The 72,089-nt window shown below is 35.6% G+C and overlaps 1 long non-coding RNA gene across 2 annotated transcripts; it reads right to left on the reverse strand.

The window, feature by feature from the left end:
* Window positions 1-14,645: 14,645 nt before the first annotated feature.
* LOC105377378 (uncharacterized) lies at window positions 14,646-44,758 on the reverse strand. 2 transcript variants are annotated; one of them, XR_939091.3, is made up of 4 exons: window positions 44,653-44,758; window positions 21,129-21,194; window positions 14,974-15,089; window positions 14,646-14,871 (listed from the first exon to the last, which is right to left on the reverse strand). It is a non-coding gene; the product is annotated as an uncharacterized LOC105377378 (long non-coding RNA). The 2 variants fall into 2 exon arrangements; XR_939090.3 differs by lacking the exon at window positions 21,129-21,194.
* Between the last annotated feature and the right edge of the window lie 27,331 nt (window positions 44,759-72,089).

The following is a 72,089-nucleotide window of genomic DNA, read 5'->3' on the forward strand; positions in this document are numbered from 1 at the left end:
CAGAACAATTTTTAAAATGCTTTTTAAAAAGAAATGATCCAGCACAATAAGAGGCTATCCCATACATTCCTTCCCTTCGCTAGGAAATTCTCAGCACCAGCAATGCCTGATGTACAGCTGAGTCCAATTAGCTTCACAAGTAGCATGTGACCACAGTCCAACTATAACAATGCAATGAATGATCAGTGACCAATCAGAACTTCTGTGAGAATTTGAAATTTGGCTTTCAAAGGATGTAGATTCACAAGTCATGCAAATTTTTGTCAGGAATGAAAGTTCTTTTTGTAGCAAGAAGTAGGCGACTTACTAAGAAAACAGAGTGAGAAATAATTTGACTCTAGAGGGATGGAAAAAGTAGTTGCCCTGATGGCTTCACAATTCATGACTTCAACAAGGCTCAATTCTGCTTTTCCCTCATATCCCTTCGAAACATTTCCTCTTTATTTGAATGGATTCCTGTTCCTTGTCACCAAAGAAACATCAATACTAATACTCTTGGTGATGCATTTACAAGGAGATCTAATGAAGCCCATGTATGCAGGATCATTTTAAAAAGACACTGTAGTTCTATTTTGTTGGCACATAGATCCAATTTAAGTTCAGTGGCTCAAATTACACTGTTTAATTGCTTGAAAATCAGCAGAATTTGGTGGTACTTTCTTAGAGATTAACTCTTGGAGTTGAGTAGTATCCTCAAGACTTGTCAAAATATTACCAATAAGGTATTGAGATACTTTCATAAGATAACAAAGTGGCTCTAATGATAATTTCCCATTCCCAGTTGGCTTACATATTAAATACCAAAAGATAATTCTGAACTCGTGCACTTCTATTGCTCACACAGTCTTTTAAACTGAAAGCAATGTCCAATTAAGGACATAAATGTTTAATAAAAGTTGAGATACATGTTTTTAATACTGAATTTAATAAAAATATGTCACATCTTTCATTACATGAAGATCCTCATTGCCTACAGAGTAAAATCTAGAGGTAACATAAATGCAGGCACAGGTAACATAAGTGGCATAAGTGAAATAAATGCGGTCTGGCATAAGTAACAAAAGTACAGCTTCAGCATACTTTTTTAGACTCAGCATCCCAACGCTGGCCACCCTCTAAGCTACAATCATGCAGAATCACTTGCTACTTGCACAAAACACCATGATTTGGACATTCTAATGCTATCAAAATAACATCCAAGCCAGTCTCAGTTCCTACTTTCTCAATCTCAAGTATGGAGCTTCACGGGGGACAGCATTTGGAAGTAAATTGCTGTATAAGGACATCAAATATTTGGGGAAATATGACAGCTGGTATTTGTTGTTTGGAAAAATGATCCAGCTATAGAGCAGGCTTATTTGGGACCTTAAAGTGAGTAAACAGGGATCACATCATGGCCAGAGATAAATATTTTCTTTTTCTTCTTCAGGGGCCCTGGAGGCAAGGAGAAGGAATTGTTCTTGCTAGCAACTGAGCAACTGGTTACGCTCACCACAAAAAAACATAAAAAAAAAAAATTTATTTAACATTTTTTCTTACACAAGCCTGCCAGAGCCAGAGAAATCTCAAACAGAGATTAAGTGTAAAAAGACGTTTGGCATCTGTATTGTTAGTTCCTGGAATGGGTATGTGGCATAAAATTGGAAATCTCAGAGTCTATAGCTTTTTATTTTATTTTCAGTGTTTATATGTGGGTTTCTTTTTCTTTTTCTCTTATTCCTTTCCTCTATTTTCTTAGTTGAATCTAAGAAAATCATTTGATTCTTTGTTGAAAGTCAAGTCAGGCTACAGTCCGAAATAAGGAGAGAACAAGGACTTTATAATGTCTTAAGAAAAATTATCTTAAAGAAAAAGATAGATTATGTTTGAGTACTAATATAAGACAAAATTTATTGCTTCAAATTTAGCCTCTAACGTAGGGGTTTGAGAAATGCCAACAGCAGCAGCACAATAGCACTAGCTACCATGAGATTTGTGAGAAAAACACATGACAGAAGTTATATGGATTCCTACTGGGATACTGGAGGCAGGGATTATGAAGGTTTCACAGCGAAAGCAGAGGACTAAACAAACAGCAAACAAACAAACAAAAAACCCTTGAATTCTACAGAGCACAGTGAAAAGTATGTGACAGTAAAATTAATTGTTCAACAAAATGTTCCCCACAAAACTGTTTAAATTATGAACCCTGGACAACTGGTATGCACAGATTATACTCTGGAGAATGTTAAAAAAAGATTTTCTTTTTATCTTTTCTCTCTCCTTCCATTTTCCCAGAAAACATCATATATCTGATCTGATCTCTCATGTGTATATGATATTGGGATACATCAGTCCAATGAGTCTAAATCCTAGGATTTTATTTTATTTCATTTTGAACTCAGGCAGAGCATATATCTTTCTGCTGGAATTGCCACTCTGGAGAATTAGGTAAACTTCAAGTTGTTGGGGACCACTATTTTGAAAGGCTTGTCTGTGAATGAAGTCTGCACAGAACAATGCAGAGCCCAAGAGAAGGCAAAAGGAGAGAGAGAAAGAGGCTTGATGACATCGTTTGGGCCCCTAGAGCCACAAGCATTATAAGTTGCTTTGCTACACAGGACAGTACAGTACATACTTTGCTATAAGATAGTCAGTGTTGAAGTCCTGTCTGATACCATCATCTTGTTTGGAATCATTTTTTATAAGAACTTGCATTTTTCTTATTAATTTCTTGGGTAGAGGACTAGTTTTGTGATAGTCTTGTAGTTCAAGTGATTCTCCTGCCTTAGCCTCCCGAGTAGCTGGGATTACAGTTGCATGCCACCATGCCTGGCTAATTTTTGTATATTTAGTAGAGATGGGGTTTCACCATGTTGGCCAGCCTGGTCTCGAACTCCTGACCTGGAGTGATCCTCCTGCCTTGGCCTACCAAAGTTCTGGGATTACAGGCATGAGCCACTGTGCCCAGCCTAGTCTGTGTTAACCATTTCAGATATTGAAAAATGAGACTACTTAAGACTTGGGATTGAATCAATCCAACCTTGAAAATGTTACAGTGCTGGCTATTGATTCTAGTTAGGTTGACTGAGAAAAATACTAAAATTCTACCAAGCCCCCTAGTTAAATCCATTTGCAGAGAATGAGAAAACTTGGAAGTGGAATACTTTTAAAGTTTAATTTCTTTTTATTAAAATCTGCAAAAGGAATTAATTTTAAATTTAATTTTTCTGTAAAACCTTACTAAGAAGGAGAGTTACAAATTGGAGGCATTTTTCTTAACTGACATTATTGTTGAGCTAAGCCACCATGTAGTACTAATTGAAAAACCTCTCCTAATGAACATGATTGAAAAGTGTGGATAGGCATACTTTGTAATTCATAATAAATTAGGGAGTGATATTTTAATCTAGTATATGCTGAAACCTTGGAGATAGCCTAATTAATGTCTGTTCTGATGCATTTTTTTGGCATAGACTAAATTGTCTGCCTCTCTTTACCCAGGAAGGTACAAAATAATCAGTTGTATGCATTGACAACTAGATGTAAGATGAAAAGAACAGAATTATCTTGATATACTTTAGGATCTTATATTCCAAAAACCGATCCTCACAAAAGCCTCAGAAAAGCCCCATGAAATGGGTAATTTTATTATTCTCAGCTTATGCATGAGGAAAGAGCATAGAAAGCCAAAATAATTTGTCCAAACACACCCAGCTAGGATTTGAACATAAGAGGTAGAGCTGAGGTTTGGGAACATACGTAATCTGGTCTCCAAATTGCTTGCTCCTCTAAAGGAAAAGGAGGTATTAATATGATGGAGTAGAGTATAAAGCATTCATTTGCGCATTCGTGGTATATTTTACCATGAAGTAGGGTACTGTGTCTTAGTTGTCTCTGATACACTGCAGCTGTGTCAGGAAATGGACACAGTCTGTCACTTGGAGATATCTGGGTTTCACACAGCCTGTCATGTATTTTCTCTCCCTCTGTCTTGGAGCTGAGTAATATTCTCAAGACTCTCTCTCTCTCTCTCTCTCTCTCTCTTCTCTCTCTCTGTCCACACCATCCATCTTTTATTTCTTTTTTTTTTTTTGCCACTGAGACACATATGGACATGCTTGTCTCATCCCAATATTAATATTTAAGAGCAAAGCAGGATCCCTTGCAAGCTTTAAGCTTAGAACCTGTGTAGACTCTGTGTATCAAGCCTTTACCAGCAATCTGCACTAATACCTGTTCAGATATGAATCAAAAGGTTATTTGATCTCCCTTTTCCTTGTGTTCTTTGTGTATAATCATTTGGAAACCAGGAGGTATGTCGTGAGTGATTTGGCAAAGCATGAATTAGGCACTCTATATTGTTTGGAGTTAATACTGTTACAGGTAGTTAGATAGTTAGACAGGCATGAGCAGGGAAGGAGAGGGCTCTCCCCCACCCACTAGGAATGTCAGGTGATGGTTTGGCAGTTATCGCATTTCCTCTCTAAAAGTGTTAAATTGGCAGCCAGCACCAGGGAGAGACTATTTCCTGATGGTCCACACCTGTTGCACTAAAGTGTTACATGAATCCAGACACCAGGGAGAAGTAACTTCCCAGGCATGTGCATTAAGATACAAAAATGGCGGAGTATGACCTTGTGGGGACACACCACTGGAAAAGGGAAGAAAGCCTCAGATGGGCATGTGTACAACTTCTGAAACACACTGCGCGTGCTCACCTCCCAAGGGTAAGGAGGGCACTGCGCATGCGAGCAGCTCATCCTAAGCGAAAATTCTCGGGAAGGGGGCCAGCGTATAAAGTCCTAGGATCAAGGTTAAACACCGCACTTGACCTTCAGGTGCCCGCTTGGGTCTCTTCCAAGCTACTTCCCTTTCTTTCCTGTTCTAAAGCCTTTTAAAATAAACTTCTACTCCTGCTCTAAAACTTGCGTTGGTCTCTTTTCCTGCCTTATGCTCCTTGGTCGAATTCTTTCTTCTGAGAAGGCAAGAACTGAGGTTGCTGCAGATCTGTACAGATTCACCACCCATAACTAGAATACTTTCCACCAGTAACAATACCATCAAATGGTATCAAAACACCACTTGATTTCTGTGTTTTTAACTTGCCTTACATTAATCAAGTCTTTATTGAAGACTTACAACACAACGTGAATAGTTGCATTCGTTGATCCTAGGACTCTGCCCCCAGCTGAATATGAAAAATATCTGAAAGTAGTTCTTGCACTTTACTATATGCATATTTTAAGATGACACAGTGAGGGGTCACTTATTATTTTTCCTTATCTTGCAACTATGCCATACGTGTTAATTAAACCACCATTTCAAAATATTGATTTTATTTTCTAATGTTCAGAGAGAAGGCTATTTGTTAGTCATTCAAAGATAACTAATTTATATATAATCAAAGATTTTATCAACCTGTAAAGTGAAATATGTAATAGACTTAAGAGTAGAAATAAAGAGAGTAAGTTATTTCTATTAGGTTTTAGAATAGAAATTAGAGTATGGTCTATTTATGTCAAATATATTAATAGCATCTATGTCAAACTGAGACTAATAGCATAAAGCTTATGTCCATGAGTCAAACAACCACCAAGAACACACCTGCAGTAAAACCTGGGTGTACTGATGCTTGCTGCAGCAAGGGAGACTATATACCACAGGAATTGTTGGGCATCTTAGTGCTATGTTTACATGTTTGTGTCACTTTCAAAATTCATGTTGAAACTTAATCTCCAATATAACAGTATTAAGAGGTAGGACCTTTTGGAAAGTGACTAAGTCATGAGAGCTTCACCTCATGAATGAATTAGTGCCCTTATAAAAAGGCTCAACGGAACTAGTGAGGTCCCTTTTGACCTTCTACCATCCCTGTCACATAAGGATGCAGCAAGAAGTGCATTTATGAAGCAAAGCAATCCTCACAAGACACCAAATCTACTGGCTCCTTGATCTTGGACTTTCTGACCTCCAGAACTACGAGAAACTTATATTATTTAAACATGACTCAGTCTCAAGTATTTTGTTAAAGTGTCACAAACACAAAGACATTCAGTAAGAATGATTTTAAAATAATTTATTGTAAGATTGGGGCTTGTGGTAGATGATCTGGGAGAATTCTAGGAAGAAAGAGTTCAAGGAAGAGGGTTTATCTCATTGGTGCTGTCACGAAGGAGTCATTCCATGAATGAATATCTTAAGAAATTTTATCTCTGAAGCCAAAGGAGTGAGGATAAAGCTATAATTGTTTTAAATTTTAAAAAGGCAGTCATTCGTCTTAGCTGGGAGAGGGAGGTTTTGGTAATTTTTTTGTGTTTACAGTGACCTAGTTTGTATCTGTGTTCAAACACAATTAGGATCTGGTTTTGTTTTTATCTCACTTTACCAGGTCAGAGTGGCCTTATCTGATGCTGGTGATCTCTGGGATTGTTTATATATTGTTTGCATTCAACAGAAGAACAACATGGCCTCAATGTGGGTGCCAGACCAGCTTTGGGTATCTTTCCTTCAAAGGATGACATACAATAAAAACATATATGGGATGATTACTATTTGCTTCCAAGAAAAATATTGAAGTTTGCTATTTCTTCATCTCAAGGTATGAGAAAACAAATGTTTGCATCAGAGTGGTAAAAGAGCTATAATAATTTCAAATTAACTAAATGTTCAATGGCCCTTTCCTTCAGAAAAGTAAATGCCTCTGATTTTGTACAACTATTCTTAAAGTCACACTTTTCTACTCCTTAGACCATATAGCATTCACAGCATTGTCTTAGGAAAATAATGAATATAACAGAAGGCTTGTGCAAAATGTAAAATATGCCATCTCTTTGAGGAATTGTGACTTTAGCAGTGTAATATACTAATATTCCAAAATTGTAGAGATACTTTTATTTTTGTAGTTTGTTTTTAAATCCCTAACTCTTCCTTCTGTGTATGGAAAAATCTAAAAGCTGTGATAATGAAATCAATTTCATCCAATACAACATGATTTATAATGCCTTCTGTACTTTGTATTAGTTGAGGACAAGGTCATGAATCAATGTAGATGAAGGTTTTATTTAACTTAAGCATCAGTGTTTTTCCTCTGTCAAAATTTTACTTATCAGGCTAATATTTGAAAAGCATTCTAAACTTTTTTCTGTTTCTCAAAACTTTAGCTGGAAATATTACTTCCCTGTGTTTGGTTGAGCAGAGTAGTAGGCAGTTCTTTGTTACTTAATACTGTTTTAACATTTCCTTCACTGCAATCCCTCTATTTTAATAGCTTTAACAAAGGTCACATTCAGATTAGCTCAAATCTATTAGAGTACACTATAATATGTTGGTTTTTCATTGAAAATTTATTTAGACATCCATCTAGGATTTTAGACCTTCAACCCAAGGAAAATTTATATGAATACAATATTTTTTGCCATTATTTACAAAAGTAATATAAAGGGTTCCTTAGGCAATTACTTATTCAGTAGTAGGATTTGGAACAGTCTACTTACTATCATGTAATTATTTCAATGTGTTACAGTTTTCTTCTGATTGTAATTAATCTCTTTGCATGAGTATCAGATAGAATGACTATCTGATTTGTGGTAACCTGCTGGACTCACAGTGTCCAGTCTGCAGGTGGAGAAAAATAAATATTTTTATAAGAAAAATGAAGCCTTCACCTTACCAGATAATTTTCACTTTGTCTAAAACAATACTTTTTTTATGTTTGATGTAATTTTTCACTCAATTATAAAGAGTTTTCTCTTCAACAGGAGAACCAAATCCTTAATAAAATCATTGAGTTTAAGAAGTCTCAAGGGAGAGATCACAGCTAATGTCTACTAGTTTACTAGAGGTCCAAAAACAGTACTATTCACTGGCAAATACTCAGAATATATTTTTGATTCGGTTAGAAGTGGTCTGAGTGGTTGTATGAACTTTATTTCTATTTCTACCCTCATCTCCAACAAATTCAGATGACTGTATATTAAATTTTATCTTATTAAACTTCAAATATTTTCCTGATTTGAAAGTAATTTTTGTCATCTCCTCATTTGAAGTCACATATAATTCATGATTAACTGTGAAAAAGTTTGAATTTGAATACTTTCCAGTCCCTTCTTCAGAGCACTTTTGAATGCTAGCCTCTTGATCACTGCAGCTGCAATTGTAAATATATACTGAGCTACCAGAATCACAGATAGCACAAACTCTTTATTTTTTAAGAACCTTAAAATTCATTATAATTTGCAGGTAAAACAATAGACTTAAGAGTAGAAATAAAGATAGCCATTTCTATTAGATTTTAGAATAGAAATTAGAGTATGGTCTATTTATGTCAAATAGATTATGTTGTTTATTGATTCATTACTGTTAACTAATTCTCCCCAAATATGCAAGAAAATTATCTTTAGAAATTTCTTGAAATAATTAAGGTATATTCATTATGAATGAACGCTCTTGCTATAACATTACCATTAAATTTTTACCAATGAAAAGGATTTATTGCAATGACGTGTTTTCTCATAAGTAATATTAGTAGAGGCCAAGATAACAGAGGAAGTGGGGACATGCATTCCAGTGTATAACAGAAGAAATTAAATGCTGAAAATATAGTTCTGTAGTAATGAAATAGAGTAATAAAAAATAAAATGTATTGGAAAATATGGGTGGATTACCAGAGAAAGTGTGAAATATTAACAAGTATTGAACAGGAAATAATATATGGGTAGTAAGTAAGGAGAAGATGTAAAGAGGTTTGGACAGGCATGGACGTGTAGGTTTGGTTTTACGTTAGTGCAGAACAGCATTAAAAGAACGTTTTATCCCCGTCAGCTACTTGGAACAGACTTCTATCTGCTGCAGTCCAGCCAATCCCTAATTTATTTTCCTGGTGTAATGGGAAGTTGGCTTCCTGCTTATATAGTCTAGCCTCCACTATGCTTGGGGCCACCTGAACTCCACCTACAGGTACAGCTATAACCCACCTGTCTGGTGATTTTGATTAAGGTGCATAGAAAATACAAATAATCCTGGATTCATTGACAGTTTAACATCAAATTGGCTTTATTGCTTTGTTGCTAGGACCCGGCTCATCTTGTAACCTAGTTCTGTTCAATAAATATGTTTGCCTTGTTCTTCATGACTTAGCTTAACCTTGTAACCTGTGTCCATGGATTGGTTTTTGTCTTATTCTTCATAATATTACTTTTCAGCTAAAAACAGAAAATCCAACTCACACTATTTAAACAGTAATAGAGATTTATTTGTTCCCATTACTGGAAGATTTGGGTTGAGTTTCAGAGATTGTTTGGTTCAACAGCTCAACAGTATCATTGGGGACATGGTGACTTTTTCTTTTCTTCCTTTTTTTCTTTTCTTTTTATTTTTTATTATACTTTAAGTTCTAGGATACATGTGCAGAACGTGCAGGTTCGTTACATAGGTATACGTGTGCCATGGTGGTTTGCTGCACCCATCAGCCTGTCATCTACTTAGATATTTCTCCTAATGCTACACCTCCCCTATCCCCCCACCCTCTGACAGGCCCTGGTGTGTGATGTTCCCCTCCCTGTGTCCATGTGTTCTCATGGTTCAACTCCCACTTATGAGTGAGAACATGTGGTGTTTGGTTTTCTGTTCCTGTGTTAGTTTGCTAAGAATGATGGTTTCCAGCTTCATCCATGTCCCTGCAAAGGACATGAACTCATTCTTTTTTATGGCTGCATAGTATTCCATGATGTATATGTGCTACATTTTCTTTATCCAGTCTATCATTCCACACATATGTTTATTGCAGCACTATTCACAATAGCAAAGACTTGAAACCAACCCAAATGCCTATCAATGATAGACTGGATTAAGAAAATGTAACATGGTTGCTTTTCTATCTCTATCCTATCTTCCCTGTGTGAGGTTAATTCTGGTTTAGTTAACTGCTAGCAATAGATACATCTTGAATTATTAGAGGATTTAAACAACAAAAATTAACTTCCCATTCACATCATCATCCAATGTGAATTTTCTGGTGGTAACAGCCTTCTAGGTCATCATTCAGGAACGCGGACTCTTCCCAACATGTAGTTACACTCTCTTATAAGTGCTCAGAGTTTTCCTCGTTCAGCTGGTGTACAGCAAAAGAGAGCATAGGGGAGGCATACCTTCTTGTTTTCACTTTGCCCAGAAGTGACAAAAACAGAATTTAGTTATATGGATATGTGCTATCCCTAGGTACAAAATGCATAGAAAATATCTTATAATGCCAGGCAAAACAGGAAACAGGTTTTGGTAAGTGTTTAGCATTCTCTGTTATGGTTGACTTCCCAGTAAAGGGAAAAATGGCATAGTACTTCCAGGATTCACATCTTATACCACATCTTTCTGAACTGGAGAGTGGGATTGTTTCTGGCAACAAAGCAAATGCAAATGAGAAAACCTCTTTCCCCAAATCCCCAGCATGCCTTCACTTGTCTCTTATTAGCACAAATGGAGTCTTACGTCAATTACTGGGCCAGATTCTTAAGGTAGGCCACAAAATTCTGGGTGTTGCTTCATTGGCACCAATCAATATAAAAATGGTCTGGACCACCCTTTTCTCAATCAACCCTCTTCCTGGAACTAGGGGTGTGTCAGCTTCACCTGAAGAACATTTACTGCATGCAGAAAGATACATTCCCATATTGTGTGTTGTTTAGCAAAGGAGAAGAAGGAACATATATTTAGTTGGAAACCAATGGTGTCCATGACAATGCATAAGTCTGTGTCTCTCTCTAGACTGAATTCTCTCTTAATCCCCAATCTCCTACCCTTGTGAATCTCCAAACCTCATGTGAGTTGAAATCAATCCCCAAGTTTCCAGTGTAAGCTGCTACATTTCAAAAGTTGTCTAAATTTCAGTGTGCTTTCAACTTCAAATTCTATCAATGCTATGCCCTACTGCCTGGGAAAATGTCTCATGTGTTCTGCTGATAGCATCTTTAGTCCAAGCTCTCACTCCCCTAACTCTGAAAAACCAAATTATTGTTTATCTTAATAGCATAGGCATTTCCTGGGTTTATTTTTTTTATGCCTAGTTTGGCCTGTCCGACCATCCTCTAGACTCCAGGACTGATATTCCACAGAAGCCAGGACTGTGGAGTGACAACCTTGTCTTATAACTTAAATAACTGAGATCTGATTATCTCCAATTTTGACAGGAAGTAGAGAGCAAGAAAAAAGAAGGTGGGAAAAGGAATAAAGGAATGGAATTGCTATGTAATGAAAGTACTTTCAATCATTTTTGAGTTCTTGCATATAGTGGGCAAGGCAATGATATAAGCCTTATTTTATTGATTTCTCATAAGAGCCCTATGTGATAGGTAACAAGTATTTGCTGTTTCACAGATGAGGAAATGAAAGTTGGAGAGGCTAAATATCTTTCTCAACATATTTAGACCATAAGTGTTGAGACCAGAATATAGGCCTGGACTGTATAACTATGACACAAAGAAAAACAAAGGTAGATTGAGACTGCAAAGTAAAATATGCCAACTTCTCAATTTTGTCTATGACTGGACCTTTTTACTTATTTAAAATCAAAGCTCTGTTTATTCATTTACTATTAATATTTCAGATACTTAATATTGCAAGGCACTGTACTAAGATGTGTGAGTGGATGCAAAGATGAATAATATATGGGGTGACCTCAAGAAACTTATCTAATATAGCAAGAGTGATAAATGGGATATTCCCATATTAAAATACACTAAATTGAATAAACAAAATATATTATTGATTACATATATAATTATATTAAAATATCTAAATAATGCCATGTGTATGCCAGTGGATCGATGGCCCACTTACAATGAGTATTGAGGAACTAAAAAGTAGGGAATCAGAGCATTGGGCATAGACTGCTTTACAAAGAATTTTTGCCGAGAAGACACTAGACCTAGGGATGGCATAAAGTTAAGGAGGAGTTATTGCATATTTTGTTATTATTATTATTTACAATTTGAGAAATTTAACAAGTGTAAGTTCAGGTGAAAGAACAAGGAAAGGGAAAGGCTGGAGATTAAACAGAAAAGGAAGAAAACCATGCAATTACTTTTCAATAGTTTTATGTAGACTTTCAGTAACCTATGGTTACTGGTTTCTAAATGTGTGCTTTCCATGTGTTTTTCTTGGCTGTTTGCTTTAATCTCTTTTGAATCTCAGGCTCAGAGGGCTGGGTGAATTAAACTTCTCAGTTCATGACACAGCATCATTATCATTGGGTCTATGCAAGGCTGTGTTCTTGCTTCATTTACTGATGCACTTATTTCTAATTTCATATCCCACTTCCAGTTCCGCACCTCTCCAATATTGCAATAGGCAACCATTAATCAATTTAATGTATTCATTTTTGTTTTATTGTGTTGCTGCAAGTTTTTATTATTGTTTTGTGTTTATATTTTGAAGTTATTAAAATGATGTTGTCTTGCCTATTTCATTTTATCTCTTATTGTCTTTGTCTCTTATTTTCCTTTCAGTATTATATCTTTAAAGTCATTCATGTTTCTATGTGCTATCCATTGATTCTGCCTGTGGCATTATACCCTCCAGTATGGATTCCTCCCATTTTACCTTCCACTCTCCGAGTGATGGAACCACAGAATGCCTCCAACACTCCACCACCACAAGTAATGCTGCAAAGGACATCGTCTTACATATCCCCTATCATTCACTGTGAGGATTTTCTTGTGATATGTAAATGTAGAGAAAAGTTTCTTGATTTCCTCAAGCAAATCTACTGGGACTGAGAAAACACTGAATATATAAATTAATTTGTGGATGATTGATATTTTATAATATTAAAACATCTCATCCAAGAGCATACGAATTCTCCACCTAACAACATGAAAATTTTCTCTAAAATATTTTTAAAAGGGAATATTTTGATTAACACTGCAATTGTTTAATACTAATTGTGTATTTGAATTCCACGTTTTTCTTGATCCAATTTTTGGTTGTTTTTATTTTTGGAGGAATTAATTCATGTTATTCAGTTTTCAGATTTGTAGGTGAATAGTAATTTCCATAGTCTTTTGCTATTCTTTTAATCTTTGCTGTCTCAATGATTTTCTATTTTCATTCTGTATTTTGTTTACTTGCATCTTTTTTTTCTTTTTACCTCTTTCTCTTTTTTCTTTCTTAATCAGATTTTCCAGACATCTTATTAATCTTTTTTAAAATTTAATGTGAAATTATGAATACTTTTACTGACTATTTCATCTTTTCTGCTCTCTTATCTTTTATTTTCCACCTTCTTCTTTCTTTGAGTTCACTTTCTTCTTCGATTTCCAACTTCTTGATTCGAATATTGAGCTCATTAATCTTTTCTCGCTTCTGATAAAGGTGTTTAAAGCTATCAAAATTTTTCCTTGTGTAGTTTTATCTGTTTCCCGCAAATCCTGACTTCATATATTTTTTGGAAGTCAATTATGTATCTATGTCTATATCTATCTAATTATGTGTCTATTATTTTTCATTATCCAGTTATAAATATCTATACATTTCCTTTATAATTTTCTAGGTTTGCCAAAGATTATTTAGTAATATGTAATTTCATTTTCAAAATATATGAGTTTTTCTTTGCTGTTATTTTTTATTTGTTCAAATTTCACTATGTTTTGGTGGCAGAAAAAAGCCTATGAAATACTGATACTTAAGAATTTATTTATTCTTCCTTTATGATCTCATGTATGACCTAGTTTTAAAAACATTTTGTGTATTCTGGAAAAGAATGTATATTTAATGTTTGTTAAGCCAAGGAGAATAGGTAGGTAGGTAGATATAGATAGACATAATAGCTCAATGTTTTTCATTGTATTCTTCAAATCTTCAATATCTGTATTTTTGGTCTACTTGTTCTACATGTTTCTGAGCAAAGTACTCTAGAAATGAATAACTATAATTGGTGATTTATCTCTTCCTTCCTGCTGTTTAGTTTGTTGTTTCCTTGATATATTTGGAATCCGTATTGTTAGACAGGCATATGATTATGATAGATATATTATTCTGCTCTATTGTGTCTTTTATAAGAAAAATGTTGTTATGTTATCTTTTTTTATTATACTTTAAGTTTTAGGGTGCATGTGCACAACGTGCAGGTTTGTTACACATGTATACATGTGCCATATTGGTGTGCTGCACCCATTAACTCGCCATTTAACATTAGGTATATCTCCTAATGCTATCCTTCCCCCCTCCCCCCACCCCACAACAGGCCCCAGTGTGTGATGTTCCCCTTCCTGTGTCCATGTGTTCTCATTGTTCAATTCCCACCTGTGAGTGAGAACATGTGGTGTATGTTTTTTTGTCCTTGCAATAGTTTGCTGAGAATGATGGTTTCCAGCTTCATCCATGTCCCTACAAAGGACATGAACTCATCCTTTTTTATGGCTGCATAGTATTCCATGGTGTATGTGTGCCACATTTTTTTACATGAAAATCTATTTTTGTCAGATATTGATAGTTTCCCCAGCTTTCTTTTAAGTTTATATTTACCTGGCATATTTCTCTCCATTCTTTCATTTTCATCATGTTTAGATGTTTTTAAATGGATCCCTAGTAAAAAAATATTAATGGATTCTATTTCTGAGTCTAGTCTGAAAGCCTAAATTACTACATCTTATTTTTCATCAGTATCAGGCAAATTTTATGATGAGAGTTTTATTTTTAAACTCTTAGGGAGAAATAAATCACAACCCTGACATCTGGAAGGGGAAGTGGTACAAAAGCAAAAGGTTGGACAATCTGTACATGTTTTCATCACTTTAGTGGGGATGTTTTTTTCTTTCTGGTAATTATTCCACCAGTACCATTATCCAATCTGAGATGTTGCTGCCAATTTCTAGTAATAAAGAGCAGGAAATAGTCATCCTAAGATAAGAAAAAAAAGATAATCAAAAGCAGAAAGTTAAAAAGATTTATCTTAATTCATTTTCTCATCAAAATATTCAGTAGCAATTTTCAGGCACTCACCATCCAAACACAAACCAATTTAGGGTAGTCATAAATCTCCTCCGTGGCTTCCCACACTGTTGTTAATTCTTAGAGTCCATGTTTCTTTCTTGCTTTTATAATCCTTTCAGGACTGACTGTATGAGAGAGAAAAAAGAATCATGCTTGTTCACGTTTTGGCAGATTCTAATGATTCATTTTAATGATTTTAGACAGAAAACTAGGTCAATAGGTCTTGGTGTTTTCTAGAATCTGGCATTGTGTAGGTATTGGCTGTAGGAAATTGCTAATTCCATAGCATTGACTGTATATTGTTATACAATTATTTGTCTTGTATCTGCCTTTCTTCTAGCCTGGTGCCATTGTTTTTATCATGTCTATTGTGTCTACCATAATTTTATCAGATACTGTGTGCAACATAAAGTGCTTGACTCAGCAATTTGTCATAGAAGGTAAATCAATACAGGCTGTTTAAATGCTTCAAATCTTCTGAGTTAGTTTATATAATTCAAATATTGCAATTTAATGTTTTTACTTAATATGGCTACAAAAAAGGAATGTACAATAGAGAGGCCTTTAAGTTAAATGACTTAAGAGAAATTATCTAGAAACAGTGAAATATTTTCTTTGCAGTGAAAAGGAAAGTGTATAGCAATGGAGAAAAGAAAATAACCATGACAAGGGAAAAATAATGAAAGTTGTTTTTACTCATGAAAGCTGGGAAAGTATATATGAGCTACATGTTTTTGAAGAATAGGAAAAAACATTCAGTGAATATTGTATAGCCCTAAATATAGAAATAAAATTTAAGAACCACCTCCTCTTCTGCCATTCTAAAGAGGAAAAAACGTTCATAAGGTAGGAACTTGGTAGAGTATAGATGGTAAAGAAATAGGAATTGCCAACCACAAATATCAATCACTGAATTAATGTTGAATTTTGAATTGTGTTTATTACATATGCTAATATACTTCTGTGACATTAATGATACAGAAATATGTTTGCAAAAATCACTAGGTTGAAAGTTATAGACATTGTAATAGATTGTTTCAAATAGTCCCAAATAAATCATACCCTTATAGTCCCTTCCCACACTGATTCTGGGCTGGTCTTATGACTTGTGCAGGCCAGTAGAATACTTCCTTGGCCAGAAGTAACATTGTATAAATTACAGGCTTAAATCTTGAAAGGACTTTTCAGCTCTTATTTTCACCCTCATGCTGTCTGAGACTCTACATCAGGGAGCCTGGGCAAGCCTCCTGAGGATAAGATAGAATTCCTGGAGATGAAAGACTATGAGGAGAAAGAGAAGTCCAGCCAACCCCCATTTATTCTAGCCTTCTCAGCTAAGGCACTGGACATGTGAGTGAGGCCATTTTGGACCCTCCAGCCCAGTCAAGACACCAGCTGATTGCCAACTCGAGAGTGAGCCCAGTTGACACCAGGAGGAAGCAGAGACAAGCAGCATGGCTGAGCCCAGTCTTGATCACAGGAAGATACAAATATTCATGATGTTGAGTTTTGTTTGTATGTTTGTTTTACAGCTTTATTGAGGTATAATGGGCGTAAGATACATTTCTCCCAGGTCAAAGGTATAATTTATATTTTAATATGAGGACACAATCATGAAATCCTTACCACAATTAAAATAATAAGCATAACCATCACCCATAAAAGTTTCTTTATGCCCCTTTGTACTCTTTTCTTCTTGCCCCTCCCCACATCATACCCTATCCTGGGTAAACCACTGATCTGTTTTCTGCTACTATAGACACATTTAACATTTTCTAAAGTTTTATTTAAGTGAAATCATATAGTGTGTGTTTGGCCTGACTTTTTTATTTTATTTTAAGTTCTGGGATACATGTGCAGAATGTGCGGGTTTGTTACATAGGTATACACATGCCATGGTGGTTTGCTGCACCCATCAGCCAGTCATCTACATTAGGTATTTCTCCTAATGCTGTCCCTCCCCTATCGCCCCCACCCCCCAACAGGCCCTGGTGTGTGATGTTCCCCTCCCTGTGTCCATGTGTTCTCATTGTTCAACTCCCACTTATGAGTGAGAACAAACAGTGTTTGGTTTTCTGTTCTTGTGTTAGTTTGCTGACAATGATGGTTTCCAGCTTCATCCATGTCCCTGCAAATGACATGAACTCATTCTTTTTATGGCTGCATAGTATTTCATGGTGTATATGTGCCACATTGTCTTTATCCAGTCTATCATTGATGCATTGATGGGCATTCCGGTTGGTTCCAAGTCTTTGCTGTTGTGAACAGTGCTGCAATAAACATACCTGTTCATGTGTCTTTATAGTAGAATGATTTATAATCCTTTGGGTATATACCCAGTAATGGGATTGGTTGGTCATATGGTATTTCTGGTTCTAGATCCTTGAGGAATCACCACACTGTCTTTCACAATGGTTGAACTAATTTACACTCCCACTAACAGTGTAAAAGCGTTCCTATTTCTCCACATCCAGCATTCCTGACTTGAATATGAACAGACACTTCTCAAAAGAAGACATTTACACAGCCAACAAATATATGAAAAAAAGCTCATCATCACTGATCATTAGAGACTTTTTTTCACTTAGCATAATCATTTTTAAACTTGTCCATATTGGGTATATCAGAAGATTACTTCTTTGTATTACTGACTAGCATTCCGTAATATGGATATACCACAATTTATTTATGCATTTACCTGTTAATGGACACTTGTATTGTTTACAATTTTTGACTATTACAATTAAAGCTGTTCTGAACATTCATGTACAACTTTTGTATAGACAGATGTTTCATTTCTCTTAAATAAATACCTGATGATAAAATGTCTGGGTTATGTGCTAGATATATGTTTGACTTGAACATTTTAAGAACTGCCAAACTGTTTTTAAGAGAGACTGCGCCACTTTACATTCCCACCAATCATGTATAAGAATTCCAGTTGTCCTATATCCTTGCCCACTACTGAGAGTCAGTCTTTTTAATTTTCCATATTCTAATATGTGTGTAGTAGTGTCTCACTATGGCTTTAATTAGCAATACTATAAAGACTAATAATATAATTAATTATTTAACCTGGGTTGTTAATTTCCTTATCATCGAGTTTTGAGGATTCTTTATACTATTTGTGCATATTTTCTTCCACTGTGTGATTTGTCTTTTTCATTTTTTAACAATGTCATTCAAAGAGTTCTTCATTTGGGTAAAGCTCAATCTATCATTTCTTTTCTTTTATAGATTATGCTCTTACAGTTGAATCTTTAAAAAATAGCCTAAACCAAGGTCGCAAATATTTTTCCTTTGTTTGCTTCTAAGAACTTTATTTTTTAAAAAACTTTTATGTTTAGGTTGTTCACTCATCTTGAATACATTTGTATTAGTTGTAATAAGATATGAATCAAGGTTCCTATTTTCACATATGGCTAACCAATTGTCCTAACACAATTTTTGAGAAAGGTTATCCTTTCCCCATTCAATTGCCTTGTCACCTTTCTCAAAAATCAATTAGGCATATATGTGTGAGTCTATTCATTGACCAATTGATTTATTTTGCCATCTTTGTGCCAATAGTACGCTGTCTTTATTAGTTTCTTTATGATAAATCTCAAAATTAGGTTTTAAGCCTCCAAATTTATTTTTTAAGGTCCTTATGGATTTTATACATTAAATTTATTTCTGCAAGAATTTTTAATCAGAATGTTGATTTCTATAAAAATAAAAGCAGTTCATATTTTTAAAAGGTGGCTGGAGATCACATTTAACCTATAGATTCAAAATTCTGAACAAGAATTTATGTACTTGTATTGTTTTAAACTTTTGCAATGAACTGAATATTTGTGCTACTTCAAAATCCATATATTGAAGTCCTAATCCTCAATATAATGGTATCTGGAAGTAGGATCAGGCCTTCAAGAGGTCATTAGGTTTAGAAGAGGTCATGAAGGCAGAGCCATCATGATGGATTAATGACCTTATAAAAAAAGGAACAGACCAGAGCCCTCTTTCTCTTCCCAGTGTGAGAATACAGCAAGAATGTGGCTGTCTGCAAATCATAGAGGGTCAGCAAACCAGGAACCAAATCAGCTAGCACCTTGGTGTTGGACTTCACAGCCTCCAGAACTGTAATAAATAGCTGCCTAGTCTATGATATTTGTTATAGTAGCCTGCACTGACTAAGGCATCTCTCTCTCTCTCTCTCTCTCTCTCGGTAATGTTTTATGGTTTTCAATTTACAGGTCTTGCATATTTTTGACAAGTTTATCATTAATGATTTCAAAATTTGATGCTATTTTAAATAGTACTTAAAATTTTAATTTCAGATTACTTATAGCATATAGCAAAATATTTTTAAAATATATTAATCTTGTATCATGCAAACTTGCTAATCTCACTACTATTTTTATAGATTCATTAGTATTTTCTACATAAACAATCAGATTATCTATAAATATAGCTTTACTTGGTCATTTACAATATGGACGTTTTTACATATTTTTATTGCCTTATGGCCCCAAATAAAATCTCTAGTACAATGTTGAATAGAAATAGTAATAGACATTTTTGTTTTGTTCCTGGTAAAGTTTTCAGTCTTTTCTCATTAAGGTTGAGACAGTTTCTTAGATTTCTTGTTTGTGGAAAGAGAGTCGTGTCAAATATGTTTTCTGTCTCAAATGAGATGATTGTATTTTGAGGGGGATTGAGGTTTGTGAACACAGTGAATGGATTACAGTGATTAATTATTAAATAGTAAATAAAATTTGTATTCCTGTAATAAGTCCCACCCAATCATCATGTTTTATCCTTTTTATAAACCATTGTGATAGATTTGTAAAATATTAAGACCTTTACTATCTGTTTTTGTGAGGTGTGTGGGTCCATGGCTTTCTTTCATTGTAATGTCTTTTTTTGATATCAGAGAAATGCTGAGCTCATGGAATGAGCTATGAAGTATTCTCTCTTCATAAATTTTCTGGAACAATTGGTATAGAGTTGGTATTATTTCTTCCTTAAATATTTGGTAGAATTAATAAATGAAGCCATCCAGACTTTTAGTTTCCTTTGTGATAAAGTTTTTAAATACAAATTCAATACCTAAATGTAAGGTCGTTTAGCTTAACTATTTAATCCTCATAAGCTTTGATAGTGCATGTCTATCAGTGAATTTCATCTAAGTAGTCAAATTTATTGTCATTAAGTTGTTTATAATGTTTCCTTGTTACTATTTAAACATCTATAAGATCTATAGTTATGTCACCTCTGACATTCCTGATATTGATTTTTACTTTATTTCTGGCCTTTCTGGCTGGACATTTATCAACTTCGTTGATGTTCTCAAAGGACCAGCTTTTTGTTTCATTGATTTTCTCTATTGTTTTACTGTGCTCTATTTTATTGATTTGCCCTATTTATTATTTACTCTCATGCTTACTTTGGATTTACTTTGATCTTCTTTTTCTGTTATTTTAAGATGAAAGCTGAATTCATTGATTTCAAATCTTTCTTCTTTTCTAATATAGGCATTTAGTTCTATAAATTTCTCTTTAAGAAGTGCTTTATCTGCATCCTACAAATTATTATATATTGTATTTTCATATTCTTCTAGATTACTTTCTAATTTCTGTTCCAATTTCTTCTTTGACTCATGTATTATTTGGAAGTGCCTTCTTTCATTTCCAAATATTTAGAAATTCTCTATACATCTTTTAAATTGATTTTTAGTTAAATTTTATTGTTGTTGTTTTAAGCCACTAAGTTTTTGGTGTTTTATGTAGCAATTAGATAATTGATAATAAATTGTCAGAAATATCTGAGTAAAGTGAGATACTGTATCAATCTGGGATTTGCAAAGAAGATAGGAAGACATTTAATACAATAAATTACATACATACTAAAACATTAGAAAGACTAGGAAAACAAAGGTCAGAAAAGGCATCACTAACTTCCAGGAAATCTGGAAATGGCAGGCAATGGCAAAGGAAATTATAAGAGTTTCAGAACACCACTGCAGACATGTCAGCTGCTTGCAGCACTGAAGCAAGTGATTGACAAAACATGTGAAGGCACTGGAAAAAACATCAGGTCTGTCTTTTGCCTGTACATTGGCTTACTGCTGCCAGAGCAAAATGGCTTTGATTCTACTTCACCTTCCAAATATTGTATGGTACCTTTCAGGGGTAGAATCTAAACAGAAAATAAATTCTTGGAAAAGTATCTTCCAGGCTTTCTGGATTCTGGAAAGACAAAAGGATAAGATAATTATTAAGCCCCAGTTGGCTAAATCCTAAAGCAAGATAAAGATTCACTATCTCTTGTCTTGTCAAAAATTTTCCTCCTGAGCCATTCTAGGGTGGTGCCCATCGCTGCTGAGAATGACCAGACCACAGCTGATAGAACATTTACAAACCACAGTTTTGTCTTCTCATGTCCCCCAGAGTACATCAGAGCATGTGTCCCAATCGAATTCCCTTCCTGGTGAATGTATATGCAAACCACATGCTGTGCAAGGACATATAGCATTCCGTATTTCAGAAAACAATAATACAATCAATGATAAGGCACTTCCATACATGTCACCTCCTTTGACTCTTACAATAATTATCAGTTTTGGTAAAAAAAAAAAAGCATTATTACTCCAAATTTGGAAACAGAGACTCAAAGAGATTAAGTAACATTCTAAAAGTCATGTGGCTAATGATTATCAGGAGGACAGATAGATATCAGATCTAATGCTAATCCAGTGCACGTGTTATTTTCAACTTTCTGATTGCTTATGTAAGGGAGTAGGATTAAATGGTAAAAGGTCAACTTCTAGTATTATATAATTTCATAATTTCCAGCAATAAGGCAACTGAGTGATACTGCTGAATGGGTGGTAATTGCCAGTCAGAGTGAATTGTGTTATTAGGTTACATGGGAGCTGCTCCCGTAACCAATATCATATAATTTAACTATTAAAGATTGTTTATACAAATATTAGCCAGGCATTGTGGCTCACGCCTGTACTCCCAGCTACATGGGAGGCTGAAGCACAAGAATTGCTTGAAACTGGGAAGTGGAGATCGCGCCACTGCACTCCCGCCTGGGTGACAGAGCGAGACACTGTCTCAAAAAAATAAATAAATAAATAAATAAAAGATTTGTATCATTGTTTACAGTGATATATCAGAAATATTCTACCACTCCCACAGTAGGCAATAATTTAGGCAGCACATTGATTTCAATGAAATTTTAACTTCTTCTTACCTTTACCATATTAGTATTGAGTTATATGTCTCCCATTGATAAAATGTACGATTCTATTACTTTTTTTTGAAGATTTAAAATGTCGCCAGATTATAGCTTTCAATGTATTTTTCCTTAGAGATGACTAACATAGCTGATTCCCCTCTAAAAATAAAGTGAATTTAAGTCATACTTTACAGCTGATAAAGTAAAAAGAAAAAAGTAATCAAGTGAAGCACTCTGAATTTAAGAGCAGTTTTAATGCAGTTCTGGTAATTCTGGGAGCTAAATTTATTTCTGAAATTGTTAGCTTAAAAAAGTCTTTACTTAGCCCAGGTTATCTAGAAAAGAATATCATTATAGGATTAGGAGTTAGGTTAAACACTCCCTATTGAAGGATTTTTTTCTTATGGTAACAAATAGTATGTTGTATTCTAAATGAAAAATAAAATGTGATGCCTTTGGTAAATGACTTAGTATCTGAAAATGAGTTTGAAATTAAATAATAAAAGATAAGTAGAATGATAATCTGTAATAATTAGATTCTTTTATAGAAACACACATTTTAAAGATTTCGCTATTAAAAATGGCCTCACATGTTAAGGCATAAAAAGATTAGCTTTATAAGACAAAAGTATCAAATCTTTCAACCAATTCTTTTTAGAAATCTAACATGGAAGTCATTATAAATAGTTATTCAGACTTTTTATTCTTATTTTCTGTGCAGTTAGGCTTGTGGCACATGCTACTTTTGGCAAAGTTTTTGGTCCTGAACCTTGGATTTGGGCCCTTAAATTTGTAATGACAGATAATGATCAAGTTAGGGTGCATAAATCTAGGTTTTAGAGATGATGCCAGCTCCTGTCATTACAAGAATTTCTACAAATTCTCAAGATACATGTAATTGAAGTTATTAATAGCTTCAAGCTGAAGTTGAGCTGACCTTCCAGGAGCCACCTCTTCTTTGTAAAAGATACAAGACCAAGCTCCTATGACTTTTTAACTACAAAGATCTGCTTTTCATTTATAATATAAAGGCATTGTTCTATAAGTATTTTTAAGAGTTCTTAACCTCAGTCAATGCTACAAAATATCTGTATTACGGTAAGAATAATGAGATTTTATAGGGGATTTTCTCATAGAATTTGCTTATAATACTGTGGAACTAAAAGGAATTTTGCAGAGTTTTTGCTCTGCTTCCTTCATTTGTTTGATTTTTAGTTTTCTAAAAGAAAGTAGTTTGAATGCCCAGGACAATTACATATAGACACTCACATACAAAATATTGCACAATTTCAAGTATTCATAGACCTCCCTTGAAAGTTAAGATTGGCCTGTAGATTCCAGGTAATGACTCTACTAGAGGTACTTCCAAATATACTGCTACCTATCAGAGCTGAACACAGGAAAATTTTTGGTTTCCCAGAAATTTACCTTTTTATATTTATCCTTGTTTTTCCCTTGCCATACTTTTCTCAATACTAATTTGGGTTATGGCACTGTATATGTGAACAATATCCTAAATCCTTCTTAAAAATAATTTTCTTAAATTTCATTTTAAATTAGGAGTTTCTTTGGTACAATTAAGGAAAATACGTCAATTGATTAATTTTTTGAAGTAGCAAATGTAGTGGTGGCATGTAGCAGTAGAAAATATATAGGTTTTAGCATAAATCAGATCTGATTTCAAATACTGTCTCTGTTACTTTCAAACATCTTTAGAAAATGTAGTAATCTCTGAAGTCAGTTTCTTAACCTCTAAATTGTGAAAATGACTTTACTAAATGTCTCTTATTTGCTATACATCATGCTAAGTTATTTGTATAAGATATGCATTGTCTAGTTCCTTTGAAAATCTATGAAAAGTTATTATTTATATCTTGCAGCTGTGAATATTGAAGCTCAGAATCATTAGTAAGCTTGCCCAAGATTAATACAGCTAATACTTGGTAGAGTAGAGATGGAAATCCAGGTCCAATTTAACTACAAAACTTCAAAATATACTGACTTGTGAATATTAAACATGTGAAAATCCAACTACAGTAATAGAATATATTAAAAATAATGAGCAAAACCCATAGCTAAGAAATTTAAGTTGTAAGTTCATAGAATCTCTGCTTTTAAGGTCAACCCTTTCTGATACTATTGCCACCACCACACTGCATTGATATAAGATGAAGATTAAGAGACAAACATTGTAGAAAATGTTATGAAAAAGGAAAACACACACACACACACACACCCCACATTCCATCTGCCGGTCTCCCTTTTTGGTAGGTGGCATGCTTTTCTTCTGAAAACCAATGTAGGAAGCCCAAGGAGAATGCCTTATAAGTGTGGAGTGCCTGTTAAATGAAGGAACTAAATTTGTTTCTTGGTTAGACGTCTATTTAGCCATCAGACTTCCTGCTCTCTGTGCTACCAAAGCTTTGGTAAAGAAAATTAGAGATGGAGGTTTTGTTATGATTTTCAGGCTGAGAGAAGAAAGAGATAAAGACAGTACCCTCTCAATGTTTGTTCCTGCAGCATCTGGTCTGGGACCTCACCAAATGGCTGGATAATAGGCAAAGCCATGGTTTTACAGGGGACCATAGGAGTGTGGGTCACAGATGTACATTTTTCAGAGGAATGCAATACAAGGCTGCCAGATAGGCTGATGTATGTGGTTTTATTTCACTAGAGAGCACCAATGTGCAGGTGAGCTGTGTGGGAGTGAGTCTTTCATGTACAGAGCCCTATAAGTCAATATCAAGTCCATAGAAAGTAGGCAGGTTGAGGAGTTTGCCAAATTAAAGAGAGGACAGGTTTTGCCATGGGCCATCATCTAAGAAGCCTGTCTCCCATACCCCTCCACCCAACTCCCACTTTTCTAGAAAGACACACACTAGGGAAAATGTAAGTTACTGATTTGGAAACCAGAACATTCACTCTTTCATCCCCTACCCCCACCACATACACATTTTCAAACCTCCACGCCACTAGAGTTTAACTTCCTGGAGGCTGGGGGGTAGGAAAACAATAGTGATTGTTTTAATAATAAATAGTGTTTTAATAATAAAAAGTGATAATAAAAAGCTCCATGAGCTTCAGCCATGGGGTAGGAGTTTTACACAATTATTTTAGTTTCAGTCATGGGGTCGGACTTCCAGATAGATGTGTTCCCCAAGTTTTTCAGTGATAAACCTGTAAGCAGTCGAAAGAATACACAATTAGTGCAGTCTTTAGAAAAAATAAAACCATTGTATATTTACATGTTAGTGTTGATGCTCCTCAATAAATTAACTACAAATTAGTTGATGTACATGAAGTGTTTGGGTGGTTGTCGTAATTAAATCTGAGTTGGTAACTAGCCACATATTCTTATTCCATTTCAATTTCTACTTAGGTCTCAGAACATAATTTGTTATGGAAACAAATAATTCTTCACATACAGAGTATGTGGAAAGTAATGAATTGACCTGTTGGTCAAGGTCCTGACTTGTTAAAAAACCAACCATTCAGAATGGTTGGTCGATCAGAGTCAAATGTCCTGACTTACAGGTATAGGTTCTCTAGTGGTCCTTCAACCATTTACAAAGGCAGAGAAGGTTTTGTAAAATATTTTTCTTTGGCATAGGCTGATCTCAAAAGACCATTTAAAAAAAGAAGTTATCAATCCTTTGATAAACTGCTGCATAGCTGAGCCAGAGGAATAAAAGTTGTTAGTATTTGATGATCTGAAAGGAGCTTGAGGGTAGGAAAATATTTCTAGCCTGGCAATATTAAAAAAACACTCAGTAATTTGAAAATTTCTATCACTGCCTCAAGCAACTTTAGACTCTCAAATGTATAATAAATATGTTTATTTCTGGGTTTAGAACAGATTATACAATAAATATTGGTAAGAACAAAGTATAAAAATCTCATTTGTAACTGAATAATTATAGAACCAATTTATGTGTCTTGGGTGAAAGTACGTCTAAAGAAACACCCTACTCTTTCACATGTCAAATTTTAATGTTATTTTAGAATCATGTACGTAATAAATACAGTACATGAAGTAGTCTTTTGTACTTGGGGATTAGGACTATCCTAATGTTTTTGAAATCTTTATAGCATAAAAAGTAGACATTTTATATTTGCTTACTCAAGTAAGAAAAGTCTTACTCTAAGCAGTGGATTTTTTTCTTGCAGTGGCACATTCTGCCATGTATGCATTTTTAATTTTTTTTTACAGAAACATAGTTTACCATGCTTAAAAATTATTATATCTAATATAAACAATTGTCAGATATGGTATTTAAATATAAATGTTGAAGAGGGATTTGGAAGCATAAAGGAAGAGAAAGATAAACAGGCCTATTAGTTGCCATATTGTAAAAAAAAAAACTCATATAGCTATTGTAACAGATTTTTAGGCTTAATGTTTTTCCTTTAGTATGATGAACTTCTCTTTAACGTGTATCTTACCTTTTTTTTTTAGCTTGAGTGGAGACAAGGCCTTTTTGGGCACAGCGCTAACTGCAGAAACTAGTTTGCCCAATGCGTACAGTCTGGAGCATGGGGAAGAAAAAACAGGAAAACTAATACTGTTTTGTGAATCTTCATGTAAAACTCTGACTTTTAAATTATTTTCATAAGATGAAATATTTGAATGGTCAGGAGGCAAAGAGGTTAAAAGATTAATTGTGAGGTGACTATGAGCTAGGACATATTCCCAACTGAAACCAAGAAAGACATAAAAACTAATAGTAAAACATGGCTTTTACTGTCAAAAATAAAGCAGAAGTTTCTTTCACGGATTCATTATATTGTGGGGCCCTAAACACACTCATAAAGTTGACCTATAATCGAATATTCAAACAGTTTCTTAACTGCTATCCTACCATCTGGAAATTAGTAAGAAATGAATAAAATAATTTATTATTAAAATTAAAAGCAACATCAGGAATGGCATGCTGGCAGGTAAAACGGCACCCAAGGAATATTTCAGAGTCAGCTCTGTACCAATAAAAGTATAATATTTGGTAAGAATTCTGATGATTAACCATATTATGGCATACATTTTCTTTCTCTTATAACCTTCTAATTTTTACTACTTCTCTAGAGATAAAGTGAAAGCTACTAGAATAATAATACTGACAAACTAAGATTGAATCCCATCAGGCAAATAATAAGTAATAGTTGATGGAGACACTGATGGGAACATAAAGAAAGCTTTTAGCAGAATAACGATGAACACTGGTTTTTTGTTTTAGAAATTATATAATAAGAACCATTTGACCATGATGATTCCACATGTGCCCAAGCTTCATTAAAACACTCTGTGAAAATGAGGTGATTTTAAAGACAAATAAGATTGTGATTAATAATTGTTCACATCCTTTTATTTTTTACATGGCTATTTCGACCCAAAACATTTGTTGTAATGCCCAGGTGGCATTAACTTGTATGGAACACTGTGCAATTCATTTATACATCCTTTCAATTAATATTTGTCATAAGCCTAAATGTGCAAGTTGCTAGGGTGCAAAATGAACTAAATAAATTCTTTGTTTAGTGAAGTTTACAGTCTAGTGGAGGTAAAGATCTCAAAACAAATTTTAAGAAATATATAACATATCAAATAATAAGTACAATCCAAGGAATAACAAAGCAGGATAAGGCTTCGAGATTGGTGACAGTGGAGGGGTGCTATTTCATGTAGAATGATCTGGGAAGTTCTCTTTGATATTATGACATTTGAGAAGAGACCCAAAGGAAGTGAGGACGTAAGCCAGTGGATATTTGGGTTACAGCGTGATGGACAGAGAGGAAGAGGAAGTTCAAGGTCTTGAGACAAGAGCATACTTGGCCTGTTGGAGTGACAAGAGGCCAGTGTAGCTGGAGCTGAGTAAGGGGGCAATGTAGAAAATGAATTCAGAGCAGTGAGGAGGGAAGAGCCTATTAAGAGGGAATGTGTAAGCCTCTGCAGGGAACTTGTCTTTTCCTGTTGAAGAGACAGTAAGCATTGGATGGTTTTGCAGAGAAGAGTGATGGGATCTACCACTTCTTAGAAGGATTACTCTAGCTGCTGGGCTGAGAATAAACAATATTTGCTCAAAGATAAAAGGTAAAAGACCCATGAATAGACTATTGCAACAGTCTCAGCAAGAAAAGACGGTGATTTGTTCATGGTGTGTAGTTGTAGCAGTGGAGGTAGAGAGAAGTGATAAAATATTGAATAGGTTTCCAAGGGTGAGCTGATAAAATATGCTGATAGATTAAATCAGCATATTTAATGCTAGCATGTAAATGACAGAGAAGATCAAGGATGAGTCTGAGACTTTTTGCCCAAAAACTGGAAGGATGAAATAGCCTTTCACTAAGATAGAAAAAGAGGATCAGCCTTTAGGGGTAGAACTGGAGATCAAACAGTTAGAATTTGGGCTTTTTAGGTTTGACATGCCTATTTAACATCCAAGAGAAAATGTAAATTAGACAGTGAAGTATAATGTAGAAACTAAATAGCAATAATGTAGAACACATTGTCAATTGATTATAGTTTACTTGAGAAGTTAAAAGTAAAAGCACAGTAAGGAATTCAGAAACACTACAATGCAATTAAAATGTATAATGAAATTAAATATGTAAGTGTTCAAAGAACTCTCTTAACTTCAATATACCTTCAAAATATCCCCCAAAAAATTAACGCTTAATTTGTATTTACAAAAAGAGCTCCATGGCTTGTAAGAGAAATCTGTATTACAAAAATATGAAAATTAGCCTCCCAAAATTACGGAGGTTAAATATTTCTGCTTAAAAATAAAAATGAAAATCGTATACCTTGCCTTGAAATCATTAGTTCACCAGCTTTTCTAACTTCTTATTTTCTTAAAAAGAGCTTACTTAAATGAATATGCTGCTTTGTAAGTTAATAGGGCATAAACCAAATTAAATCACCATGTCGGAAATTGTTCCCCTGTTTTAGCACACGCATAGGATTTTACCTGAAAATTTCCAGAATGTCAGATAGTCAGCTATACAAAATCCAACTGAGGGCAATTAAAGGAAAATATTTTTCTTTCCAACTTGAAAGAAACTAGTGTTAGAACAACCATGAAAGCCTGTTCAAAGTAATATTGAGCAATATTTGTAGAAAAGGGATACCAATTTTTTCCTTAAAATAAATATGGTAAAATAATTATGAGGATATCTGAGATGACTTTGCTACTGAAAAGGAAGAGGAATTTAAGAAAGAAGTATCAAGTTGCTGGGCCTTCGGACAAATAATCAGTTACAACAGAAAGTGCCAAGAACATGGAAACATGATTTTTTTAAATGAAGAATTGTATTTGGAGATAGGGTTAGAAAAAACAGATTAAAAATGGGGGTTAACTGCTTCCCAATGACTCTCCAAGGAGACAACCACCATCCCCAGCTACACAGCTTTCAGAGAGATTCTACCTTCTCTTAAGTAGTCCAGTGCAATTGCCGATACTGGTTTAACTACAGAAACTAATGTAAGTAATTGTAAGTGTGGTTCTCATTCACACTTGTATATATACATATGTTCCTTTCAGGGCTGCCTATAACTTACTTTCAGAAAGTCTTAGAAAGCAGGATAACACTAACTGGAAACAAATCTGTATTTATGGACATAAAATGTGACTCACCCTCTGCTCAGAGAAGCAAATCCCAACATGTTATACATAATGATTCATTTTAGGGCTCCCTTTACATAAATATCACCATATACTACTGGAACATAAGCATCTATTGAATCAGATGAACATAAATCTAAAATTATTTTGAATAGCCTAGTAAAATCTCTTTGTTTTATAGTCTATAAATGTCCCATTAATTACCAGGAAGGAATAGATGTATCTTTATGTATCTAGTAGATGAATATAATTAGCAAATTCTTGAGACCTGCAAAAAATGCTCTTGGAAAAATCTTCAAAAGTTACTGTTATGAGGGAATAAATGCCTGTACCCTTCCCATCACATCTTTATCAGGAACTAATCTAAGCAGAGTTGGGTACAATTTCAGCTGAAAATGGGAATATATATGATTTCTTATAATTATTTTATGACTTTACCTTGAGTTTGAGACATTTTTTTCTTGGCCCATTTTTATTTTTAATTTCTTAATTTTTAACTTTTGTTGGTACATAATAGGTGTATTATTTATGGGACACATAAGATATTTTGATACAAGTATACAATTCATCAATAATAAGATTAGGGTAAATAGGGTATCTGTCATCTCAAGCATGTATCCTTTTGTGTTACGAACAATCCAGTTATACTCTTTTAGTTATTTTTAAATGCACATAAATTATTGTTGACTGTAGTCACCCTGCTGAGCTATCAAATACTGGATCTTATTTATTCTATCTGTATATTTGTACCCATGAACTAGCCCCCAATTTTCCCCATCCCTGCCCCCGCTATCCTTCCCAGCCTCTGGTAACCATCATTCTACTCTCTATCTCCATGAATTCAATTTTGTAAAATTATAGCTACCACAGATAAGCGAGAATATGCAAAGTTTATCTTTCTATGCCTGGCTTATTTCACTTAAGAAAATGACTTCTATTTACATCTATGTTGTTGAAAATCACAGGATCTTATTCTTTTTTTGTGGCTGAATAGTTCTCAATTGCATATATGTATCAATTTCCTTTATCCATTCTTCAATTGATGGACATGTGGGTTGCTTTCAAATGTGGGCTATTGTGAATAGTGCTACAATAAACATGAGACTGAAGATATCTCTTTGATACACTGATTTCATTTCTTTTGTGTATTTATCTCTCAGTGAGATTGCTCGATCATATGGTAACTCTACTTTTAGTTTTTAGGGGAATCTCCAAACAGTTCTCCATAGTGGTTATAATAATTTATATTCCCACCAACAGTGTATGAGGGTTCCCTTTTCTCTGCATCATCGCTAGCATTCATTATTGCCTGTCTTCTAGATAACAGCCATTTTAACTGGGGTGGGGTGATATCTTACTGTAGTTTTAATTTGCATTTCTCTGATGATCAGTGATGTTGGGCACCTGTTTGTCATTTGTATGTTTTCTTTTGAGAAATGTCTATTCAGGTTTTTGCCCATTTTAAAATCATATTATTACATATTTTTCCTGTAGAATTGTTTGAGCTGCTATATATTTTGGTTAGTAAGCCCTTGTCAGATGGGTAGTTTGCAAATATTTCCCCCTAGTCTGTAGGTTGTCTCTTCACTTTGTTTATTGTTTCCTTTGCTGTGCAGAAGCTTTTCAACTCGATGTGATTCCATTTGTCCATTTTTGCTTTGGTTGCCTATGTTGTGGGATATTAGTCAAGAAATTTTTGCAGATTCCAATATCCTAGCGAATGTACCTAATGTTTTCTTTAAGTAGTTTCATAATTTGAGATATTATATTTCAGTCTTGAATTTATTTTTATTTAATTTTTGTATATGGTGCAAGATAGGGGTCTAGTTTTTTTCTTCTGCATATGCATAGCCAGTTTTCCCAGCATTTTAACCATTTATTGAAGAGATTGTCCTTTCACCAATGTATGTTCTTGGCACCTTTGTTGAAAATGAGTTTACTGTAGATGTATGGATTTGTTTCTGGGTTCTCCATTCTGTTCCATTGGTCTATGTGTCGATTTTTGTGCCAGTACCATGCTGCTTTGGTTACTATAGCTCTACAGTATAATTTGAAGTCAGATAATGTGATTACTCCAGTTTTGTTTTGTTTTTGTTTGTTTGTTTGTTTTTTGTTTTTACTTAGAATAGCTCTGGCTATTCTGGGCCTTTTGTGGCTCAATACAAATTTTAGAATTTTTTTTTCTATTTCAGTGAAGACTGTCATTGGTATTTTTATAGGGATTGCATTGAATTTGTAGATTGCTTTGAGTAGTATGAACATTTTTTAAAATATTGATTCTTCCAATGCACAAACATGGGATATTCTTGCATTTTTTTGTGAACTCTTCAATTCCTTGCACCAGTGTTTTATATTGTTATTATAGAGATCTCTCGCTTCTTTGGTTAAGTTAATTTTTAGGTATTTTATTTTATTTCTAGCTATTGTAAATGGGGTCACTTTTTTATTTCTTTTTCAGATTGTTCACTGTTGGCATATAGAAAATGCTACTGGTTTGTGTATCTTGATTTTGTAACCTGCAACTTTTTTGAATTTGTTTATCAGGTCTAATAGTTTTCTTGTGGAGTATTTAGGTTTTTCCAAATATAAAATCATATTATCTGCAAAGAAGGATAATTTTACCTCTTCCTTTCCAATTTGGACATCCTTTATTTCTTTCTTTTGTCTGATTGCTCTAACTAGAAGAACTATGTTGAATAACAGTGGGGAAAGTGAAAAGTTTTGTTGGGGTCCAGATCTTAGAAGAAAGGCTTTCAGTGGGTCCCCATTTAGTATGATACCAGTTGTGAATCTGTCATATACGGCTTTTGTTATATTGAGGTAGGTTCCTTCTATACCCAGATTTTGATGATTTTATCATGAAGGAGTGTTGAATTTTATCAAATTTTTTTCATAATCAATTGAAATGATCATACGGTTTTAGTCCTTCACTCTATTAGTATACCACATTGATTGCCTTGCATATATTAAACCATCCTTGTAACACAGGTATAAATATCATTTGGTTATAATAAATAGTCTTTTTAGTTTATTGTTGAATTTAGTTTGCTAGTATTTTATTGTGGATTTTGCATCAATATTCCTCAGAAATATTGGCTTGTAATTTTCTTTCTTCCTTTCTTTCTTTCTTTCTTTCTTTTTTTTTTTTTTTTTTTTTTTTGATGTGTCTGGTTTTGGTATCAGAGTTATACCGGTATTGTAGAGTTTGGAAATATTTCTTCCTCCTCTATTTCTCAGAAGAGTTTGAGTAGGATTGGTATTAGTTCTTCTTCAAATGTTTGGCAAATTTCAGGAGTGAAGCCATCGGGTCTTGGGTTTTTCTATGCTGGGAGAATTTTTATTATGGCTTTGATCTTATTAATTGTTATTGGTCTGTTCGGGTTTTGGATTTCTTCATGCTCTATTTTGGTAAATTATATGTGTCTAGAAATGCATCCATTTTTTCTAGAGTAATCAATTTATTGGAATATATCTGCCCATAGTAGACTCTAATATTTGCATTTCTGTGGTAATGGTTATAATATTTCTTTGTCATCTCAAATTTTAAATATTTGGGTCTTTCTTTTTTTTAGCAGTTAGTCTGGCTAAAGATTTGCCAGGTTTGTTTAACTTTTCAAAAAACCAACTTTTCATTTTGTTGATCTTTTGTATTGTTTTCTTAATTTTAAATTAATTTATTTCTGTTCTGATCTTAATTATTTCTTTTCTTCTACTAATTTGGGGTTTTGTTTGCTCTGGGTTTTCCAGTTCTTTAAGATGCATCATTAGGTTGTGTATTTGTTTTTCTTCTTTTCATATGTAAGATTAGAGCTATGAACTTTCCTCTTACTACTGCTTTTGCTGTATCACATAGGTTTTTGTATGTTGGGTTTCCATTATCATTTGTTTCAATAAATTTTTAAGTTTCCTTTAAATTTCTCTATTAACCCACCGATCATTCAGGAGTATATTGTTGTATTAGTTCATTTTCACGCTGCTGATAAAGACATACCTGAGACTGGGAAGAAAAGATGTTTAATTGGACTTACAGTTCCATATGGCTGGGGAGGCCTCAGAATCATGGTTGGAGGTGAAAGGCACTTCTTACATGGTGGTGGCAAGAGAAAAATGAGGAAGAAGCAAAAGAAGAAATCCCTGATAAACCCATCAGATCTCGTGAGACTTATTCACCATCACATAAATACCATGGGAAAGACCCACTCCCGTGATTCAATTACCTCCCCCTGGGTCCCTCCCACAATACATGGGAATTCTGGGAGATACAATTCAAAATGAGATTTGAATCCCAAACCATATCATTCCACCCCTGGCTGCTCCAAATCTCATGTCTTCACATTTCAAAACCAATCATGCCTTCCAAACAGTCCCCCAAAGTCTTAACTCATTTCAGCATTAACCCAAAAGTGCACAGTCCAAAGTCTCATCTGAGACAAGGCAAGTCCCTTCCACCTATGAGCCTGTAAAATCAAAAGCAAGCTAGTTACTGCCTAGATACAATGAGAGTACAGGAATTGGGTAAATACAGCCATTGAAAATGGGAGAAATTGGCCAAAACAAAGGGGTTACAGGGCCCATGCAAGTCCAAAATCCAGCAGGGCCATCAAATTTTAAAGCTCCAAAATGATATTTGACTTCAGGTCTCATATCCAGGTCACACTGATGCAACAGGTGGGTTCCCATGGTCTTGGGCAGCTCCACCCCTGTGCCTTTGCAGGGTACAGCCTCCCTCCTAGCTGCTTTCACAGGCTGGTGTTTAGCGTCTGTGGCTTTTCCAGACACGTGGTGCAAGCTGACAGTGGATCTATCATTCTGGGGTCTGGAGGACAGTAGTCTGATTCTCAAAGCCCCACTAGGCAGTGCCCCAGTAGGGACTCTGTGTGGGGGCTCCAACCCCACATTTCCCTTCTGCAGTTCCCTAGCAGAGGTTCTCCATGAGGGCCCTGCCCCTACAGCAAACTTTTGCCTGGGCATCCAGGCGTTTCAATACATCTTCTGAAATCTAGGCAGAGGTTCCCAAACCTCAATTCTTGACTTCTGTGCACCGCAGGCCTAACACTACATGGAAGCTTCCAAAGTTTGGGCTTCCACCTTCTGAAGCCACAGCCTAAGCTCTATGTTGGCCACTTACAGCCATGGCTGGAGTGGCTGGGACACAGGTCACCAAGTCCCTAGGCTGCATGGACCTGGGGCCCAGTACACGATACCACTTTTTCCTCCAGGGTTTTGGGCCTGTGATGGAAGGGGCTGCCATGAATGTCTCTGACATGGCCTGGAGACATTTTTCCCATGGTCTTGGGTATTAACATTAGGTACCTTGCTACTTATGCGAATTTCTGCAGCCAGCTTGAATTTCTCCTCAGAAAATGGGTTTTTCTTTTCTATCGCAGTCAGGCTGCAAATTTTCCAAACTTTCATGCTCTGCTTTTCTTATAAAACAGAATGCCTTTAACAGCACCCAAATTACCTCTTGAATGCTTTGCTGCTTAGAAATTTATTCCACCAGATACCCTAAATAATCTTTCTCAAGTTCAAAGTTTCACAAATCTCTAGGGCAGGGGCAAAATGCCTCCAGTCTCTTTGCTAAAATATAAAAAGAGTCACCTTTGCTCCAGTTCCCAACAAGTTCCTCATCTCCATCTGAGATCATGTCAGCCTGGACCTTATTGTCTACATTGCTATCAGCATTTTGGGCAAAGCCATTCAACAAGTCTCTAGGAAGTTCCAAGCTTTCCCACATTTTCCTCTTTTAAGCCATCCAAACTGTTCCAGCCTCTGCCTGTTACCCAGTTCCAAAGTCATTTCCACATTTGGGGTTATCTTTTCAGCAATGACCCAATCTGCTGGTACCAATTTACTGTATTAGTTTGTTTTCACGCTGCTGATAAAGACATAACTGAGACTGGGAAGAAAAAGAGGCTTAATTGGACTTACAGTTCCACATGGATGGAGAGGCCTCAGAATCATGGCGGGAGGTAAAAGACACTTCTTACATGGCAGTGGCAAGAGAAAAATGTGGAAGAAGCAAAAGCAGAAACCCCTGATAAATCTATGAGATCTCATGAGACTTATTCGCTATCATGAGAATAGCATGGAAAAGACCGGCCCCTATGATTCAATTACCTCCGCCTGGGTCCCTCCCACAACACATGAAAATTCTGGAAAATACAATTCAAGTTGAGATTTGAATGGAGACACAGCCAAACCATATCAATTGTTTAATTTCTATGTGTTTGTATAGTTTCCAAAATTCCTCTTGTTATTGATTCATGGTCTTACTCCATTGCGGTCAGAGGAGGTACTTAATATAATTTCAGTTCTTAAATTTTCCTAAGACTTGTTTTGTGGCCTAACATATGCTCTATCCTTGAGAATGATCTATGTGTTATGATGACAAGATTGTGTATTCTGCAGCCTTTGGATGTAATTACATATTAGGTCCGTTTGATCTAAAGTGCAGATTAAGTTCGATGTTTCTTTGTTGATTCTCTGTCTAGAAGATCTGTCCAATGTTGAAAGTGGGGTGTTGTATTATAAGCAGGATGCTGTTATTTTATTGGGGCCTATCTCTCCCTTTAGCTCTAAAAATATTTGCTTTATATATCTGGATACTCCAGTGTTGAGTGCATATATATTACAATGGTTATATACTCCTGCTGAGTTGCCATCTTTATTATTATATACTGAAATTTGTCTCTTTTTGTAGCTTTTTTCTTGAGATCTATTTTGTCAGATATAAGTATAGCTACTCCTGCTCTTTGATTTCCATTGACATGGAATATCTTTTTCCATTTTTTTTACTTTTTGTCTATCTGTGTCTTTATAAATGAAGTGTGTTTCTTGTTGGAAACAGATTGTTGAGTCTTGTTTTTTTTTTTCAATAAATTCAGTCACCCTATGTCTTTTGATTGAAGTGTTTAGTCTATTTATATTCAATGGTGTTAATGATAAGTAAGAGCTTACTCCTGCCATTTTGCTATTTTTGGAAGGTTGTTTTGTGGTCTTCTCTTCCTTCTTTACTTCCTTCCTGTCTTCTTTTTTACAAAGGTGATTTTCTCTGGTTGTAAGTTTTGATTTCTTGCTTTTTATTTTTTTGTATCTCTTGTGTGTTTTTTGATTTGAGGTTACCATAAGGCTTTCAAATCATGTCTTATAACCTATTATTTAAAACTTCTGACAACACTGATTATGTAAATTAACAAAGAGAAAACTAATGAAAACTCTACACTTTAATTCCTCCCCCGGCTTTTTAACTTTTTGTTGTTTCTATTTGTTGTATTGTACTTTCTATGTCTTGAAAAGTTGTTGTAGCTAATATTTTTGATTGGTTTATCTGTTAGTCTTTCTATTCAAGACATGAGTAGTTTACTTATCACAATTACAGTGTTACAATAATCTATGGGTTTTGGTGTACTTACTATTACCAGTGACTTTTATACCTTCAGATGATGCTGTATTGCTCATTAATGTTATTTTCTTTCAAATTGAGGTACTCCCTTTAGCACTTTTTGTAAGGCAGGTCTTGCATTGATGAAATCCCACAGCTTTTGTTTGCCTGGGAAAGACATTTTTTCTCATTCATGTTTGAAGAATATTTTCTCCAGATATATTATTCTAGGATAAAAACTTTTTTTCCTTCAGCACTTTAAATGTGGCATTCTACTCTCTCCTGGAATGTAAGGTTTCCACTGAGAATTCTGCGGCCAGATGTATTAAAGCTCCATTGTATGTTATTTATGCCTTTTCAATTGCTGCTTTTAGGATACTTTCTTTATCCTTAACCTTTAGGAGATTAATTATTAAATATCTTCAGGTAGTCTTGTGTGTATTAAATCTTCTTGGTGTCCTATAACCTCCTTATACTTAAATATTGATATCTTCCTCTAGGTTTGGGGAGTTCTGTGTTATTATCTTTTTCTATAAACTTTATACCCTGGACTCTCTCAACCTCCTTCAATAACTTTCAGGTTTGGCTTTTTGAGGCTATTTTCTAAATCTCGTATGTATGCATGCTTCATTCTTCTTTATTCTTTTTTTCTTTTGTCTCTTCCGTGTATTTTTTAAATAGCCTGTATTCAAACCTAATGATTGTTTTATCAAATCTATAATTAAGAGACTCTGATGCATTCTTCAATATGTCAATTGCAATTTTCAACTACAAAATTTCTGCTTGATTATTACTAATTTTTTAAATTTCTTGGTTAAATATATCTGATAGGATTCTGAATTTCTTCTCTGTGTTACCTTGACTTAATCTAAGTTTCCTCAACACAGCTATTTTAGACTGGGCACAGTAGCTCACGCCTATAATCCTAATACTTTGGGAGGCCGAGGTGGGCAAATAACCTGAGGTCAGGAGTTCGAGACCAGCCTGACCATCATGGAGAAACCCCATCTCTACCAAAAATATAAAATTATCCGGGTGTGGTGGCGGGCTCCTGTAATCCCAGCTACCTGGAAGGCTGAGGCAGGAGAATTGCTTGAACCCGGGAGGCAGAGGTTGCAGTGAGCCGGGATCACGCCATTGCACTCCGGCCTGGGCAACAAGAGCAAAACTCTATCTCAGAACAAAAACAAAAACAGCTATTTTGAATTATCTGTCTGAAAGGATCGATCCCTGGTTTCTTATTTCATTTGGCAAAGTCATGTTTTCTGGATGGTCTTGATGCTTGTTTTTCAGTGTCTGGGCATTGAAGAATTGGGTGTTTATTGTAGTTTTGCGGTCTGGCCTTATTTGTACTGGTCCTTCTTAGGAAGGCTTTCTGGCTGTTTAAAGGGACTTGAGTGTTATGATCTAACTTTTAGATCACTGCAGCCTTATCTTCTTTAAGGGACACCCCAAGGCCAGTAACACTGTGGCTGTTGCAGACTTGTAGAGGTACCACCTTTGTAATCTTAAATAAGATCCAGAAGAATTATCCAATTACCAGACAGACACAAGCACCCCTGTGGCAAACACCACTGGGACTGTGCTGGGTCAGACCTGAAGCCAGCACAGCACTTAATCTTGCCCAAGTCCTGCACTAACCACTGCTTGGCTACTGCCTATGTTTCCTCAAGGTCCTAGAGCTCTACAAACAGCAATGGGGAAGCTAGCAAGGACTGCATCCTTCCCTTCAGGGTGACAAGTTCCCTCTGGTCTGAGCAGGTCCAGAGATGCCATCCAGGAGCTAAGGCCATGAATCAGAAACCTTAGAAATCTACATGGTGCCCCATCTACTGTGGCTGAGCTGGCATCCAAATCACAAGACTAAGTCCTTCTCACTCTTCCCTCATTTTTTCCCAAGCAAAGGAGTATCTCCCTGTGTCCACCACCAACACAGTCCTATGGGGAGTACTACCTGGCTACCGCAACATTCATTCAAGGCCCAAGGGCTCTTTAGTCAGCTTGTGGTGAATGCTGCTAGGCCTGCCACTCTTCCTTCAGGGCAGTGGGCTTCCCTCTGATCCAGAGCAGGTTCAGCAATGCTGTCCACAACCCAAGGCCTGGGACCCAGGATCCTAAGAGCCCACTTGGTGATCTACCCAACTGTGGCTGAGCTGGTACCTGGGCTGGAAGACAAAGTCCCTTTTACTCTTCCCTCTCCCTTTCTCAAGCAGAAATAATCCCTCCTTCTAGCTGGGAATCTGATGGGTTACACCTGAAGCCAGAATGTCTCTGATTCTCACCCAAGGCCCAGGGTGAGTACTGCCTGGGTACCACTGCTAATTATTCAGGGGCCAGGGGCTCTTTAGTCAGCAGGCAATAAATTCTGCCAGGACTGCTTTATTCCCTTCAAGTCAGTAGGTTCCCTCCTGGACAGGGGTGTGTCTAGAAGCATTGTCCAGGAGTGAGGGACTGGAATGGGGCCTTAGGCATCTGCCTTCTGCTCGATCATATTGTGGTTAAGCTGTTGGCCAAGTTGCAAGACAAAGTCCTCTTTACTCTTCCCTCTTCTCTCCTCAAGTGGAGGGAAGGAATCTCTCCAAGAGCTGTGAGCTACTCTGCTTGGGGTTGGGGTAGGGATGGCACAAGGATTCCCTTGGCCACCCAGGCTGGTGCCTCACTTATTCACATGCTCCCCAAGTCCACAGGCTCTCAGTGTAGCACAGCACCAGGGATTGCATTCCTTGTTCCTTCAATTCCCTTTTAAGTTTCTTTAGAACTCCAGAGCCCTTTAGCCCATGGTGGCAAGGCTTGCCAGATCTCAGGTTCCAACAACTGAGATGAGTAATTTTCCTCTGGCTATGGATGGTCTAAATGCTTCGTTCATAGGCACTGGCTGAATTCTGCCCACTGTTGTTTTCCACTGTGATAGGAAGCACTGAATTTCAATATAAAGTCCGGCAGTCTCTGTGCTCTCCCTTTCCCAAGCATACAGATTTTTTCTCCATGTCATGTGGCAATGCTAGGGAATGGGGGGGTGGCATCGGTAAATCAAGACTGTCTTTTCTATCCTCTTCAGGGCCTCTTTTAATGATAACAGGTTGAAACATTGTACTGTAAGTCCTCACCTGATTTTTACATCTCATATGCTTTTTTGTGTGTGGATAGTTGCTCATTTGGGTGTTCCTGTAGGAAGGATGATCAATGAAAGCTATTTGGTCATCTTGCTCCACCTCCCAAAAAAAATGAGACATTTTTGCTAACTCTTAATATACTCTGAGTGTGCTGTCTTGGTCTCTGCCTTAACTGAGTAACATCATTAAAATCACTCTAGATGAGAATAGTATTTGTAGTTGAACCAGGATAGATAATCATTTTCACGTGTAAACATTTGGAAGCATTCCCACAATGTATTATAATCTGAAGATTGTTGCATATAGAAGTGTGATGCATGGAACATCACTAGGTGGTAAATAATAACACTGTTGAATATTTCCAGAATGGCTGGATTTGAAGGGTTGGCTTCAAATTGAGGGAAATGCTTATCTTTTCCAAATGACAATTTGATAGTGGAAAACTAAAAGGAGAGTAAGTGGGGAGCAGAAGAAAAAACAGGCATCTCCTACCTCTATCGCTACCCACAATAAACCTTTCACTGTAAGTATAATGGTGAACTCAAAAAACTTTCCAATACTTCAGTAACTGATCCAGTCATTTGAAGTGGCTGTGAATTATTTCAAGAAAGGAATGATGGTGTGTTAATCTGATCATGAGACATTATTCTTCTTGCATTGATGTACTTAAAAAGCATATTGGAAACAAACTTCTCTGCTTCAATAACACCATGCAGTAAAAAGAGAAAAAAACTTAACACACTTGAAAAGGCTACCTTTTGAAACCACACATGGCTTGTATAAGGATAAAAAAATCACTCTGAACGTATCATATCCTGTCATCCCAGGTGAACACCCATCTTCTCTTTTCCATTCTTTTCTATTGTTTACCTTAACTTGGAAGCCTCTAAATCTTTTAATTTTGAAACTCAAAACAAACAACACGTGGAGTTATTTTGTTTTGTAATGAGTAAGAGGAGAGTAAGAACTCTCCTGCTGATTAAAGTGAAAGCAAAAGGATCATGGAGAAAAGAATAGAAGCCTAGTGTTGTATTGGGGTGGTTTCAGTGACCAGGAGTCTTGAACAAGGGTGGAGAAATGAATTAATATCTGGCAGAGAAAATCGAGTGGTCTGGGAGAAATAAATATATAGAGATATTAAGATGAGGTAAACCCTCCAGTTCTGGGAAACAATCAGTGTTGTTGAGGATAAACCCATCACTCTTGGCTCTGTACGAAAACCTGAACTAGTTCTCTATCAATTGTCAGCTTTTTTTTTAAATTTACAGAACAAACCCCTATGTCCCATCTTTGTCTTCTCCTCTGTTGCCCCCCTTCCCACCCACAAGCTGGGCTCAAGCACAAGTGTTTTCCTTTTTCCTTTTATTTTTTTATTAATAGTGCAGATTTTGAGGGATACACTCCGCATACTTTACAGAAGAGTGGCAAAAACACAAGAAGCAACAGCAATGCCTCCCCGGTGAGCTATTGCTTCATGACTAGGTATAATACCTTTTTGGAAAAAAATGGTAATGCTGATTTCTCTGGAATGCATTTTTGTCGGCTATGTCTTCTTCATGGAGGAAAAAACTGAGAGGTAAGCTGGTTTTACAGCAACTTCTATTTCTTGAATAAGGCATTCACTTCTTCCAATTTTCTGAAGGAAATTATGATTTTCATTGTGTTTGTATGGAGTGTTATTATGTCTCTACAGCTGAATATAACAACTCAAATATCATTAAATAGAACACATGATCCAAAGTTAACCTTTCAGTGTCCCTTGTCACAAACAAAAGTAAACGACAGCATTAAACCCACACCACAGAGAACAATACTTATGGAAAACTCAACATACGCCAGGTACTGTACCAAGTGCTTTAAATGGATGCTCTCATTTAGTCCTGGTAATGACTACTGGAAGAGTACACCTTTACTTCCATTTTAAAGATAGGGAGACAAAAACCCAGAGAAGCTAAGGAATTTGTCAAAAGTTAACCACCGGCAAGTGGTGGAATTGAGATTTGAATAAAGGTATTATTTCAAAACCTTTGCTTTAAACCACTGCATTAAATTATTTTCAGTAAAGAAGTTGGCAAGATTTTGAATGTCAAGGAATTTTATGAAATTATACAAGACATAGAAAGTCTTGTATAATTTGTTGTCTGTTCAACAAATTTTTGTCTACTTTCATGATGGTGAAGTTATTCTCTCTTTATATTATCAAAAAGCCTTCTGGTTTTCATTTCACATTTATCATTTATAGCTACCTGGGATTTTTATTTTGTATAGTCAAGCTTTGTTTTTTCTATAAGACTGCTTAGTAAACCCAGTATCATTTCTTGAAAAAATCATTTATATTCCCTTATTGCATGTCCTTTTTTGTGTGTATTTGCTTCTATCATTTTTGAACACTTTACACTTTATACATGCCCAATTAAAAGGACTTATTGATTCATTTACTTAAAGAGTAAAATACTATAATATTTCACAACAAAATGTAGATGATCAGAAAAATCTTCATTTACTAGTCATTTCATGGCAAAATTGTTAAAGATAAATCAAAAAATTTTATTTTACAAAAAAAGTTGTTTCAATTTGCTTACTTTTTCTGTGATGACCACTGGCTGCCAGTGGTATACTCCAAGAAAGTATTTTTAATAAAATAACCAAACTTAATCTTACTCTTCAAAATGAAGTTGAATTTTAACAAAAATTAAGTAAGTAAATGCTTTTCAAAAACACAGGGATAGTAAATGGATACACACAGAAGGAAATACTTCACTTGTTATATAATTTTTCTGCTGAAATATGTCACAAAAATTCTTTAAAAAATTAAGAATGTAAACAGCTGGTAAAATAATTTTCTTTGTTTAAAAGTCTTATAAACAAAGAATTTTAGTAATTTTTTATTTCCATAGATTTTGGGGGAACAGGTGGTACTTGGTTACATGAGTAAGTTATTTAGTAGTGATTTGTGAGATTTTGGTGCACCCATCATCCAAGCACTATACACTGTACCCAATTTGTAGTCTTTTATCCCTTACCCCCTTTCCACTCTTTCCCCTTGAGTCCCCAAAGTCCACTATGTCATTCTTATGCCTTTGCATCCTCATAGCTTAGCTCCCGCTTATGAGTGAGAACATATGATGTTTGGTTTTCCATTCCTTAGTTACTTCACTTAGAATAATACTCTCCAATTCCATCCAGGTTGCTGTGAAAGCCATTAATTCATTCCTTTTTATGGCTGAGTAGTATCCCACCATGTATACATACCACAGTTTCTTTATCAACTCATTGATTGATGGGCATTTGGGTTGGTTCCACAGTTTTGCAATTGCAAATAAATTTCGAACCACTTGTTGTTTTAATTTGCAACAAGTGGTTCAAAAGGTATTTGCAATTGCAAAAATGTGGAACACCTGTCTACTTTCTTTTTATATATTTTATATATATATATTATTATACTTTAAGTTCTAGGGTACATGTGCACAACGTGCAGGTTTGTTACATATGTATACATGTGCCATGTTGGTGTGCTGCACCCATTAACTCGTCATTTACATTAGGTATATCTCCTAATGCTATCCCTTCCCCGTCCCCCCACCCCACAACAGGTCCCGGTGTGTGATGTTCCCCTTCCTGTGTCCAAGTGTCCTCATTGTTCAATTCCCAACTATGAGTGAGAACATGCGGTGTTTGGTTTTTTGTCCTTGTGATAGTTTGCTGAGAATGATGGTTTCCAGCTTCATCCATGTCCCTACAAAAGACATGAACTCATCATTTTTTATGGCTGCATTGTATTCCATGGTGTATATGTGCCACATTTTCTTAATCCAGTCTATCGTTGTTGGACATTTGGGTTGGTTCCAAGTCTTTGCTATTGTGAGTAGTGCCGCAGTAAACATACGTGTGCATATGTCTTGAAAGCTGAAACTGGATCCCTTCCTTACACCTTATACAAAAATTAATTCCAGGTGGATTTAAGACTTTAATGTTAGACCTAAAACCACAAAAACCCTAGAAGAAAACCTAGGCATTACCATTCAGGACATAGGCATGGGCAAGGACTTCATGTCTAAAACACAAAAAGCAATGGCAACAAAAGCCAAAATTGACAAATGGGATCTAATTAAGCTAAAGAGCTTCTGCATAGCAAAGGAAACTACCATCAGAGTGAACAGGCAACCTACAGAATGGGAGAAAATTTTTGCAATCTACTCATCTGACAAAGGGCTAATATCCATAATGAAAAGAACTCAAACAAATTTACAAGAAAAAAACTGACTACTTTCATGAATAACTGAGTAACATCAGAAAATACAAAATGAGTTATATAGTGGCTTAAAACAACACTCATTTATTAACTCACAGTTCTGTAAGTCAGAAGTTCAGCACAATATGCCTGGAATATCACAAAGCTGAAGATGTTGAGTGGACTGAGTTCTTATCTGGATGCTCTGGGGGAAAATCTGCTTCCAAGTTCATTCTGTTGGTGGTGTTTATAGGACTGAGGTCCCTGTTTCTTTGTTGGATGTGACCTGGGGGTTGTGCTCAGCTCCAGAGATAGCCTGAATTCCTTTCATATGGTCTCATCCCTCTTGAAGCCAGCAATGGTGCCATGAATTCTTTTCATGCTTTGAGTCTCGGACTTCCTCTTCAACCAGCCAGAGAAACTTCTGTGCTTCTTAAAGTGATGATGTGATTAAGTCATTCCCTTAAAATAATTTTCTTACTTTAAGATCAACTGATTTGGAATCTTATTACATTTGTAAAATTTCTTTACAGCAATGCCTAAACCAGTGTTGGATTGTATCAATTAGCTAGGAGTGGGAGGTACACTAAGGGCTAAGAATCTTAGGGGGCCATCTTCAAATCCTGCCTACCACAGGGGCAACAAGTTACCTCAAAATGTTGATTATTACAGAATATTGACTTCCTGTATGTAAGACAAGAAATAAATTTGATAGGGTAAATATAAAATGACTTATAAATTGTGAATGTTTCATTTATTACTCATCCAAATACTGCTGCTCCATCAATAGAATATCAAAAGGTGGGCAATTTAGTTGTCTTTGATTTTTGTGCCAATGTTTAATATTATAAAAATAATAATTTTATACATATGTTTAATTTTGTAATTATGAAGATACATTTGTCCAGAGAAGGATATTCGACTTAATAATTTGTTTTTCTAATTTATGACTTTTACATGTTTAAATTATGGTATAAGGGGAATCCTGGAAATTGGCCTGCTCTTCTCCCAATAAATAAGTCATGCTTTTTTTTTTTTTTAAGGCTAAGTGATTAAGGTGCTTAAATGTGGGACATTTATAGAACAAGACAATTTGTTCCCTGCTATCCTTTGATTCCCTTAGCTTACTTAAAGTGTCTCCAAGCCTGCTAAATAACAGATTTCTTATACACAAAGCATTCCTACAGCAACTCCTGGTGGATTTCTTCTAAGTGATACCCCTGAACCTACCTGTTCTGAACTACAGAATAAATAAAATGCTCCTGCTGAAAAATAGTTTTCCAACTAACTTCTCACCCTTTATATTCAACAATTCCATTGGTGCCACAGTAAGATATGGTCAAGGTCTTTGTACAGAACTATCTAGTTGAAGTAATTTTTTACTAGTTTATTGTACTGGCCCTTTTTTCTTCTAAGATTTCCTATTATTATTTTTTCCCAATGAAGCTTTACTTAGCAACATCTCAAGCATTGTCATGAAGTGATGTGAACTCGTTAAACAGTCTGAGAGAGCTTCTGCCACAAATTTACCTGAGGTAGCTTCCTTAAGCTATCTCTTTTTTTCCTCCCCCCATTACCTATCAGCAGCAGCAGTAATTGTGAGTTGCAGGGATGGGTTCGCTATATGTTCTTTACCATATACAAGTAACTCATCCATACAAGCCTTATAAACCATATATTAAATATTAAATGCACAATATTTAAGGTTATTTGTCAATGATAGTCCTATGTCCTCTATTTGAGACGTTAAAGTTATGGTATTTTGGTTAATTAAACTTCCAAAAATTATTAAGGAAACATGATCTGACCATTACAGATTCATATACGGCAGCAGAGGACTGAGTCAGGAAATCAAGAATGCATGTTTACCATAAAATTCAACAGCTTGGCCACTGCCTCTGATACATGCCTATAATTCCACTTAGTGATTATCACATGGCACTGTTTCCAAATATTGTCAGAAATCTTAAATTTCTGATTGCTGATTAGTTGCACACAAGGTCCAAGTCACAACTAATCCATAGCTAAACCTCTAGTATGTTTATCTTTTTCAACCACTCTCTAAAATTCTGCAAAGTGTTGGTGGCATTTTGCTTACTGTGAGACTTCAAAAACATCTCAACTCCCCTGTGGCTGGAATAGGTTGGCACTCAAACTAGAACCTTTTATGTCCAGTGTCCATTATATTAATAATGTTGCCTCAGATCAGTTAGATTTATTGTCTTCAGATACCCAGACCATGTTTTAAATAATTGTACTAAGATTTTCTATTTAACTAAGTCACATTACTGCCCAAATGAAGGCAAGTCCTAATCTTGATTACATTTTTAAAGTGTAATTATCTGGGAAAGAGAAAAGAAATAATAACAGAGATCTTATGTTTGTCCTGATGGCCACATGCTGAGAAGTTGGGAGGTATTTAAATTTAATATCCATTAGGAATTCACCAAGCAGGCCTGAACTTAGTGCAAGGATCTCTAATTTATGAAACTATCTTGAGGCTTCTGTGAGCAAATGTAGGTCTCTGTGCTCTCCTATCCCCTGGCAAGGGAGGGGTATGCACTTTTGTTTCATTATGCGTTACTTCCTAAATTGTAAGTTATCATTCTCTAAAAGTCTGTAACACCAAGAAATAATATCGCAGCACATGGAGAGAATAAGCAATTGGATTTCCTTTTCTCACAGGTATGGTCATGACTTAGGTACACGTGGGGACTGAATTAAGATTGAATGCGTTGTATTTTAAGTCAGAGAAACATGATGAAAACAAAAAGCATGCAGTTGTGTTCACTAAATTATCTTTCATTTTGGTTAGTAAAGGAAAAAATATTGAAGATTGTTATGTTAAAGAGACTGAAAACAAAGGGCAAGACTCTGCCTCAGCTCTCTCTGCCTGATGACAGGACATCAGTCCTTGCTTATTGGAGACAGCACTTGCTTATCAGCCCAGGGAAGGCACCAGCAGACACCAGAGGAACTTGGGAATGGATTTTACTATCTCCCCACATTTTCCCACCATTTAAAAGACTGAAACTTCTCTCTCTTTTTTCTCTACATAGGATTTATGGCTCTTTGTTAAAATACTATTAAATTCAAGCAAGGTCCCTGAGCCACAGCTTTGAGAGAGAAATACTTTTGAACTGAGGCCTCTCCTGTGTGATAGAACAGCACATGTTAATAAGCTTATGCTTATTTTTCTTTTGTTAATCTGACTTTTATTTTCAGGAACATGTCTGAACTAAGAATCTTAATAGGAAAGGGAACGAAATTGTTTCCTTCCCTATACTAGCTAAATATTGGGATATGCCATTACCAAATGTTACAATAATGGCTTACATTTCACTGTGTACCTTAGCAATAGAGGAAAAAGAAGAGAAAAGGAAAATCATAGTTTTTTTTTTTTTTTTTTTTTTTTTTTTTAAATGGAGTCTCCCTCTGTTGCCCAGGCTGGAGTGTAGTGGCGTAATCTCAGCTCACAGCAACCTCCGCCTCCCGGGTTCAAGCGATTCTCCTGCCTCAGTCTCCAGAGTATCTTGGACTACAGGTGTGCCCCACCACTTTTGGCTAATTTTTGTATTTTTAATAGAGACGAAGTTTCACCTTGTTGGCCAGGCTGTTCTCAAACTCCTGACCTCAAGTGATCCACCCGCCTTGGCCTCCCAAAATGCTGAGATTACAGGCGTGAGCCACTGTGCCCAGCTGGAAAATCATACTATTCATCAACACAATTCAATGAAACTTTCTGAGATAATGAAAATGTTTAATATCTACACTATCCGATATGTTAGTCACTAGCCATGTGTAACTATTCAGCACTTGAACTGTGGCTAACTTGATTGAGAAATAAACTTGTAATAAATTTAAATTTATGTTTTTAAAATAGTTTTTATTGTGTGTATTGTGTGTATTCTATAACATGTTATAGAATACATATAGATAGTAAAAGTTACTGCGGTGAGGCAAATTAACATGTCCTTCACCTCACAGTAACCCTTTTGTGTGTGTGTGTAGCAAGAGCAGCTAAAACCTACTCATTTAGCATGAGTCCCATATACAGTACAGTTGTATTACCTATAGTCTTCATATTGTATGTTAGATGGCCACATACAGATAGTGGCTACTGTATTTAGACAGCAGAACTATAGACACAGAAACAGCAACACTCTATTTTGAAATTGAGTTCAGAAGGATACATACTCAGAAATGCCAAAACTTTGGGGTTGATTAATGTCAAACTCTTACCCTATTTTCTGACTCCCAGGAGATAACTAACACTTGTGTTGCAACTTCAAAATTGTCCTTCGATTTATTCTAGTTAATGACTAATAGTACTCTAGCTGTACTTCCCTAATGGATTTTAAAAGCTCCCAGAGAGAAGTATGATCTTAAAATGTACCCTTAATGTATGGTGGCCCACCTTAGACATTTAAATATTTATTACTACAATTTTCTTGGGAAGAACATGCTGTATATCTTTAATAGATAAGGATAACTTAGACCAGCAAAGTATCTAAATGTGAATATTATAAAGATAGGAAAAGAGTTTACAGTACAGGCTGCACATTCTCTCACTCTGAAGGCCTTGTGTGTATATGCATGTGTATATGGTTAATAACTGTGTGAATCTCAGGCAGGAGACACTTTTGAGGGAACCACAAATCTTTGTCTTTTATGTAGCTTTGGCAAAACTAGGTGACTGTATTGGTGCTTAAAGTGACCACTAAAAAATCAAGAGCTTTATGGCAACCTAGGACTCCTGAAATGATATGAACAACTCAGAAAATCACAATAAATATAATTAATAAAATAGTAGATAACATCTATTTATTTTAATTTGAATTGTAACTCATCACCTCTCCTACTAAGGCTCATCTTTCTGTGCAGTTAGGTTAAAAAAAAAAGTTGTGTTTTATTTTGCTCAGTTAAACCAAGTGGCAGGTACTTCTCTGCACTGCCTCTTCTCTCTACAGCTCTTGGTGCTGCCTGGGGCTGCCACTCACTCTGTGATTACCCCCAGAATCCCAATGCCACTGTTGTTTCATTATCGTGTTGCAATTGTCATAGAGGGGAAGTCTCAGTTCTCTCTTCCATAATTTCCTATGCCACCACCCAAAAACAAAGGGTTATGGAGTCAGTGAAGGTTTCATGATAATTAGAGAAATTTCAGGCTGAAATAATAGTGTGGGAGATGATCAGGAAACCGAAGACTAAATGCTAATGTTCGAGAAAAAGAGGAAAAACTTCAGAAAAATCCTGCATGGACTGCTTCGAGTTGCTAGTCTGTTTTCATCTGGAATACAATCCCCAAAAATCCTTTCTAGAGAAGGTATCCCATTTCAATCTTTCATCCCTAACCTTGAGGTTGGTGTCAGGCTCCAAATCTTGCTTTCTCTCCCCAAATAGGGGAACTCTCAGGTGCAAATAACCTATAAGGTCACATTGATTTCCCAAAGACCAAAACATTCAGAAAAATCTAGGCTGGCTTTTCATGCCCCAAATCAGATTTTCTTTGTGATTCTACATTTGCTGTCTGGGATGGACCCCATTATTTTACTGGGTTGCTCCTGCCACTAGTTTCTCAAGTGAAAACAAAAAGCAAGTCTCTGCATTAGACATCTGTTCTGGTAGCTCTAAAGCTTGGTTGTCTGTGATCTCCTCAGATCAGTGGAGAATGATAAAGAGCTATGGGACAACAAAGAAACAAATGGTCAGACAACAATAAAAAGTGACACATCATACAAGAAAAACAAATAGGAAAAATTAGAACAACATAGATGTCTGGTACAATTTGGTAAAAAAGCAAGATACACCTTACACAAATGTTAAATGAAGGATGGGGTTAGGAGGAGAAGAGATTTTTCCATATTATACTCCACAAATGATGTAAAGTCATGACCTGTATCATCAAGTAGAAATTTCATTATTATATTTAACATTTTTTATTAAATCAGGGAAAGATAATAAACTAGGAAGCTACTTATATATTTTTAAATATTTGTGAAAAGGTGCTCTAAATTATATTCTTATCCTTCATTTAACTTCTGGTTGATTTCATTGTTTCTGAATCAACTTAATTTATGTTATTATATTACAATATCAGCTAAGTAACTTCAGAACTAAGATGTTGTCTTTTTCCTTACTCTGGCTTATGCTGACATTCAATTATGTAATAGCATAAAAGTGAACCTTTTGAGAAGAAAGATTCACTTATTTTTCTTGAGATATATTTGGCTAATAAACCACTATTTAGTAAATATTAAACACCTCCCTAAATAATTAAATGATTAAACTATTGTTATATTGATTACTATTATATTAATAATTATTATTGTTTATTGTTATAAATTACTAAATACTGTTTTGTTGGGGGCACCTTTGGTAGCTTAATATATTTTTATCAAGTCGATTTTCATTTAATTTTGTAGTTGGGTCCTCCAGTTCTGGACTTCACTGGCATCACAAACCTGTCATCTCATTTATCACTCTCTCAGCCTGCTCTAGACTAGACATATCATTGAAATGGAAAACAGCTATTGACTCTAAAGTCTTCTGGTTTATTACGAAACAGACTACTATCTGTATCTTTATCCTGTCCCTAATTATCTGAGATGGAAACTACAGTTAGCCTTTGAACAACATGGGTTTGAACCGCTTGGAGCCACTTATATACAGATTTTCTTCTGCCCCTAGTACGCCTGAGAGAGCAAGACCAACTCAACCCCTCTCCTTCCTCCTCCTCCTCCTTCTCTGTCTACTCAATCTGAAGAAACAAGGATGAAGATTTTTATGATGATCCACTTCCACTTAGTAAATATATTTTTTCTTCCTTGTGGTTTTCTTATAACATTTTCTTTTCTCTAGCTTATTTTAGTGTAAGAATACAGTATATAATACACTATGCATAACATATAAAATAGGTGTTAATCTTCTGCTTATGTTATTGGTAAGGCTTCCAGTCAACAATAAACTATTAATATTTAAGGTGTGGTGCAATCAAAAGTTATATGTGGAGCTGGTGTCTAACATCTGTCATCTCAGCAATTTGGGTGGCCAAGGGAAGGAGGATCGCTTGAGGCCAAGAGTTCAAAACCAGCCTGGGCAGCATAGTAAGATCCCCATCTCTACCAAAAATTTGAAAATAAAAATTAGCTAGGTGTGGTGGCCTATAGTCCTGGCTGAGAGGCTACAGACAGGAGGATCACTTGAGGGAGTTCAAGGCTGCAGTGAGATAAGATCACGCCACTGCACTCCAGCCTGAACAACAAAGTGAAACCCAAGATATATGTGAATTTTCAATTGCCCAAGAAGTCGTTGTTCCTATTCTCTACATTATTCAAGGATCAACTGTATTTAGTTTCTCTTTGTCCTCATTTGCTCAACAGGAAAATTAGAAAAATTTCCTCTCTTAATTTCAATGTTGATGTGAAAATGTATTTTAAAGAGCAGTATTTGAAATTGATTAAAGCCAGATTATTGTTTTTATTATTTTGAATGCTTATAAGAATATGGCTGTTGCCTAATGAGAAAATTTTTTTTAATTATTTTCTTACACAACTCTTCTCTCATAAAAGAAGGACAAAAATATGGCTTCAGAATCCCGATTGATGGCTTGGAATTTATTATCTTATAAAAATCCTGAGGTAACCTATAGTGATGTTATCAGAATTTCTTAACCCATATGAACTCTAGTGGAAAAAAACAATTTCCCACCTACATCACACAAATAAGTTTTCCTGATTCTGCTTTCTGGCATACATGTTTGAAAAGGGGCATAGTAAAAATCTTGAGCGATAGAGAATTAAGATTTGATGATGATTCTATCACAAATAATAACCAATTCAACAGTTTCATTGAGTGCCAGATACTGCTAAATGCTCTAGAGGATACTATCATGAGTGAGGCAAGACATATTGATGTAAAACTAACATTAGGATAATGTTAAACAGTAACCTGGGGCATGGTGCAGTGGCTCATGCCTATAATCCCAGCAATTTGGGAGGCCAATGCCAGAGGATTGCTTGAGCCCAGGAGTTTAAGGCCAGCCTGGGCTCCGTAGGGAGACCCCGTATCTACAAAAATAAACAATTAGTCGGGTGTGGTGGTGTACGCCTGTGGTCCCAGCTACTTGGAAGGCTGAGTCAGGAGAATCGCTTGGGTGAGGTCAAGGCTGCAACGAGCCATGATCGTGCCACTGCACTCCAGCCTGGGTGACAGAGCAAAAGCCTGTCTCAAAACAACAAAACATGTGAAAGGGATTGAGTTGTTAATTCTTCTGGAGAGTATTGAGGAAGACTTTGCATTAAAAGAATGTGAGATCTGAGTCTTGAAGATGAGTTGAATTTTGAAAGAAGAGTAACAATAAAGGGTTTTCTAGTTCTATATATTCTATATAATATGTATATATAACATGTATATATTTTTGTTGCTTGTATATATGCAAAGGAATGAAAATAGCATCTTCATGGAACAATGAGAAATTTAGTGGTTTGAAAATTCAGCAGGCTTATGAAGAACATTTGTGGGGAATAGATTGAAAAAGTAGACTTAGGGTTCAGATTGTGGGATTATTCTGAATGTCATATTACTTTTGGACTTTATTTTATGGGTCATGAAAAAATACTGACATTTTTAAGTATGAGGACAAGATTTGTGGGTGACAAGCAGTTTGTCTTTCAGCAGTTCAGTCAACGACTGACTGGGTAAGGACGGGGTAAGGAGATGAGGATAATCTAAAAAGAGACAGACTGAGCTGGTTGCTCTGTTAATAAGGAGAAGAGGAAATATAATTAAGAGGGTTTCAGAAAAGTGATCAGTACAACTTGTTGAAATACTGTACATAAGAGAAAAAAGAATCACAGATAACTGTGGGACATGATAGACTAGATATCTTGGGTAAATGGTGATGTCATTTAGTGAGATAAAAAACTAGCAGGAGGAACACATTGGCAAGAGTTATTAAGTAGTGTTCTGTTCAGGTGTAGTTATCTAGTAGAAAGTGACTTTTTAAAAATGGAACTGTTCTGGGTGCTGAAAAATCTATGGTATAGCTCTATGACTGGATTTCTGAAGCATAGTAGAGACGTAGGTTTCAGAGTAAAGATATAAATAGTAAATTCATTAATTTTTATAAGGTAATATCAAGGTGTTAGCTGGAAATAGAGTAACATTTTTTTCCTGGACAATAATTTTTTAAAATTTCACCCTCAAATCACACCCTCTAAATTGGTGGTTCTCATAGCACGGTCATTAGAGCAGCAGCAATTTGGAAGTTGTTAAAAATATAACATATTATACCCCAACCATTACCTAATACATTAGAAACTGGACATCGAGGTCCCAAATCTGTGTTTTCACAAGCTCATCAAGTGATTCTGATTCATACTTGGTGGCACATTGTAATCACCTGGGAACTTTAAAAATACAGTGATGGCTGGACTCACCTCCAATAATTCTGATGTAATCAGGTGTATGGCCTAGGCATCAGGACTGGAAATTTCAGAAGTTTCCCAAGGTAATTGTAATGTGCAAATAGGGCTAGAACCACTGCATTAAAGATTAACAACAAAAAAACAAAATCAAGAGGATTATTTCTCAAACGTTAAAGTGAAAAACCAAAGGGACATTTCTGTTTGTCAAATAAGTTTTATTTTGTGTTTAATTGGCTTGTAATAATTGTATGACTTATGGGGTACACTGTGATGTTTATATATATGTGTATGTGTATATATATATAAACATATATATACATTGTATCAGGGTAGTAAGCAATATCCGTCACCTCAGCCTCTTGTCATTTCTTTGTTGTGAGAACACTCAAAGTCATCTCTTTTAGCTATTTTAAAGTATACAATACATTACTTTTTTATTGTTATCACTCTACTGTGCAATAGAACACCAGAACTTATTCCTTCTATCTAACTGTAATTTTGTTTTAACTAATTTATTTCTATACCCTCACTCTGCACTCTCCCCAGTCCCTGGTAACCACTATTCTACTCTCTACTCCTATGACATCAAGTGTTTTAGATTCCACATATGAATGAGATCGTGCACTATTTATCCTTCTTTGTTTGCCTTATTTCACTTAACATAATGTCCTCTAGGTCCCCCATGTTTTTGTAAATGACAAGATTTTGTTATTTTTGTGGCTGAATAGTATCCCATCGTGTATCACATTTATTTAACACATTCATCTGTTGAGAAACACTTAGGTTGATTCCATATCTTGGGATTGTAAATAGCAGTGCAATAAACATGAAAATGCAGATGTCTTTTTGACATACTAATTCCATTTCCGTTGGCTATATACCCAGTAGTAAAATTATTGGATCATATGGTAGCTTCATTTTAAATTTTTTGAGGAACCTTTATACTGTTGTCCATAATGGCTATACTCCTTTACACCTCCATCAACACTGTGTAGGAGTTCTCCTTTCTCCACACCCTCACCAGCATTTGTTATTTTCTTGTCTTTTTTCATAGTAGCCATTAAAACTAGGTTGAAGTAATAGCTCATTGTGGTTTTGATTTGCATTTCTCTGATAATCAAAGATGTTGAGCATTTTTACATAACTGTTGGCCACTTGTATGACTTCTTTTGAGAAATGTCTATTTGTATCTCATGCTCATTTTTAAATCAGATTATTTGGCTTTTCACTATTGAGTTGTTTGAGTTCCTTATATATTCTGGATATTAGCCCTTGTCGGATGCATATTTTGTAAATATTTTCTCCCATTCTGCATGTTGTCTCTTGACGCTTTGATTATTTCCTTTGCTGTGTAGGAGCTTTTATTTTGATATAATCCCATTTGTCTATTTTTGCGTTTCTGTCCCTATGATTTTGAGGTCTTATTAAGCACTTTTATCCAAAGCAATGTCATGAAGTGTTTTCCCTGTTTTCTTTGAGTAGTTTTATAGTTTTGGGTCTTATATTTAAGTCTTTAATCAATTTTCAATTGATTTTTGTGGTGAGAGATATATGTCTAGCTTTGTTCTTTTAGATATGGATGTGCAGTTTTCTCAGCATCATTTATTGAGAAGACCATCCTTTCCCCAATGTGTGTTTTTTGCACCTATGTTGAAAATCAGTTTGCTATAAATGCACAAATCAGTAGTGTTTCTACATGCCAACAGCAGGCTATCTGAAAAAGAAATCAAGACAGCAATGCAACTAGCAATGGCTACAAAACAAGAAATGGCTAGGGATAAATTTAACCGAGAGGGTAAAAGAGCTCCTCAAAGAAAATTTTAAAATGTTGATGAAATAAATTGAAAAGAACACAAATAAATTGAAAGATAAATTTCATGTTCATGGACTGGAATAATTAATATTGTTAAAATGTTCATATTACCGAAAGTAATCTACAGATTCAGTGCAATCCCCATTAAAATATCAATGATATTTTTCACAGAAATTGAAAAAGAAATCTAATGTGTATATGGAATCACAAAGACCTGAAATAGCCAAAACAAACTTGAACAACAACAACAAAAAAGAACAAAACTGGAGGCAGCACACTACTGACTTTAAAATATTAAATAATTATTATTAATATCGCTTTATTATATTATGTATTAATATTACCTGAAAACATTATTATTAAAATATTATTATCATTACTACAAAGCAAAAATAACCAAAATAGTATGGTATTGGTATAAAAACAGAGACAACAGAACAGAATAGAGGACCCAGAAATAAATCCATCCTATTTTTATTAAGATAAAAATACATATTCTGATACAGAATGTCAGAGGTGTGGCTTAAGAGTCTGCATTTCTAGTCAGCAACTCTTGATCATAGACCACACTTTAAACAGCAAAGCTCTAGGGCACCCTAGTCAGGCATGTATGTCATATCTTCCATAGATGTGAAGAAACAACGGATTGGCTGGGGGATGACTTTTCTGGGATTTTAATTAGCTGCTCAAGAGAAAATATCAGAGATGAGAGTGGGAGCCAAACAAACTTACAAACATACTCAACTTTTAGAAAAGTTTTTGGATTAAAATTATATCCTAAAAGAGTGCTTCAAAAAATTCATTCTTTAAAATAAAATACTGGACTAAACTTATCTGAAGTGTTGAGAGTTAAATTTTTGCAGGTAGGTCCCAAGGGAATCTTGATTATTTTATGCCTGATTACGTTTTACTGGAGAGGTCGTGGGTCTAAGGTTTGAATGTGTCCTACAAAGTTCATGTGTTGGAAACTTAATCCCCAATGCAACAATGTTGAGTGAGACGTGGGACCTTTAAGAGGTGATTAAGTAATGAGAACTCTGCCTTCATGAATAGATTAACGCAATTATTAAGGGAATGAGTTTGTTATGTTGGGAGTGGGTTCCTGATTTTTTAAAAAATGAGTTCAGCACCATTCCTCTCTCTCTCTCTCTCACACACACACACATACACATACACACACACACGCCTTCTTGCTCTTCTGCATTCTACCATGAGATGATGCCACGTCACGAGATGATGAAGGCCCTAGCCAGATGAAGGCCCCTTGACCTTGGACTTTCCAGCCTTTAGAACTATAAGCGATAAATTTCATTTTTTTTTTTTTTGAGATGGAGTCTCGCTCTGTCGCCCAGGCTGGAGTGCAGTGGCGCAATCTCGGCTCACTGCAACTTCCGCCTCCTGAGTTCAGGCAATTATCTGCCTCAGCCTCCCGAGTAGCTGGGATTACAGGCATCCAACACCATGTCCGGCTAATTTTTTGTATTTTTAGTAAAGACAAGGTTTCACCATCTCAGCCAGGCTGGTCTTGAACTCCTGACCTCGTGATCCACCCGCCTCGGCCTCCCAAAGTGCTGGGATTACTGGCGTGAGCCACCACACATGGCCTCTATTCTTTATAAATTACCCAGCTTCAAGTGTTCTGTTATATAGCAACATAAAATGGATTAAGACACCAGTGTAACTTTGACAGCCTTATTAGGCATTATTCCAGAAGAAATAACCCACATGGGTTCTTATTAATCTACTCATTGGTCAATGGGAAAGTATTTTCTATTTGTATGTCTTCACTTATTAGTGAAAGGCAACCTACACATTCAGAACTTTAACACTTTTTTGGGAGAAAGTATCCCCTAAAGAGATTATCTAGTTTTTTAAATCCTTTTTTTAAAATCATTTTCAAAGAAATGTCTCTTTGTGGTTTTAATGGAGGTTCAGTTTAAAATGTGGTAGTCAAAAGAAACCAATTTAGCTGCTTTCTTTGACCAGTGACAACAGTCTAATCATCGCTTGCTTAATTGGCTCTGCAATTTCCTAATTAGCATAGGATTGGCCAGAGCCTGATGTGATAGCTTACCCTTTGGCTCTTAAATTCTAGCTTTTTCTTTATTAATCAAAAGGAAAATCATCATGCATGTTAAAATCATTAAAGAAGAACTCCTTTTATCAAACCTTTAGGCTTCTGAAGTTAGGAGACATCTCTTCTTGTAAATTACGTTCTAGACTTGTTAATTTTTAAGTGAGTGAACTAATCTTTGGTGGAAAATAGGTGAGGGATTAATTAATAGAAGGTGGTAAATGTTAAAGGAATATGGTTCAGAATGAAGTTAGGTACCATGCATTCCTGCTGAGTTAACCTAAAACATAAAGTCATCTTTTATTTTCCCAAGGAAAAGATCCAGAAAGAAGTTTTTTTCACTAACTTTACCATATTAACATCTAATTTTGTATATATAATTGTAAATACTATTTAAAAGGTAAACTGAAACACAATACTATTTTAAAAAATTTATTGCAGCTAACAATGATTCATTAACCGGGCGGCTCCAAACCAGAAGTGATCTGAGAGCTCCACCAAGTGAAATGCAACAGGGAAGCTTTTACAATCCTATCATTGAGGTAAAAGAAAATAAGACATTTGACTGATTACAGTTGTACAGTTGCTTTATTTGGTTTCTTTTCTTAGAAAGTTGCTAATTATAATATGTTAATTGGCTGCTTCTGATTGATTGAGATTGAGTTCTGTTTTTCGTTAATACAGGCATTTACAAGAAACACCTCAGGTTGTTTCACTTATGTTTGCAAATCGAGCAAGGTTGAGGTAACTTATGAGCTCTAATTGGGTTTGTCAGCTCAGGGATTTTTTTCAGGCATGGTCTCCATCTTAATTAACTTCAACAATATCAACTTTTAATATTTACTTCATCAAATAAATTAACATATTTATAATCACAAATTATTATGTAATTACTTTACTACTATAAAAATATACTTTTTCACATTCCTTGAACTATTTTATTTAAGCTTTTGATATGTATTTCCTAAAGTAGTCTTCATCATTAACAGAGCTGCCTGTTGAATCTAATGGCTTTGTCCAGAGCACATTATTTTCTTACTGGTCCACACTTTTTTGAGATAAAGCACTTTCTGGGTCTGTATACAATGTTTTCACTGGAAAATTTATCCTGAGTGTATACATTCACAAAACATTAGCCCATTTGTTTTTATATTTTCCTATGAATATACATCCACTATCTCCTCAACACGACCATTTGCTGCATTGCTTTTTAAATAAATTTTAAACTTGTTTATAACCCAGCACTTGCAATTGTGAAGTCATGTTCATGATAGGAATAAATAAATCTGTATTATAGTTTTAGGGTTTTTTTTCTTTCTCATCAATTCAGTCGATCTCAGTCAATCACTCACTTGATACTAGTATTGACAGATTTTTAGGCTAATGTGTCTTCACTGAACAACAACAATTTGGTTTGGTTAGTCAAAATTAAATAAACTGAGAGAGGATCAGCAATAAGTAAGATTTTGTAAGGATTTGGATATAAAGTAACTATCCCCCTCTTATCTGAGAACAACAACAAACAAATAAACAAAAAACAACTTTGCCTTATTCAAACATGCCGAGCAATCTTAGACTTCAGTTCACAGAAATTTTAGCATTGTTTTGAAGTAGTTTGTACTAATTTTAATCACTTCTGAATTCTATATTCAATTTTTCTTATATCAAAAACTGATTATGATTAACAAGAACTATTATAACATGGAACCCAGGAAATTATCTGAAGATGTTCATATATTATATAAAAAGTGATATATAGATATAGATTTATCTATCTCTCTAGAAAGATAGATGGATAGATAGATAGATAGATAGATAGATAGATAGATAGATAGATCGATAGATAGATAGATACATGGATACCTGGAGATATATATATATACCCACACACACACTCTGTTTTACTACAACAAGGTCCCTGTACAATAGACCCCTCTTCTTTTGCAATAAGGTATTTTTTGGTCAGGAGAAATAAATTTACAGTTATGGTATCTGAAAGCAAAATTAATTCAAAAAGGAGCATTTAATCTTAGGAATTTTCCATTGCCACTGATTCCTAATCCAGAAACTTCTAAATTTGACCATACTTTAAACTATTGTGTTTCCCTGTATATTAACTGGCTTTTGCCATGACAACAAACAAACCCAAAATTTCCGTGGTTCTGTCAATACACACTTTTTATTGTGTGTATTGGGTTAAATCCAGTGGGGGCTACACACCCCACTGGATTTAACCCAGCTCCATGAGTTCTCTCACTCCTGGAATTTTTCTGAGGGAGTCATCATCTGAGACATGATATTCTCCTGGCAGAGAACAACTGTTCAGATGGGACAGAGTCAACCCAGACAAGTCAATTAAAGCTTCTGTTTGAACGGGTGTACGTTACTCCACTCACACTCCATTGGACAAATCAAATGACATGGCTAAGCCCAACACCAGCATCAGTGGGGCAGAGGGTTTATTTCCTGCTTATGAGAAAGCATGGCAAAGGTAAGGAGAAAACATGTAATTGTGAGTGAATAATTTAGCCTATTCTACTCTGTTAATTGATAACTTAATTGATCACTTTTCTGGTTGTCTTGTAATTTTTTGAATTTGTTTAAATATCATTAGAACTAAAATTAATGTCAGTACGTGTGAAGGACACATATTTCTTCTGACTACCTACAATGACCCTGAACTTGGTTGAAGATCACATTTAAAAGTTGAAAGCAGATATTGAATATGTTTTCTGATGTACTTGCAATTTCTTATAATACCATTTATAATGCTTTCTTTTATTCTTTTTAACTTCTCAGAATAATTTTTATGAGTAAAGCTTAGTTTGGAGTTTTTTCTTCCTGTACTATTTCTGTCAGTGCAGCATCCAAGTCTCATTCTTCAGCTCTCCTAGAGATTCTAGGAGATATTTAATTTCCTTTATTATTTCTGCGAAACTAGCTAGACTAAACTCTTTTCTATATATATTCTATGGAATGGATATGTAGCTTCAAGGAAATTAATGTATAAGAAGGTACCTAGCATATGGTATGCACTAAAAAAGTGACATCTTTTTTCAAATTCTGTGATTTCACTCTGAAAATGTTGATATATTAGATTCCTTTAAGAAATACGTTATTTTTTTGGTATGATCCCCTCAATTTCTTAAGAATTCTTTACCCTATTTTTTCTCATTGTTTCTGCAAGATGGGGGGAGGTAGGGAGAAGGAAAGCAATTTTTCTACCACTCTCTGAAGATGTCTCTAAGCCAATTGTTATCTCAGATAATCTAAGCTAACTCCAACTTAAAACATGGTACTTCATTTTTCCTTTAAGTATACTTTTATATATAGCATACATGTTTTTATGTTTTGGTTCATAAACATGAATCCTTTAATATATTATAATATCCTTAAATATAACTACTTCATTTGAATATGAGGGGACTCTAACTCTGAAATCTGTCACCCTGTTATTGTCTGGATTGAGATGGTATTTGGTCTGCCTGGTTGACATTGTGTGTGTCTTCCCTGAAGCTGCATGTTGAAAAAGGTCATGAACCCAAACACTGAAGAGCTGTGCAGCCATGGTACAGAAATAACTGTCCTCCCTGCTAGAGCCTCCAGAGTATGTGGGTTTTGTGAGGGAGGGAAGGGAAATGGAGCACCTGACAGTACATGGACTACCATGTTAGAAATTTACGGAGTCTGCAATTCTCAGATATTCTCTTTAAAATAGATATAACATTTATTTTTACAATTAAAAACTCATTTTATCTAAAATATTCCATATTTTAAAAGATTTTTACATTAGAAAAGAAAGATCAATCATGATTCCATCTCCTAGAAAAAAACCACCATTAGCATTTGGGGCTTATGTATCCTATTTATGTACATTAATTTTATTTCAAAATGATTTTATACTGTACACTTTTTTTCCATTTTTCTTTAGAGTCACTTGCTTACTGAACTGCAAGCATCCCTCATGTAGTAGCTAGTTTAAACACCAGTTCATTAAACATATTGCAAACATACTTTCTCAGTTGGAGTTTTCTTTTTTAACTTGCTTAAGAATACTTAAGAAGCATCTTTTCTTTCTATTGTTCATATTTTTAACCAAATAATGAGATACTGAAAATAGATTTTAAGGAAAATTTATCTAGCAGTGGTAGGCAGGCTTGTTTAAACAGGGAATGCTCAGTTAGAAAAATATTCCAATAATCAAATAATAAAACAAGGGTTTGTAATCAGAAGCCAGAGAAGAAAACAAAGCACAATGAATTAATGTCAGCTGCCTTTGAAGGGAAAAATTATAGCAATTGGTTCAATGTAGGATTTAAAGGGATGTAAGAGTCATAGATGTGCTCAAAGTTTGAAACTGAGAAACATGTACAAGTTCTAGAAGTAGAAGTGTTTGCATGCTGAACATTTGCTTTTCTCAAAGTTTGTTTTACCTGATTTGAAATAAATTAAGTTTAATGTGACAATAACCTATATATCTGAACACTGAAGAGTTCTGAGAAATGCTTTTTTCCTACCACCTCTTTGATAAGCATTTTGAAATAATGAAACCTATGTTTTGTTCTATTTCATTATTTAGCCATTATTTGTGATGTCAGCTAGAGGCCACTAAGTAAAGAGCATTTTCTCAGTCTTTCCTATAATTTCCTTCTAAGGTTGTGTTATTCATTGCATCCTATGTTGGTCCAGGATCATAGGTGAGTGGTTGCAGTTATCTGCTGTGACATGAGATTACGGTATCCAATCTGCTTCTGTCCTTGCCCCAGTGTTTTAGAGTCACCACTCACTGCCATATCTAAGCTCAAACCTAGTACAGAGCTGAAATCATAAGCAATAGTAAATGGCTTGGCTGATCAGAGTCCTGAAAGAGAAATGTTGAAAGATCAGGTTCAAGAAGGTGTGAGGTGGAGGCATTAGGTCACTCACTGTGGAGATATGTGGCTTCATATTGCATGTTAAAGTATACTAGAGACCTTCTGCCATGGAAGAGGCACTGACCATCAGGGTAAACAAAACTGACTGGCCAGTTAACATGAGCCAGCTTCTGCCATCAGCCACCTTCGTGTTGGCACAAGGAACTCATGAAAGAAGCATCAGTGATGGCAGAGATGAAGACTATGCAAGAGGCAACAGCTAGGACCTATAAAACATAAGGTCCATCACCACAAAATTCCACGTAGTATTATGTCAGACCGAAGAACCTACTTTATAGCAAGGGAAGTGTATAGCTGGTCCATGACACATGATCCACTGGTCACATTACGTACTGTGCCATTCAGAAGCTGCTGGCCAGGCAACACAATGGAATGGTCTGCTGAAGGCAAAGCTGAAGTGGCAGTTCAGAGGAGATGTGCATACCATTCCTCCAGGACAGAGTGTCCACTTGTTTCCAAGGCCTTTATTTGTGATTCTGTGTCTTCAGTAAGTATTATGCATGAGTCTTGGAGCCAAAGTGTAGAAGCAGGATTAACCCCCTTTATTATCACTATTAATGACTCACTTAGTGATTCTGTGCTTCTTTTCCTTGCAACTCTAAGTTGTCTTATTCCAAGAGAACATTTTCACCAGGACACACAAGAAAAGCCCTGCTGAACTATAAGTTAGTGGTTGCCTCTTGGATGCTTTATGCTCTTCTTGCAAGTGAATAGAAGACAAGAAGTGGAGTTAGCATATTGGTAGGAATCGACTCTTTTCACCAGGAGAAAGGTGACACAAAAGGACGAGGAGGAATATGTTTCCTACTCTGCTAATCACTTGGACATCTCCTAGTATCCTTGTGCCAAGTTTTGGATGGTCAATGGACAAATTTAGTAACCTTTAACTGAGAAGGGCTTGAAGACATGAAGCTCAGAAACCTCAAAGACAGTGGTCCAAGTCACACAGCAGGAATGAAAGATTTAGTCCCTCAGCTGCTGGGAGGGATGCCAGAACAAGGCCTTCTTTTATTCAGCAGCAGCCTGAATCCAGTGACTCATTGCAGGGGGGTATGAAGGCTCATGTTCCTCACCCCAGTTCAGGAAAATGTGAAAGGACTGTATCAAATAGAGATCTTCCCATGAAGTTACCTGGAGCTAAGAGTACATTCTAATAAACATCTTCTCTGAACCTCTATTTCAGAGTCTGATTCTTGTGGAATCTAACCTTCAACAACATGAATGGGTGCTAGCTCAGACATTGCTGAGAATGTTATGCACTGCTATATATGATATAAATACTGTATTCCTCTTTTAAAATCTGAACATTTCTTAATTCTAACGCATATTGGCCCCCAAATTTCAAGATAAAGGATTGGAGACCTGAGTTTACCAAATGTAATCATTCTAATCGTTTGTAAGGATTAGAGAATGAATTTATGTTTGTCTGTGACCAACATTTCCACCTTTTGTCTGTCCTTTCTTCCTTGCAAAAATCAGTCTTTCTCTACCACTGCTTGACTCAGGAATTCTGTGATAGGCCTTGTTCTACAGGAAGGCTCACTTTTCCTTCTCATAATATCCACACATAAATATCTAGAAGACCTGATAACTATTCTTCAAATTTTAATAGATTATATTTTTCCAATATGTAAGTATTTCCCAAGGAATATCCTCCTAAATCATCTATATGAAAAATAAAAATAAGCAAACTCTTCCATTAACAGCCCAAGATTATGTAAAGAATTCTTCTTGACATGTTACAGAAATTGCTTGGTAAGGGTGGAGAGTAATCAATAAAACGCTTCTAAATAATGATTAAAATTATGCATTTTATCTACATTTCTCAAAAAAAAAAATTGCGTCCATAAAAACAGAACAGGTTTTAAGGGTTATCTGGCACTGTAGCTCCACCAAGTGGTAAACTGACATGAACCGTTAAGATTATATTCTTAAAATGCATTCAGTCCCAAAGTCAGTTTAATTTCCATACTAGAATTTCTATCAAAGCTGCATTTATAATTAAATGTCTTTTTGTTTCCTAGTACAACTGAAACTATTTTTAATTTGGAAATTCCAATGATTTTCTTTATGGGAAGAGATAGACGATTTTTTTTTTTTTTGGCATCTAGAAACTGACGAAATCACATTTTCCCACTATTTACATTTTGATTCTTCGAATATTTTTAAATTACTATTTGCTAATGGAAAAGGCTATTGCTAGGCCTCAGGTCTTCGCTGACTTTTGGCCAGAGACATCATCAGTTCCTTACCACGTTGGCCTCTCCATACGACTGTCCACATCATGGCATTTTGCTTGTCTCAGAGCAAGGATACAAGAGAGAAAGAAAAATAAGGGAGGAAGAGCAACATGGAAGTCAGTCTTTTTATAGCTCCTCACAGAGGTGACATCTCATCACTTTCGTCGTTTGTTCTGTTAATTAGAAATGAGTCACTAGGTCTAGGCCGCACTCAAAGGGAGAAGAACGTACTGCAGCGTGAGCACAAGGAGGAACTCAGGGCCATCTGAGAAGCTGCCTACTACATGTTGCTTTCCTGAGATAAATATAACCTCTGAAATTATCATCGCTTTATAAAACCTCAAACAAATTAGTATTCATTCTCAAAAACTAATAATTTCATTATTAATAGTAGCGTTTACTATGCTCCAGATACTATTCTAAACATAACCAACATATTTACTCAGTCATTATTAACTCTCTAGTACTTGAAACACTCCTATAAGCTAATTACTAATAATATTCCCATCTTACAGATGAGGGAACTGAGACACAGAAAAGCTAAGTAATTTGTTATGATTTGAAACTAGGTCATCTGGCTCCAAGGTGAGTAAAGGTTTAACATGGTTTCTGTTTGCCTTACAACAGAAAATTGTAAATAGAAGATGAGAACTGCCATTGAAAGTAGAAGTAAAAACAGAATTTGTTCAGTTTTCCATACTCTACTGAATACATTTTGTAACAAAATTATGTTGATTCGACTTCTGCTTTGCCTACAGTAGCCCCAGTTTGGCCAGTACCCTGGCATAAGTAATTCTCAGTAATAATTATTGTTTAATAATGACTCTTTCACACTCAAAAGTGTCCTGATTTAGGTGATAGAATATGTAGTCATTAAGTATAAGGCTATCAAAGGGTCTCAATATGTCTGGAGAACATCACACGTGTTGCTATTGGAGAAAATTTACTCTTCCCACTACATCCCCAAGTGATCTTCATGTGGTCCTAAGGGTTGATAATCACTGTTGTAAATGGAGACATTAGGCAAAGTCATTAAATTACCTCCCCAAATCACAGTTATTTCATTAAAACCAAATAGACTCATTATTATTCTTGGCTTTATATTTCATTTCTAAATCCCTTTATGATCAAATATATAATATAGAATGGAAATACTTGGGTAAAAACTATAATAACAAGAATGGGAAAATAATATCACAGTGTGGTTTATCCTAGTTAGAGGGGAACGGAAATGATTTAGTTAACTCCCATACGTATGTAGAGGCAGAAACTGAAATATTAATTATAAATATACTGTGTTGTAGAACGTGTTTATCACTGTCTTTTTAAAAATTCAATGTAAATGTAGCAATCTGGTTAATTTTATCAGTAAAAATACCCCAACTGGATTATAGTCTAAAATTTTGCAGAGGAAAAAAAAAAAAACCTTATAGATTACCTGTGTTTATTAAACTAAGTTGCTAAACAGGTGAATGCGTACAGCATCAATAAAACACAATGATTATTAAAACTGATAACAATTAAACATTAAGAATTATTGAAACAGATAGCACAAAGTAAATGTGTGGAAAAGATGTAAAATAACATGCAAATATCCAGATAATGTCATAGCACAGAGAAAAGTTGTGGTTTGATCATTAGCCAGAAGAGGGCACTATGTGACTGCCAGATGTTGATATGCTGTTATTTATTTTTCGTTTTTTTCACTTTTATAAGGGCATACTATATATGTATATTAATCCAGAAGGAATAGATCTATGGAGGTGGAAGGGAGTGGTTTACGGTCATGAATTATAACATCCAAAAACTATACACTGAAATATTTTAATGAAAATTTTTTATGTGAGTGTTTAAAGTATTCAGTGTTCATTCCACCTGAGAATTTAACAAACTTACAATTTCATTGTACATATGGTTACTGTGTTTTTATTACAGCCAAGGCGGTATTATAGAGAAGGGTTATCTATTGTTAAAACCCGAAGGACCCTAAAAGTCCCCTGGTGAATTTCTTCATTCTACAGAAGATATAACTGAAGTTCAGAGATGTTATGTAATATGTCCGAGATGCCAGGACTGTTATATCATCTGAGGCTCTTACTAGGTTGAGTTCTCCTCTAACCCTCTGGGATTAGCCCTTCTATATTCTCTATCCAGCTCACCTCATACCAGAGCATCATCACTCTGAGAACTGAGGTGGGGCTTACTGACCCAAGTCAAAACTTTCGGCACAACTGGCACCGCCAAAAGAAGTAGCAACTCACTCCTAAATATTGAAGTTTAATACAATGAAATATAGGTATTTTCACTGTGACTAAACTTAAGAAATGTTTCTGGCAAAACACAAGTTTCTATTTTTCCAAATGAAATCTAAATACTCCCCAGTGAAAGGGGATGGGCACAAGAGAAGATAGCAAAACCCCACACCATTCTTCCTGTTAGCCCAAGTAATGTTGGTCTCAGATGACAAAATGGTAGAATTATAGAACTAGAACATTAGCAATCAGTATGCCTAGCCCTCTTATTTATAAATGTTTTATAAATGAAGAATCTAAGGTCTTTGAAGGTTAAATGATTAGCTCAAGGACACAAACCTGGCTAGCGCCAGAAGTGTTGGATCACTTAAGGCCTGTGGAAGACAGAATTCTATCTACAGTGACCTTCTTCCCCAGCATTACTCCCATGATTATATTACCTTAGGAGGCAAAAGAGATTTTGCAGATGTAATTGATGTTACTAATCAGTGGAGATTATCCAAGTGGGTTTAACTTAAACGCATAAGCTCTTTGAAGGAGAATAATTTCCTCCAGCTGTGGACAGAAGAGGACATCAGAGATTTTCAAAGGGTGAGAAGGATTCCATGTGAGGAATGTTCTCCATTGTTAAAAAGTCCATGTGGCGAGGGTAACAGACGACCTTTAGGGACTGGGAGCAGCCCTCAGCTGACAGCCAGCAAGAAAACACCTATAGCTGCAAATAATGGAATTCTGCCTTCAACCTCAATAAATTAAGTAGATTCTTTTCCAGAGTGTCAAGATTCCAGCCCTAGCTGGCACCATAATTGTGTGCTTGTGAGACCCTAACCAGGGAACCCAGTTGAGTCCTCATGGAATTTTGACCTACAGAACTGTGAGATAATAAATGGGTGTACTTTTAAGCTGCTTATTTTGAGTAATTTGGTACACAGCAGTAGAAAACTAATACTAGGTCTAACTTGAAAACACAAAGCATTGGAGATTTTAAGATACAGGGACTTCAACATAAGAATTTTGTTCTATAGATGATGGAAAAGCAGAGAAGCTGAGTGGAAGGTGGCAAGGCAACTCTGAGCAGCAGATGCAGGAAGAATTATAGAACTAGAACTAGCTTCATCTACGCTCTGGTCAGAGGGAATCTTGAGATCATGGGAAGTGAATTTTACCAGAATACAGGAGCTGGAGTCACACAGCAGCAGAAGTTGGAAACACAAAAGCCTATCCATGGGCACTGAAACCACTGGGTGAGCTAGCAGCTGCCAGACACACAAGCTGAGATATTGGTGCACCTCTCTTCTTTTCACCTTCCAATCTTCTACTAGTGCCTCCTGCCATTGACCAGCCCCAGCTGAAAGCCAGCTGTTACAGGAGCCTAAGAAACACAACCTGCAGGAGTCAGCATCTTTTCACATAGAGGAAATCAGGGAAAGGACAAGGAATAGGTCATAAGGCAAACAGACCTTCAGAATCAACAAGAAGACAAGGGAGTCAGAGTTAGGCACTGCACTAGATAATTTCTTTGTGTTATCTCAGTTCATAGTTGGTATTAATAACTTATTTTTTTTTGTATTTCTATTTTACAGAATAGGAAATCAGGGCTTAGGGAGGTTAAGAAATTTGCCCCAAATTATAATGTCTTAAATAATAGACCTGATTTTAAATGTAAGTTTATATAATAATCATAAGCCAACTTAAATGGGCTTACTACAAAGCTCTACAAATCCTTACCAATTGAAGCAGTAGAAAACACCAAAAAAAAAAAAAAAGGTAAAATAAATTGCATGCTATCATGCCAAGGGTCAGGGTCCAGCGCAAGCTGAGGTCTGAGGGGAGTAGGCAGACTGGTGGCAGGTAGCTCAAAGAACACCTGGGGCCCGTAAGCAGGTGAAATGTGGCTTTATTATGCTGTATCTCTCCATCAGTCTGTCTTGGCTGCCCGCTCCGGCTGCAGCCCCTCTCAGCAGCTGGCTCCGTGGCTCCTGCCACCCCCATGCCTGCAGCTGCACTCCCTGACACACACGCCATTTCTTGGCTCCCCTCTGTCTGCCTGCAAGGCAGTCAGCTCTCTCTCTCCGTCCACCTGCACAGCAGATGACTTTCTCTCTTTGTCCACCTGCAAGGTGGCCGGCTCTCTCTCTGTCTGCCTGCAAGGCGGCTAGCTCTCTAATGTGCACATGCACTCACAGTGTTAGCAGCTTTATTCTCTTTCCCTCCTCCTGCATGACAGAGGTGGCAGGGCAGTTATACTACTTACAGATAATAGTGGCTCAGAGACAAGCACTAGCTCACAGGAATGGTTACACAATAAGCAGTATTGTGCACCTGCACTCCAAACTTACTAAGTCATGTTGGACCAGATGTCTGCCTCAGCCTACTCTCAACTGTAGCACATCCATTTTCCTTACACATGCCATTTTAAATATTTTACTTTATTAAAGAATTTTCTTTACTGAATATAAAATATATTTTAGACCCTTATTTTCAAATGTTCTACAGTTCAATTTCTTGGCCACCCCCTAGGGTTAAGTTTGTAATTTCTTCAGCCATAATATAAGAAGTTTCCTATTGTAAACACAGAATCAAATCTGCATGAAGCCTCACAAGATTAATTTCTATACATATTTCTAAAGTTATTTTCTGTGGAGTTGGGTGTGGTGGTTTGCACCTGTAATCCCGGGTATTTTGGAGGCTGACTGAGGCAGTAAGATGTTTTCAGCCCAAGATTTTGAGATCATCCTGGGCAATATATACAGACCCCATCTCAAATAAATAAATAAATAAAAGTTATTTTCTGAGATTTACATTTTGAACATCTATGTTATAGTAATCTTAGTGTGTAAGAACTACTTGCTTTTTAAATGTTAATTTAAAATACAATAATAAAATATGCACTGATATAAACATGCTAAGAAAAATATATGTGCATATTAGAACAATGGTAAGTTGAGTACAAAAACATTGACTAGGGTATGGAAAACGTTGGAACTTCTATTCATATTTAATTTTTCCTAAAATGAGGAATAAATTAATGTTTTCTACTCTTTGACATATGGATCAATGCTGATACCTTCATCAGATCTGCAGTTCAGATCCTCAGAGATGTGTGACATCCCTAATACATCCTAATACCCCTAATGCATCCTAATGCATCCAGGGCATCCTGGTCTAATGAAGGCACCATTCTTTCTTTTGGTCTTTTGTAGGCTCTTGCTAAGTATTAAAGTCTTTGCCCTCCCAGTTAAATGTATTTATAGATAATATAATATTATGCAAATTGTACTCACATTTACTGAATAATATCTAAGTGCTAAGCACGATTATAGGCGCAGGGAAAATAGCAAAGATCAAAATAGATAAAATCTCTAGTCTCAAGTAACGTATTTTCTAATATAGGCTACTAACATTTACCATGGTAGGCAAGATAAGAAAAAATTAATTAAACATAAATACGGATGTTCATTTTTTAAATTTAGGCACTATAATTCACCCTGCTGAAAAAAGCCTTAAGCAGAGTTGCAAAAGAAGAGCTATTTTCATAATTTTCATACACTTCTCCTTGGGCAAATTTTCTTCTCTCATTTGCTGCAATCCCCACTCAAGGGATGCTTGTGCGCCTGATCCTAGGGGCTGCCAAGGGCACTCATCATGTCACTCCATTCTCCGTCTCTTTCCTTGGCGGTACCAAATGCTCATTTTGATTCTTGATTCTTTCCTGGTTTTAAAATATACCTCTCCTATTCTCTTAAGACAATTCTACATAACTCCCTAATTTAACACATTGTTTTGATCAGGATGTTGTAAAATAAAAACAAGTTAATAATGAATTACTAAGGAGCATAGAATAACCATTCTATTAAATAAATGTACCTGAAAATTTTTGATGCATATTAGAATATAATACTAAAATCTACTTATACTTATTCACAATTTATAGCCTTTTCTATGAACAACAAATCTGTCCTAGCATTCTCAAGGTAATCAATCTCTTGGAAACCAAAGACAAGAAACAGATTGAATAAGCAAAAGTAGGTCATCACTATTTGTGACAGACTTACCCACGAAGAGCTGCTCTTGAATGGAGATCAGGGATGTGCTTCCGTCATTGCAACAGGCAATAGTCAATGTTATACAAAACACTAACATCAAAACAAGGCTAAGGTAAAAATAATGGCTTTTCATATTGCAACACAGTGCGGGAAAGTTGTTTTAGCAGAAATCTGTATACTAAATGTTCATGCAGGATTTAATCTTGCCAGTATAAAAGGTCCGAATGCCTTTTACATATAGACCCTTAGGACAGATCCCCATGAGGCTTTATCTGTTTCCTCTGCTCCACCTCACTATGTAATTATCTCCCTCATTGTCATCCCTGCTTCCCCCAACACAAACACACACACACACACACACACACACACACACACACACACACTTTGACCACTGTCCAACAAAAGAAAGACAGAAATGACTAATTAACACCCAAACCAAGTATAAACCTATCAGGAAGAAGCAAAGTGATTAAAAGGATGGGGAGCTGCAGAAGACAATCTATAGTGGAAGTGACTGCTGATTGTTAGTGGGTAGCCATGGAGGTGCTCCAAGCATTTAAAACTGAAACCATATACATTTTGGATAGACTTTAATGAAATAATAATAAAAAAACACTCCCATATTTCTACCCCTTTGTAGACACAAAAGCAAAGTAACAGTCTGTTATTTCAGTTTCCCTGGCTAACTTGATCATATGATCATGAACTTTTATTCTCTCCTTTCCTCAACAGGCGCAAAAATGCTATTAATAGAATAATATGGGACA

Source organism: Homo sapiens, chromosome 4, assembly GCF_000001405.40.
Source record: "Homo sapiens chromosome 4, GRCh38.p14 Primary Assembly".
NCBI classification, from domain to species: Eukaryota; Metazoa; Chordata; class Mammalia; order Primates; family Hominidae; genus Homo; species Homo sapiens.